Below are 72089 nucleotides of genomic sequence, written 5' to 3'. Positions count from 1 at the left end.
CAATCACGGAGCACAGAATTGACAGCAATGGTTCTTCCGGTAGCGACTTCTACTTCGAAGGGTGACGAAAGATAAGAGCGCTTACGTCTAAGAAGCTTCTCAAATTCAAATGACACAAAGCAGTTATCGGCTCCAGTATCAAACAAACATGATGCATATATACCATTCACAAGGAACGTACCATTGACCACGTTGTTATCAGCTTGAGCTTGGCGTGTGTTGATGTTGAAAGTTCTGGCGTGAGTGGCTTGTTGTTGAGGCTGCTGTTGTTGTTGCTGGGGTTGTTGGGCTTCTTGTTTCACCACTCTGTTCGGGCACCGGTTTGCGAAGTGGTTAGGGTCACCACATGCAAAGCAGGTCCGAACATTGTTTGCCGGGGCCTGTGCAGCTTGAGGAGCTTGAGGAGCAGGTAGCAGGGCTTGGTTAACAGCGGCTTGAGCTTGCGTTTGACGAGGACCATAGCGGCAATTCGCAGTGAAATGCCCGTAAACGTTGCAGTGGGCACAGTAACGGCAGGCCACACCCACCGGGTGATGATAAGAACATGTAGCACAGAGTGGGTGGGGGCCGGTGTACGCACGCTTAGCCGGCGGCGCATTGATCACTGGCGCAGTGCGCTGTGGTTGTTGCTGTTGTGGCGGTACTGACTGAAGAGGAGCAGCATTGGTTGCGGCGGCGCAATTCCTGTTCTTCTTTCTTCTTCTCGAGGACTTGGAGGCTTGAGCAGTAGGGTTGTTGGTTGATGCGGCAGTCACTTGATGCAACGACTTGGATGGCTTATCCCAGACACCAGCCTTAACTCGTTTGTCGTTAATCTCGGCAGCGAGTAGGTAGGTTTCCTCGATTGATGCGGGTTTGGCGGCGAACACGAAATCTGCAACACAATCCGGAAGAGCACGGATGTATTTCTTGATGGTCATCTCGGGAGTCTTGACCTGGTCTGGACAGATAATGCTCAGTTGTTTGAAACGGGCGGTGAGACCAGCGTTGTCGCCCTCCTTCTGCTTGATGGTCCAGAACTCATCCTCCAACTTTTGGCGTTCGTGGGGAGGACAGAACTCGTCCAGCATGATAGCCTTCAGTTCCTCCCACGTCAGCTCGTAGGCAGCGTCGTTCCCGCGCTTATTCCTTTCGGCTGTCCACCAGTCCAATGCCCGCGACTGGAAGACACCGGTGGCATTGAGAGTTCGAAGATGATCCGGGCATCCGCTTTGACGAAGGGTAACTTCCACAGAGTCAAACCAGTGAAATAAGCCTGTAGGGCCCTCTTCACCGGTGAACTCCTTGGGTCCACATGCCTTAAATTGCTTGAAACTGAACGGAGCTTTGCTGGATTCAGTGAGGGTTCGGGATTCTTCCGACGACTTGCTTGTGTTTTCGTACACCTCACTGACAGCTTTCGCTACAGTCTTTGAGATGAGCTTGGCGAGACGTCGGTCTCTCTTTTCCTGACGGGAAAGGTTTTGGCGAGTTCTTGATGATGACGACATGGTCTGCAATAGACATCGCCATAGGGCTCAACACAACGAATTCGAATCTCGCACGTCTTAGTTTACTAAAGCTTAGAATCACGTCGCATCTCACGTCACGTAGCACATATAATCACATAAGCACATAATCATAGAGGCACATAAGCACAGAAGCAATTAGAGCACATAAGCAATTAAGCAAATAGAGCACTTAATTTCCTAAACACGTACGCATTTTTATCACAGAGGCGGTCAGAAAACAGAAACCTATAACCACAAGTCGAGTGTCGTTCGTTTTGCATATCGGATAGCATCACACTGTATCGTCTAACTTAGTCGTATAGCGTAGTATAGCACACTGGTTTCGTTTAGATCACATCAACAGGGGTTTGAATCGAGATAGGATAGCAACAAAGGTCACGCAGATTGATAACAAATGGAGCAATCAACGAATCTTAAAACACGTAAACAGAGAAATCATATAAAATCAACAAAGCAACACTCAAAATCGGAAAAGGGATTGTCTGCGGCTACTAGACTTTGACTAACCATGGCAATTTAACTATTCACAGTTGACTTGTCGTCACTTTTGACTCTAGGGGACATGTTTCTGCCTCGATTCTTGGGCATTATGCATGCGCATTCTAGGCCATACTCGTGAGTTCAGGTCGTTGGAGTCCGTCAATTGCCTTGGCGAGATAAAATAAAGTCGGAATGACTGCCAAGGTTAGGGTTTCACCCCTAGCTCAGCAATTTCTTCCTTGTTTTAAGAAAATTTAGAGGAAAGTTTTCATCAAATTACGGGTTTCAGCCCTAATTTGGTATAATTCTCCCCCGTTTGTTGATAGAAATCGCACAAAATAATTGGCAAAAATTTGTAATTTAGGCAGGAATTTGCGGGTTTCACTCCTAATCCCGTCCAAATTACGAAATTTGGCTCGGAGTCCGGATGTAATGATAGAATAGAAGGAAACAACATAAAATAAGCACATAGTCTTGGTCTCTTGGTTCCTAGCTATAGTCTAGGTCTCTAAGACAGCGATCCGGACTAGATCGTGTCTAACCTAATTCCCTATAGTTATGGCTCTGATACCAATCTGTCACACCCCAACCGATGGCGGAATCATCGGGGCGCGGCACTGAGCGAAACAGATTGTTCAGAAATTTCCACAACAACTATCATACAATTCAGTTATATAACACGTCCCATACCGTGTCCCAAATAATAACAAGTTATCATAGAAATCAACTAAACAATATGGGAACTGTTCCGTCAACTCAAATTCTTAATTATTACAGACCGAATTAAATATTGTTTTAAGACTTCTAGACGGCTAACTGTAGATCTTACTGACTACAGGTGTCAGTACAAGATCTACAGATAATTATGGCCCTGGAGCAGGTATGTGGACACTGTCCTAAGGTCACAGGCTCCTAGAAGCTTATTATTGCCTCGCTTCACTAGCACGCTAGTAGCTTAAACACCTGTCACATACGTTAAAATAAAAGTCAATACATATAATGTAAAGGTGAGTACACAAGTTTGATATAGCATATAAAGTTCGAAAAGTTTACGCATAACCAAGCACGTACACAAGGGCAAACGATGCATGTAAATTATCAACATGGGACCATCGATACCAACGACTTCGAGTTGACTGTCCGAGACAGTTCGCAATACATGATTACCACTGTAATCCATGCAAGTAATTGTCCTTAGCAACCCCCGTGTGAACGGGTGCTGAGTCCAAACTATAGTACTACGTTGCTAAAGCAGGCAGATAGCACTCCACGTGTAAACATAATAAACAGCAATCATTTAGTCAAGTAATACATGCAAGTAGGTTAGCGTTCAAATAGTTTGTGTCGTTTGTGAATTTGATAGATTACGTATGTAACACCCAAAAGTGCTGAAAGCAAAAAGGGATCGAGTATACTCACAGTGGTTGGTTGTGGATTGAAAGGAGCACTGAGAATAGGTTAGCCTGAATAGTTCGATAACAATACAATGAGTAATGCGGAAAAAGTGAACAGTGGAAACTGGATCGGATAGACCATTCGATCGGACGGCTGTTCGATCGAGTGGGCTGTTCGATTGGGTTAAAGTCCGTTCGAACGTCCCGTTCGATCGACCGGCTGGCTCGATTGGCTGGTTCTTTCAAGTGGATTGTTTCTTCCTTTGATGTGAAGGATGTGTTTGTGTATGATGGTTTGTATTACCTTTCAAGTTGGCCGATCGAACAGTCCGTTCGATCGGTTGGTCCAACCGATCGGTTAGCAGCTGAGGTTTGGCAAAGTGTCACTCGATCGGGTGGCATGCTCGATCGGGTGACATTCCATTGTTTCGAAAAGGTTAAGTGTTGAAGTATAGTATCTCATGATTCGATGAGTAATGCTTACAATCGAGTAGCTCGATCGATCGAACAGAACTCAGTCAATACTACACCTTGTGAGTTTGTGGGCCCAGGTGCTAGTCGATCGGTTAGCCTAACCGATCGGCTGGCGTAGTCGTTCGACTAGCTGTTCGATCGAATAGTCTAGTCGTTCGGCCAGCTGTTCGACTTGGTTAACCTATCGGTTAACACTTGGTTATTCCCGTTACTTGGTGTGATTTGGAGATAGTTTGACTACGAGTTGAACCACAAAACTGAAGTCCCCACTTAGCCCACTGACTCGAGCAGGAATCACCCAAACTCGGTCAGAGACGGTTTGGAACCTAAGTTTAACGTTTAACCCGAAATCGGTATATCTCTCGGTAGAACCCGAATCTTGAACCATGTGTTTGTTTAGATTGATTTATAATTCGGTTCAAGTCTCGTTTTCACCGTTTTGAGTGTAAAAGAGTTGAAAGATAGATGAAAAACCCATCCTTTAATCCTTTTCCACCGTGAAATGTTAAGATCTTTGGTAGATTTTAGGTTGTTTATGTGGAAATCGGTTAGATCTAAGTTATTCATGGTGGAATGATGCCAAAACTTAGTGTTTTTGAAGAACACATGATGACATCACCCAAGAACACCTAGATCTTGGTGATTTCATGGATGAAATCCAAGTTTTGAAAGATAGAAAGATGGAGAATCGATTAATGAACAAAAACGTACAAGGATTAGAGCGAAATACTTACCGGTTTGAGAGAAATCTGAGATTTAGTGAGAAGAAGAAGCTGGTCGGTCAGAGCTTTCCAAAAGTGGAAAGTTTGACAAGGACAGCCCTATTTATAGGCTTCCAAAAGAGGAAAGGGTCAGCTGATCGAACAGCATCCCTGATCGAGCGGCTGTCCGATCGAACAGCCTGTTCGATCGGCTAGCCTGTTCGATCAGGTTGCCCTGTTCGATCGGCTTGCCTGGTTTTGAGTGTTTCGCGACGATTTTTGATATTTCGACTTCGATGAACGATGATTTGAGAATGATAGAATTCCTAATCAAATTACTTTTAGTCTCAACTACTATATCTAACATACGAGCATCCTTACAACCATTTCGGGTTCGATTTACATTGAGTTTGATTCACCTTTGAGTCTTGATTGATTTGATTGATTCACCACACACTTTAACATAAAAGTAAACATGCACAAGTAACACATAAGGCACACACACACGTATAAAAAGTACTAAAATCCCCACACTTGAGTTTGATGATTGATTTGATTAGCTTGATTATTGATTGACTAGCTTTATTGCATTGTTACTTCCTATCATTCACAGTCGGTCGTTGATTCACAGTTCGATTATCGGCCGATTAGTTTGATTATACAACACTTACTCCAAATAATATGAAAATCAAAATGAAACTAAAATAAAATTAATCTTTATTGATCTTTAATTCCAATAACAGTCAACTCTTGACTTTGACTTTGACTTTGGGAAAACACGGGGTGTTACACGTCTCTCCAGTCACAAAGTTTCATGAACAGGTGTGTTGTTCCAAGATAACCGCTCAGCAGTTACTTGTTGATGAGGACGTGACGATTCAAAAAGCTCCGGCCCAAACCCTTGTTTTCTAATCGATACATAACAGACTGGACTAAGGTTTCGTTTGACCCAAATACATGTGGCCTACGGCCCAAACATAATAAACATAAACAAACTATTGTTTGACCCATAATAAACTAGACTAAAACAAATAAACATAACCGGACCGAGAGGCCCATTACTTGTGCTCGGATGGACTTGGTTAACGTATCGTTCTTCATTCTCCCCCTTAAGCAAGAACATCCGAGTCCTTCGATCACGATCACTCCTTGCGATTGTTGGTGACCTCGATCTTGACCTCCACGTCGTCGTCGCTTGAATCGTCGAGCCAACCGCAATTGTTGCTTGAGCTTTCAGCCATGCCATCTTTCTTTCTTGCAAGCTCCTTCTTGATATAGTCGAAATACCATTCGACCAACTCCAAATAATAGATGTAGGCGACCTTCATCTCGTAAGCGTCATCCGCTTCGTAACCATACTTCACCGAAATATCGCCCCACATGTCTTTCTCCATTATCTCTTTGAACCCACCGTTATGCTTCACGATGCGGTGTAGTAGTATGAGACTGAGATCACGTCCATCGATTAACTCTGGCGGCATTGCTTTCTCACAAACAATCCCTAGAAAATCCGTGATGAACCAAACCAAAACTTCCTCGAATGGTGCGTCGAAGAACCTTGGGTGTTTCTTGATTTCCTCGTGTAGTGTGATAAGATCCCCCGGTTCCACACAACTTTCCATAATCAACCCTCTTTCAACGACGTCCTCCTCGAGTTGAGAGAGAATTATCGCCCGTTCCCGAAGCGTTTCTCTTGATTGACGTGGGTTATCTTTCTCTCCTTCAATGTAGATTAATAATGCCTTTTTCGCTTTCTTGGAGTACACAACTTCTTTCTTCCTAGCGTTTGAACGTTCACCGTACACTTTCTTTTTGTTTTTCGACTTCTCGAATTCCCGTTCATAATAATCCCCCAGACACTCTTGGAATTCCTTTTTCTCCTTCTTGTAGCCATTATCAACCCCAAGATTATCGTAGAAAGCATTAAGATAATCTTGTTCCAAATCAACTTCCGACTTGTCTTCGTATATGTCGAACACTTTCGACCGACAACCAAACATTTTCTTTAACACACATGTCTCACCCATAGTGACCGTCTCAATCCCTTGAAACAAGAGTTGTTCTAAACTTAGAACATTCTTGTCTAGTCTTGGTGCATAACTTACGCACGGGATTGTCTTATCCTTGCCGTCCACTGGCACTCTCACTTCTCCTATTCCATGTACAAACGAAAAGTCCTTCCTACTTTCGTTCGTTACAACCCCGAAGTGTCTCTTAAAACACTTAAACAAATTCCGGTTTCCCGTCATATGCGTTTTGAACGTGGGATCAACAACCCAGATTGAATCCCATTTACCCCCGCAAGTATCTTTCACAATATAATCACTTTCAATTGGTAACGGTGATAACTTGATGTACTTACTTAGGCAAATTGATGCGATGTGGCCGAATTCCTTGCACTTGAAACACCGAACCCCCGGTTTTCTCGGCCTACCCACTGGTGCATTAGATTTCTTCCCGGACTTCTTCACGAAACCCTTTTGAAACACTTTCTTTGGAAACTTTTTCATTGGTGATTTCCCGGTCCGCATGGTTGGCTTCCCCTGCGCGTACTCATCCACTTCCGCCGCCCGGCCGCACTCTCCACTACGAACAAAATCTTCCTCACCATAATCGGTTACCACCGATTTCCCTTTGTTTCCATGAACCCGGTTTCCTTCTTGATCACAACCCCTTCCGCTTCCTGTTGAACCTTTGGCTCTGATACCAATGTTGGTATCATCATCATCGGAAACCCAGGACCATTCGGAACGGATGGTATTGTGACCACACACACAATCGTTTTCAAACAACCCACAACAATCACAGTACTTCATGATGAATTGAACGAAAACAGATTTGTGAATGAATAACTAACCGAATTGAATACTTGAACAAACTAGAACTTGAATATCAATAACTTGTATTTACAAACTTGAACTTAACCACCGAATGAACAAGGATTTCCGCAGCCGGCTTTATAGCGATGAATGGTCACGTCTCTCCAGTCACAACGTTTCATGAACAGGTGTGTTGTTCCAAGATAACCGCTCGGCAGTTACTTGTTGATGAGGACGTGACGATTCAAAAAGCTCCGGCCCAAACCCTTGTTTTCTAATCGATACATAATAGACTGGACTAAGGTTTCGTTCGACCCAAATACATGTGGCCTACGGCCCAAACATAATAAACATAAACAAACTATTGTTTGACCCATAATAAACTAGACTAAAACAAATAAACATAACTGGACCGAGAGGCCCATTACTTGTGCTCGGATGGACTTGGTTAACGTATCGTTCTTCAAATTCACCATAGTTTATTTCTAATCTAAAGTCTGGATGGTGAATTGATATTCATTATAAAGTTCTAATTATTTCCAGGAAGTACTGGATGCTGCTCATGTTATCAAAGAGAATCAAGAAAATGCTTTTGCAATGCTAGCAGTAGTAATGTGATGTTTTCTATTGTTGATACTAGGGATGAGCATATCGGTATCCGATACCGAACCGATACCGATACCGCCTAATACCGATAACGAAACATGTCGGTTAGGTATCGGTACGGTACGGTATCGGTATTATACCGTATTTTGAGGGTCGGTATCGGTATAATACCGATACCGATACCGCCTAATACCGATACCGAAACATGTCGGTTAGGTATCGGTACGGTACGGTATCGGTATTATACCGTATTTTGAGGGTCGGTATCGGTATAATACCGATACCGTACTGTTGAACCAGTTATTGATACTGACAACCATGTTGAACCAGTTATTGATGAAGGTATATATGTGTGTGTATACTTTTTGTTCTAACGGGTCAAATGGGTAAATTTAAATTAGTTGAAAGACACCAAAGCGTATTCAAAATACTCATAAAGTGTTTTATTATAACAAACTAGCTTGTTCTTGTAAAAATATAGTTATTGTAATGATATTTGACACATTAATTATTACAAAGATTAGATTAAAAAAGAGCCAAAAAGTGTTCGCAGTTGCAGGTTGCAATTCACCGGTAATTGTTGTCAACGAACCTGTTATAGTTTCGACTGGAAAAAAGTATCTTGAAGTACCGGAATTGGAAAAAACGCTCCAGAGAAAAGGTTCAAGAAGCTGTGACGAACCCGTAGCAGTTTTGATTGAAAAGGAGGATCTTGGGGACCCCAGTTGGAAAAACAATCAATCGATCACACCCATTGTTGAAGAAGCTGATTCAGTTATGAGTGAAAAGGAGGATCTTGGTGCACACAAGTTGGAAAAAATGCTTAAAACATCAAGTTATACAACAAAAAGTCAACAATGGCCATAAATATAATCATCTTGTTGATGATATAAGCACTTAAACAATTAAAGATAAAAGATAACATGAAAACCTATTTTCAAATTAATTTGTTTATATGTATATGTTTGTTTCAGTGCTCTCTACAGCTTCAAATCGACTGAAAAGTTAACTCATGGAAGTCAAATGCAGGAACATCTGACATTTTCTAGCCGACATCATTTATGACACTAATTTGTAAGTACCATCCAATGAATTGATCAACATCTTTTTTCTATCTTCATCTTTATATGCATGCACACCACGTGTTTGATAAAAGTGCTATATGAGTTTTTGCCAAATAGACTTTCTCCGTATCTTGTCATATCTTTGGGTGCTTTAAATTTTGTTTCTGTACTTCAATCAGTTTAATGAGATCAAATTACTTGGTTTCACTTGGCATATGCAGCCAAGTAACAAGCTTAGTAACAGAGGTACAAGAAGAACGCAACCTATTGACTGATCACTTGATAACATAGGCAAGTGGATCTTCTAAACAATCCTGGATGGTTGACAGAGCTTCTACCTACACTAGTAAATTTATACTTATTTTAGAACTATCTTATTATTGACTTTGTTTTTGCACTTAGTGCCATTCATTAATATATTGCGTTCTTATACCTCCATTCTTCTACATGCCTTTTAAGGAAATGGAAAAATCATTTATGCAGAAAAACGGACTGAAGTTTGTTTATCTCTAGTGTAGGATGGGATGAGTAAATTTGACGAGTCCTTAGGCTTCTGAAGTTTGGATTATTCTGTTCGGTTCCTAACCTTAGCTGAGTTGCTTATTCGGTTTTTGGTTTGCTTTTCAGCTCCACAAATCTTGCTTATCCAATCGAGTAAAACAAATAGTAACCGGTTTAATCATTTATTGGTTTAATCGGTTGAGTTGAATTCAGTTCTGTTAGACACATCTCTAGTTCCGATTGGTTCCGTTATTGGTTAGGCCCGAAAAAGTTTCTAAACCCAATATACCGATATCCGAACAATGAACATCCCGAGATATAGTGGGAGAGAGTGATAAGGCACAACAACACAATACGAATCCATTACAAAATATGCAGGCTAGTGACTGATCTAAAGTCTAAACGGGTTCAGGTTAGTCTTGTGTCAACTATGTGAACACATTTAGCTAAACGAGTCAACACCAGGTTGTGTTGACCCAGTCGTCTGCAACAAACACCTTGCTGCGTGGTTAATCCAATTCCCCAGTTTGCAGAAACCCTCCAGTGACGACATGATGTTATTAATCTTGTTTGGCATTACGTTGAACAACTTCACTGCGTTCTTCCATGTTTAGAATTGGTTTTAGATGATTTCATGTTTTTTTTTTAAAAAAAAGGTCTTGGGGTGTTGCAAATTTTGTGAAATTTGTTGTCTGTAAGATCCCAAGATGACAAGTCAAGATGATCTGGTCCAAGTGAGAAGAGGCTAAACATTAATAGAGGCAGGGGAGGATAGGGGTCTTGAAACTCAAACCTGTGAAAGTTAATGATGCAGTATTTACCAAAATGACCCGTGAAGTTTCCGCATATGTCGGTGGATAGCATGATGGTGTTAAGCAGGAAAACTTTGACCATTTAGTTTATAAAATAAGGCAATATATAGATCATTTCTGATTGTGAACGTGTTTCCGAAGTGTTGAAGAATCAAGACTGAAAAGTTTGAATTGGATCATGGAATTGCTTAGGGGGTGTCAGTGAAGATATTAAATTAATCATTCAGGGGGTGTCAATGAAGATATCAAGCATGAAAATTGATCAAACCGTTTCAGTTTTAAATGAAAATGTGGATCTTGGTGCACCAAGTGAACAGATTCGTGAGGCTGCCAAGGAACCTGTTGCAGTATTGACCGAAAAAATAAAAGAATACTAAAGCACCCGAATTAGAAGAAAGGCTCAAGGGAACAGGTTCAAAGAAGCTGTGACGAACACGTTGCAGTTTTTATTTTTTCGGTCAATACTGCAACAGGTTCCTTGGCAGCCTGAACGAACCTGACACAGTTTTGACTGAAAAAGAGGATCTTGGTGCTTAGTTTGCATGGTTGAAGGAATAAGGAAATTGTCACGTGGCTGAAGAATTGAAGTAATTGGTTTTATATTTTAGTGTTTATTTAATAATTGTTACTAGTTTGACTTCGTGTTTAGGTTGACCGAATTCTATGGATATGCAGTTGAGAAAGTGTACGTTAGAAGGATAGAATAGGTCATAGGTTGAGCCTAGTCTTTAGTTTCAGTTGCTATTTTATTGTTTCCCACGTGATGTGTATAAGGCTATTTATAGCTCTTTTGTTTATTGAATAAAAGCAAGTCTCTTCCATCTTTTCTTTTGCAAGTCTCGTTCTTCTACATATTCATCACTATACATTACCTGTGTTCTTTTGTGAGTTAAACTTGGAGCTTAAATCCTACATTTGGTATCAGAGCTTCGGCTCATACCAGGGATCGAGAAGGGTTCTTCGTGAACCGTAGAGAGAGTCGAACAAGGCACTGTGTGAGCCGTGTTCATGTGAAGAAGAAAACACCGAAAATCTGTGTGAAGGTGTGTGGCTGTGTGCTTCGACGATTTGAAAAGAAATAGATCTGTGTGATCTTGGGGATTCTGTGTGAATCAAGAAAAGTAGATCTGTGTGATCGGAAGCTTCAACTTGCTGTGTGTGGGTTGTGTGTTTATTGAAGAAAAAAAAGGAGGAGAGATCTGTGTGATAAAGAGAAAGAAAATTCTGTGTGAATTGAAAGAGGTTTGAGGGGTGTTTGTTTTGGTTGAAAAGTGAAAGGAAAAAAAGAAAGTAGTATTGTGGTGTTGCTGTACGAGAAAAAAAAAGGAAAAGATATAAACATTATTAGTTTTATTTTGTTTGTTGATTATTTGGCAGGTAAAGAAAATGGCCGGTGATAAGAAAACGGAAGAAGGTAATACGATTGTACCCGTAAGTAGCCAAGGTAGCAGTAGCATATCGTTGCAATGTCCGAAATTGACGGACACAAATTACACTTCGTGGGCGATTTTGGTCGAAACAATCCTACGGGCGAACGGTCTTTGGGAGGCGATAGATCCGGTCACTGGAGCTACTGTGGAAGACAAGAAAAATTACACAACTAAAGCTATAATTTTTCAGTCTTTACCGGAGGATGTTTTGCTTCTGGTCGCAAAACACAAGTACGCAAAGGACGTGTGGGATTCAATCAAGGTTCGTTATCTAGGGGCTGATAGAGTTCAGAAAGCTCGGCTATCGATTTTAAGAAGCGATTTGGAAAAGCTAAAAATGAAGGAGAGTGAGACACTAGACGAGTATGCGGGAAAGATAAGCGGGATTGAAGCGAAGTTCAAGAACTTAGGATCGACTCTTGAAGACGCAACTATGGTAAGAAAGTTGTTAAATTCCGTTCCTAGGAAATATATGCAGATCGTGGCGTCTATTGAGCAGTACTCGGATGTCGATACGATGCCGTTTGAAGAGGCGGTCGGGCGATTGAAGACGTACGAAGAAAGGCTTAAATCCCATGATGACGAAGAAAATGATCAAGGCCAATTATTGCTTACAAAGGAAGATTGGGAGGAAAGAACTAGGCGGGGTGATTTTGATCAACCCGGACAAGGACGTGGTCGTGGTCAAGGTAGAGGTCGCGGTTATGGTAGAGGTCGAGGTGGTCGGTTCCAAAGCAATGAAGACCGAAAGGATCAAGGTTGGTATAGAGACAAGCGAAACATCAAATGTTATAATTGTCAAGAATACGGACATTATGCGAGCGAGTGTCCTAAGAAGGAAACAAAAGAAGAAGAAGCGAATTTGATTCGAGACGAAGATGAACCGACATTGCTTTGAAGAAACGGGTCGATGTCAAGATTATGGGGGTGATTGTTGGATAATCTTGACATGGGTTGTGGGCTTAACTGGGTCAGAAGTGTTTTAGTCTAATGGGTCAGCATGGAGCATGTGGTAGTGTTTAGTTTGCATGGTTGAAGGAATAAGGAAATTGTCACGTGGCTGAAGAATTGAAGTAATTGGTTTTATATTTTAGTGTTTATTTAATAATTGTTACTAGTTTGACTTCGTGTTTAGGTTGACCGAATTCTATGGATATGCAGTTGAGAAAGTGTACGTTAGAAGGATAGAATAGGTCATAGGTTGAGCCTAGTCTTTAGTTTCAGTTGCTATTTTATTGTTTCCCACGTGATGTGTATAAGGCTATTTATAGCTCTTTTGTTTATTGAATAAAAGCAAGTCTCTTCCATCTTTTCTTTTGCAAGTCTCGTTCTTCTACATATTCATCACTATACATTACCTGTGTTCTTTTGTGAGTTAAACTTGGAGCTTAAATCCTACACTTGGTGCATCCAAATCCATTGATGAAGAAGCCGATTCAGTTTTGAGTGAAAAGGAGGATCTTGGTGCACACAAGTTTGACATTTTCAGTGCTCTCTAAAGCTTCAACTGATGCCGAAACTTTACAATTGACAAAAAAAAAGTCAAAAGTCAACTGTGGGAAGTCAAATGTAGCAACATCTGACATTTTCTAGCCTACATCATTTATGACACCAGTGGCACCAAAAAGAAAAGATAACAAAAGTCAACTGTGAGAAAGTCTCACTGGGATTGGAAGCGGGCGCCTTTGACTGTTGTGGAAGTGGATCAGTTTGGCCAGTTCAACACTGTTTTGGATCTGTTTTACTTACCAATAATAAGGACCGCTGGGTGTGGGAAAGGGCTTCAGATGGTATGTTCTCGGTTTCGTCGTGCAGAGATTTGATGTGCAGGTTTTCGGTCTCGTTTGCCCCCTTCGATTGGGTTAAATGGGCCCCGAAGAAAGTCAACATATTTGCATGGCGGGCTGAACAAAACCGATTGGCGACACTTAAAGGTTTGCAAAGACATAATGTTCATTATGGCTCGACGTTATGCAGATTTTGCGGTGAAGCGGAGGAAGACGCGGACCATCTTTTGGTATCTTGCTACGTTGCTACAGTGGTTAGACATAAGGTGTGCACCTGGTGCAAGGTCCCTTGGAATCCAATTTCTAATGTAAGGGATCTGCTCAATTTATACAAGGCCGGCGATGTTTCGGGTCACAAAAGTAGTCTGCTAAGACTGATTTTTATAGCGTCATGTTGGGCGATATGGAAAACACGTAATGAGTTAATATTCTCAGGCAAGCGGGCATCAATCGATCGGATTTTCGGGGAAACGCAGGCGATGCCATTTATGTGGATGAAGCACATGGCGAAAGAACAAGGCTTAAGCTGGGCAAATTGGTGTATAAAGTATTTTTTTGCCGTCCAAAAAAAAAAAAAAAAAAAAAAACAAAAGTGAACTGTGGGAAGTCAAATGTAGTTCCCAACGTTGACCAATGTCAACAATGCATATGAAGGAAGAGAAATGAAGAAGTGATGGAAAACTATTTTTTTGCAGCAGCCACTCATTTTGACTTGAAATGAACCGAATCACTCAGTTTTGGGCTACTTAGTTGCCGACTTTGGTTCACTTTTTTCAACAAAATTTGCATTTTAGTTTTTCAGATTAAGGCCAGCAATTTCTTGACACAAAACACCAAAATACGAATCCATTACAAAATAGGTGGGTTAGTGACTAGTTTATAGTCTAAACAGGTTCGGGTTAGTCTTGTGTCAACTATGTGAACACGTTTAGCTAAACAGGTCAACACTAGGATGTGTTGACCCAGTCGTCTGCAACAAACACCTTGCTGTGCGGTTGATCCACTTCCCGAGTTTGTAGAAACCCTCCAATCTTCACGTCGAACAACTTCACTGCATTCTTCCAGTCACCAATCTTCACGTCCTTCATTGCCCTCATCACTTCGCTATAGGGCCTTGCTTGGAAGTTTACCATGTCATCAACTTTAGAATTTGTTTATAGAGAATCCTTGCTTGGAAGTTTAAAGTTCTCACCAATAAAGGTCATAACAACTTTGCTTAGTACATATAGGAGATCTTGACTGCTCACGTCCTAGTAAAACACCTTTAAGAACTGAAACTAATTAAAGTACTACAGAAGAAGCTGAAAGTAGAACTATGAAAGCTTTGAAATCAACTGCATTAAACATGCTTAAATAAAAATGGAATAAAATTGGTGGTAATGGAGATGTGGGTGCTTGTAGCATATTATCAAAACATCTTTTGTTGCTGTTGACTATATTGACTTTTTTGGTCGAAGTCAACGTTAACTTTGTACAAAGTTAACTTTATTAATATTATTATTATTTTTTGCAGAATTTATATTCAGCAGGTCTTCATTATCTTGATGGTTGTTGTTGTTGTTGTCAATATTGTCTCCTCTCAACCCAACAAATTAGTTACAAACGACATCTATTATAACCATCTCTAACATCCAATCCATCAACACGTATCGATAACCACCTCACTAACAAGCACACCGTATTAAATATTTGTTTGTGTTTGATTGCCAGCATGGCAAGTGTCATACAGATCGACTCATGGGCAACCAGATAAAAAGTCACGAAGTTGCCAATTAAGCCATAATTCAAGTCCCAATCGATTAATTAAACACACGAGTTTTAGGAATTAGCTCTCCTTTATTCAGAAAATTTGCTCAAAACTGAATATCACTCATAACCACAATAATCCGAGATGGATTGGTTATATAGCGGTAGAAATCCTAATTGAAACATAATCCTAATTCTAGTTAAACATAAACATCCTTTTCTATATCTAACTAAAAATAAGGAATTAGATAATTATCTCTAACTCTTATAATTATCTTCAATTAAGATTAACATTAAACACCCCTGCTCCTTTAGAGACGTTCACATTTGGCCCGACCATTAGCTCGGGTTCGGGTATTATGCGATACGGTCCAACAATCACCCCCCTAATACCCGAATCGGGCTAGGAAAGTCTTCGACTCCAAGTAACTCTCGCATTTCAATAAACTTAATCCTCCCGAGTGCTTTAGTTAAAATATCGGCCCTTTGCTCTTCTCCGCTTACATACTCGATCTCCACCAAATCATCTTCAACACATTCACGAATGAAATGGTAGCGCGTATCAATATGTTTGCTTCGACCATGAAAAACAGGATTTTTCATCAATGCTATGGCCGATTTATTATCCACCCGAATAACTATCTCTTGCATCTCTCCACCAACGACTTCACTGTATAAGCTCCGAAGCCAAATTGCATGACAAGCCTCTGAAGTTGCCGCCATAAACTCTGCTTCACAAGATGATAAAGCAACCGTACTTTGTTTCTGAGAACACCAAGAAACGGGTGTTTCACCAAAATAAAATACGTGCCCTGTAGTGCTCCTTCCATCGTCCGTTTTAGCATTATGGCTACTATCACTGTAACCTACAATCTTGTGACTTCCACCCCGCTTGTACCGTAACCCATAACTCGTAGTACCGGCAATATAACGAAGAATTTGTTTAACTGCAACTAAGTGAGAAACCATGGGAGTTTGCATGTACCTGCTCGCAATCCCCACTGCAAAAGATAAATCCGGTCTTGTATGTAATAAATAACGAAGACATCCGACCATTCTTCGATAAATTGTTGGATCAACTGGTTCGCCTTTCTCATCTTTTGTAAGTTTTAATCCCGGATCCATAGGATACTTTGCTGGATTACACCCTAACAAACTTGTTTCTTTTAAAATTTTCTTCGCGTATCCCTCCTGCTTGATCGTTATTCCCTTCTCAGTTTGCATCACTTCAATACCAAGATAATAAGAAAGTAACCCGAGATCGCTCATCTCGAATTTTTGCTCCATTTGTTTCTTGAATTCTTCGATCTTCTTAGCACTTGAACTTGTAACAATTAAATCATCTACATAAACACCTGTAATAACTAAATCATTCCCCTCGCGTTTCGTGTAGATTGCTTGTTCTTTAGAGCACCGCTTAAAACCGAGAATTTTTAATGTACCGTCAAGCTTGAGATTCCAAGCTCGTGGTGCTTGACGAAGCCCATACAATGCCTTGGTTAACCGGTAGACTTTATCTTCATGTCCCTTTTTTATAAAACCTTCCGGTTGACTGACATATACTTTTTCCTTCAAATCTCCATTCAAAAATGCTGATTTGACGTCCAAGTGATGAACTTGCCATCCTCTGCAAGCCGCATGTGCAAGTAATAAGCGTACCGACTCCATCCGTGCAACTGGTGCGAACACTTCATCAAAATCAATTCCAAACTGTTGAACGTACCCTTTTGCAACGAGCCTTGCCTTATATTTAATAATCTTCCCGGACGCGTCTCGCTTGACTTTAAAAACCCATTTCAACCCAATTGGTTTAACTTTATCTGGTAGTTTCGTTAAAGTCCATGTTTTATTTTTTTCAATGGACTCTAACTCTACACGCATTGCTTTTTCCCAAAACGCGTTCCCTTTTGCCTGAGAATAACAATTCGGCTCATCTTCCGCTGCGAGTAACAATTCTTCCGGTTCTTCTCGATTAATTCCATCTTGAATAATAAAATCATTAAATTTTACCGGAACGCGTTTCTGTCTCGTTGAACGCCTTAGGGGAGTTTCAGTTTCAAAGTTAGCATCGAACTCGGGCATATGCTCACCCGCGTCAACTTCTCCCGAACCTGAAATATTTGCTGACACAGCCGAAGCTGCTGGTGACGTTGCGGTCGCGTCCTCCGTTGTTGCTTGTGATTGCTGATGACACGCGGTCGCACCCTCCGGATGCTGTGGGGTGTGCACCGGTTCGTTCTCTGAGGTACTGGTTGTCTCGGTCACAATCTCGTCCTGACCCGCATGAAAAACAACCGTGAAAAATTCCGGTTCAATTGTATTTTTCTTCCATTGCCAGCCACGCTTCTCGTCACACTGTACTGTTCTGCGAACACAAATCTTGTTCTGAACTGGGTCGTACATACGGAAACATTTTGACCCAGGTTCTGAACCGAAATAAACCATTGGAATTCCCCTGTCATCAAGTTTATGTAGGTTAACTTTCGGTTCTGTAGCATAACCCACACAACCGAATACCCGTAAATATTCCAAATCTGGTTTTTCTTTCAGCAGTGCCTCGTATGGTGTTTTTGAATCGACCGCTCTCGTTGGACTTCGATTTAGAACATAAACTGCATGCTTTGCAGCCTCGCCCCAAAATCTCTGTGGAACATTTGTTTGTTTTAGCATACACCTTACCATACCTACTACTGTTCGGTTTCTTCTCTCAACGACCCCGTTCTGTTGTGGTGAATATGGAGCAGTAAGATTTCTTCGGATAGCTTGAACTTCACACCAATCATTGAACTCGGTTGATGTGAATTCACCTCCGCGATCTGTTCTGAAAGTTCCAACCTTCTCTTTTAAATCCTTCTCGACCAAAGCTTTAAACCGCTTGAATACTTCGAACGCTTGATCCTTGGACTTCAAAAGATAACACCACATATAACGTGAGAAATCGTCTACAATTAAGAACATGTACCTGCAGCCTCCCGGAATAGCTGGTGTGATAGGACCGCATAGATCGCCATGTAGTAGCTCGAGCGGTCTTGTGGCTCTAAAAAGTGCTTTCTTTGGGTACGGCTTCTCGGTTTGTTTTCCAATCAAGCAACAGTCACATATGTTTGATGGATGATTAATCACGGGCATCCCATGAACCATATTTTTCGAACTCAGTCTCTTCAAAGAATCAAAATTTAAGTGCCCTAGACGGGTATGCCAAAGCCAAGATTCGTCATCAAGCTTAGAAAGTAAACATACTGGGGAACCAACCGTCAACTTGATCTTGTACAATCGGTTACTGGCGCGAAATACCTTTATTGACAGGTTTCTTGCTTTACCATAAACGAGCAAGACATCATCTTCCATCACAACCTTGCAACCCGTCTCCGTAAGTTGCCCGAGACTAATTATGTTGGAACGCAGGCTCGGTATATAATAAACTTCCGTTGATATTTTATGTTCGCCAGTTTTGCTTGTGAACAAAATCGAGCCTTTTCCTGCAATTTCAACACAAGAATCATCGCCGAAATGTACCTTACCGTTTACTCGCTCGTTTAGCTCTGAAAAGATTAATTTGTTCCCTGTCATGTGGTTTGAAGCTCCATTATCTAAATACCACAAGTTCTCCTCCATATGCTTGGATTCAAACTTCTTGGGAATCACCTTATCTTCATTTAAGTAAACCGTCTCACTTGTACATTCTAGCATAAAAAGACTTGGATCCAACTTTTCGGTTTCTGCTAAGTTAGCCTCTTGATTCTTCCTTCTTTCTGGACAGTTAGACGCGAAGTGACCCATCTGATCACATCTGAAACATTGAATTTCAGATTTATCTTTCTTTGGTCTCTGTCGGTTGTCAGTATTCTTTTGACCTGAGCCCTTTGCACCACGGTTCTGCCCATTATCTCGGTTCTGACTCGTATCTCGCCCTTGACCCGAACCACGTCCACGACCCCGACTCCTATTATTAGAACCTCCTCGCCCACGCCCCCCTGAGTTATTATAGGATTTGTGACTAGAGGAATTTTCACCACCAGCGAACATCAATTTGCTTTGATTTTCGCCTGCAAATTCAATATTTTTAATTCTGTCTTCAAAAGTCTTTAGCCTCCCTATAGCTTCCTGAAACGTCATGGCTTTCAAATCTGCGAACTGCTCAATTGATGCGACAATTGGAACATATTTTGCTGGAACGGAGCCTAATAACTTTCTGGTTAGCTTTTTGTCTTCGTAGGTGGTTCCCAAACTGGCTGCCTTGGTAACCCACTGACTTATTCTGCCCGCGAAAAAATCAATTGTCTCTGTTTCTTTCATCTTCAAGGATTCGAACTCATTCTCTAGTTGCTCAATCTTTGCCTCTCGAACCCGTTCAACCCCAACATACCGTGTCTTCAATGCTTCCCAGATTTCTTTTGCTTTCTGAAACTGAGCCACCTGAAACACGAGCTCTTCGGGTATTGCTTGAAGAAGTAGTGCTACCGCCATGTCATCTTTTTTTGCTTCTACCTCTTGTTCACCTGGTTCTAAAGCTTGCAGTATTCCATGAACTCGAAAAACCGCCTTGATCCTAATTGCCCAGATGTTGTAATTAGTTGAAGTCAACATCGGACATTGTAAGCTTGTAGAAGCCGGATCCCTTGCTGCAACTGGTGGCGGTATCGAACCTTCACCACCAGCCATGTTTCTCCTCCTAGTTCGTTTATACGTAAGTGGTGTAGCCGGGCCTTGATCCAGTCCTTCGGATCCGCGAAATTAGTTTGATTCTGAATAAACTCTCAGAATCGAACCAATCAAGGCACAAAGAAAAACCAAACACCGCTGATCTGTACTTTCGAGCCTTGATGCACTGCTTTAAAATAAACTTTACACCTGATGCTTAAAAAACACCTGTTCCTTCCAAAGAAAAGATACTGCCTTTATTAAATAATAAAAAACCGTACTTCTTCTTTCCCAACTCAAGCCTGCTGAAATAAAAGAAACCCTAGGCGCTCCAATCTTCAATTAAAGCCTTCGATGTCTACTGCCGCTGTTGCTTGCGATACCTTCTGCCACCGCTGGAGTTCCCTTGTCGGTACCTTCGACGCCAGAAAACCCTAATTATCAGTGTCGCCGGTTGCTGCCTCTTGCCGCCGCCGGTGTTCTTCCCGTCGGTTCCTTTGACGTCGAAAAACAGGTTTGTTTTCCTCCGATTCAGTTAATGTTGAAGGTACAAACACAGTCGTTCGGATGTTGAACTGGCTCTGATACCAATTCAAGTCCCAATCGATTAATTAAACACACGAGTTTTAGGAATTAGCTCTCCTTTATTCAGAAAATTTGCTCAAAACTAAATATCACTCATAACCACAATAATCCCAGATGGATTGGTTATATAGTGGTAGAAATCCTAATTGAAACATAATCCTAATTCCAGTTAAACATAAACATCCTTTTCTATATCTAACTAAAAATAAGGAATTAGATAATTATCTCTAACACTTGTAATTATCTTCAATTAAGATTAACATTAAACACCCCTGCTCCTTTAGAGACGTTCACGTTTGGCCCGACCCATTAGCTCGGGTTCGGGTATTATGCGATACGGTCCAACAATAATCCCAACTTGTTTGATTGCTAATGTATGTTCATAGAGGCAGATTGAGGCCGTTTATAAGACACCCGACGATTTACAAGTGCCCTAGGTTTTTTTCATGTTATTTTAGTTCAAATAGTTTTTTTTTCCTACCATGTTAGTCCTTGACTTTTGTCATTTTTTGCCATTTACATCTACCACCACCACCATCACCCACCACCCACCCCATCACAACCTTCTTTCATCGCCACCACCTGCCTGCACCGTCACCACCCACCCCACCACCATCACCACCCATCATTTCCACAACCACCAGCCACTTTTCCGCCACCCACGTCATCAACCAACACCACTGCCATCATCATAAACCAGCAACCACCGCCATCATCTTCACTATAAACCGGCACACCACCATCCACATACCATCGCACTTGAAAAAAGAGAAAGAAAAATGTGGTTTGACCAAAATTTACCTAAGTTAACTAAATTTTTTGACTGGAGTTAATGGGTTAGATGAAAATGGCAAAAAAATGACAAAAGTCAGGGACTAAAATAGCAGGAAAAAAACTATTTGGACTAAATGGCACGAAAAAAACTATTTGGACTAAAGTGGGAATTTTGGTCAAACCACAGGGACTAAAATGGCAATTTACTCTTGAATAAAAACCCACAAAGGATCCTGATGAAATTGAAAGCATATGGGTAAAATTAAATCTAGGAAAACGGACGGTCGTGTGAGGTGCGGTGACGGGTCAGAACGGGTTGGGGCCGCGATGAGTTCAGGTTGGTTATTTAAACTAAGGGGTTCTTTTGGTTCGGGCCAGAACTGGCTTCTGAGACGTTTTCATGATAATTGTACCAAGGGAAGCTGATTCAATGAAAACAAACCTTAAAAATCCCATTATGTTTTTGTAGGTAAACACTGGTGTTGTTTTTTATTCTCAACTATATGCTTTGGAGGAAGCACTTGGTTATATAATTCCGTTAACCTATAGTATCTAATAATAATAATAACATGCATAGTCTAGATTAATTATATTTTAGCAGTATATTTTCTGATATGTGTATTCTTACATTGGCTGAAGCTCACCGTTCTTTCGTAACTATTACAGGTTTCAAATTCACAAGAATACACTCATTATATGTGCCAGACCTGGTTGACTTTCAAGTTCTAAAAGTACTTGTGCTTGAAGCTCAATCACCTTCTGATATCTACACGTGATTACATATTTCTTAACTACATTTATCAGGCAAAACATTCACTGATAAAATCTAGATTATTATGAGCAAGTTCAGGGGCGTCCAGTTCTATTTTGGGGCCAACAACGAAATTTGATGCCTTTTTTACTAAATGAAAATTCATTATATCTAAAAAAGCATCAACATGACATTCATTTATACAAACAAATTAAGTTATATGCAAAAGAAAGAAAAAGAAAAAAAGAAACAGTGCAACTCAATCCAACTTGCCTGTTTAAACCTATACGAAACAAGACCCATATGAACGCGAATCTGTTATTCAACCCACCCCACCTAATACACCAACCAAAAGTACCTGCAACTAAGCCTCCTTTCATATACGTGCATTCGTTTATGAGATATTCAGCCGACAAAGTGTAGCAGCCTTCCTGAGAGTCTTTACTTTCCTGAACTCACATATCAAGTTTGTCAGCAGCTTAAAACGCCACATGATAAAATCATTTTAAATATTTATAACAAAGCAAACTTACAACAGTCAGATTCAGCTTAGTTATCGGTTTGGTCAAGTAACATCTTTTCCTTGTTACGTATTTCAGAATTTTCAGATTTGACAGTCATGTTCATATCGTTCAATTCACTGGATAGCTCAACTACTTGTGTCTCAATTATGGAAACCTTCGAATTCAACTGGGGCAATGAGAATGCCAAACAAAAATTAAAATCAAGATTAGAAAATGACAGAATAGGATTGGCAGCCCCAGGAAACTGTGTCTGGACTTTCTAATTCGATTCGGATAATGGTATAAAAAGTTACCAGACATCATTTTTATTGTATTAAATGAACAGAAGTTAAAGCTTTGGTTTATGCATTAAACAAAGATGGCTAGATTACATAATAACTATGATCATTAACTTACTTGAAATTCCAATGCCTTCTGAAGTTCTACCAAAACTTCTTTTGTTGTCGGTCTTTTTTCTCGTTCAAGATGTAGGCATTGGTAGGCAATCTCTTGAAATGTAGTCAATGATTGTGGCACAATTTGTTCCCTTATTTGTTCGAACACAACCTCAGCATGCTTTCCTTCTTCAAATTTGTTCTTAATGAAATCCGGTAGATAGTGACCCTCATGTTTGTGGATTGCAAACGTTGATCTCCCGCACAAAATCTCAAATAAAACAACACCAAACGAGTAAATATCGGATTCTATGGTTAGGAATCCCGACTGTCTATAAAGTGGGTCCACGTATCCTCTTGTGCCACACGCATGATCGAAGATATAGTCTGTTTCCTGATTTATTGAACATATTAGCGAAAGCCCAAAATCAGCCAGTTTTGCTTTCCAATCATTCTTTAACAGGATGTTTTCAGTTTTGATGTCCCTATGTATCACCTTTGCTTGTTTTCCTACTCCTCCGTGTAGGAAATCCAACGCTCTTGCAACATCAATGCATATATTAAGTCGTTTCACCCATGTAAGAGAAGTATCATTCAAATACCTATCAAGACTTCCCTTGGACAAATACTCATAGATAAGGACTTTTTCATCATTTTCATCACAGTAGCCTACAAGACCAATTACATTCTCATGTTTATAGTCCAAAAGAATTTGGAGCTCACTAAAGAATTGTTGTTCTCCTTGACCAAACCTCGTATCCAATCGCTTTGCAACAATGGTTTTAAATCCATCTCCATCTTGAAGGTTTCCTTTATAGACTTTGCCAAATCCTCCCCCACCGATGAAATTGTCATCATGAAAGTTTTGTGTCACCCGTTTTATGTCTTCAAGTGACATTTTGGGGTTATCCTTGTTGTCGTTCTGTCAAACATGACACACCAAATAAAATAAATATATTGATAACTATAATAAAGTGGTAATAGAAAACTAAATTGGTATTACCTTTTTCTAAATATTATGAAAAACTATAAATGATGAGTAAATTAATAATTGAGTCATATCATTTATCACAAACACTGAACAACATGATTTTAATATGATGATAAATGTCTCTTATGAATTAAATATGCACTGTACTATGTTATCTAAAGGATTTGGATTGATCTTTTATTTATTATACTTCCGTATAAGCAATTCCAACAAAGTCCTAACTTGATAGTCTAAAAGGTAGGATTGATAAATTCCTACAATGTCTAAAAAGTAAACTTTATAGGTTGACGCTAGACATTATAAAGTGGAAAGATTTGTTAACAATAAATTTTATATAATTTGAACCCAACCTCATAAAGCATTCTAATTTTTGTTTTCTATATAACAGGGAACCATCACACAGATTACTTCTAGGCGTTCATAAATTGAATATAGAACAGTAACTTACTTGAAAGAATAATGCTTTTTCAAGTTCCTTGACTACGACTTTCATTGTTGGGCGTTGGTCTTGAGTTTCCGCCACACATTGGTGTGCAATTGTAACAAACGTGTGCAAAGAATCCTTGTTGGGTCCTCTATTTAGAACAAATTTGTTTTCACCAATTTCTTCCTTTATTATAGGATCTATCATCTCTTCTAGTGTTCCTGTGCTGAAGCTTCGTCTTGCTACATGGGCCAGCCCTATGTCACTCTCCTTAAGGTAAATTGGGTCATAGGCTAATCTCCCACAAAGAATCTCAAACAAGACTACTCCAATACCATAAACATCTGATTCTCTTTTTAACCTACTAGTCTTCTTGTATTCTGGATCTATGTAGTTGTCTCTTCCAAGCCAGTTGAGATAGAGAGCTTCGTCTTCTTGATTTGGAGGCAAGAATACGGACCACCAAAAGTTAACAATCTTTGCCTCCAAATTCTCGTCCAACCCAATGTTGTAAGAGTATATATCACGGTTTATTATCATCTTTTGGTCTTCCATCTCAGAGTGAATGTACCTTAATGCGTGTGCAACATCAACGCAGATTTTCAAACGTTTTTCCCAAGTCAAAACACGCTTGTCTTTGAAGTTTCCCAAATACAGACCAAGAAATCCATTAGAAAAATCTTCAATGACAAGGATCATCTCAGAATCTTCAAAACAAAATCCAAGCAGATTGACTATGTTGGGATGCTTAACTCCACCAGAAAGAATTTCTATTTCTGTGAGAAACTCTTTTTCTCCATACCACTGATTTCCAGAAGGAGGGTAGTGTTTGATAAGTACAGTGTTGTGTGTCTTGGATGATGGATTCTCTTTATCATAATGCTCCAGTTCTGCTCTGTAGAAAGCATAGCCATCCACAAAAGTTGTAATTCTGTATTCGATTGAGAAATCATGGGTTGCTGATTGAATATGAGTGAGAGGAATCTTCAAGTGTTCCAAGTTCTTCCTCATCTGCAAATTAAATACGTGACAAGAGAGTTACAGCTAAGATAGAAAAACGAGAAGGGAACTGAAAGAAATTGAATAGTTAATATCTCTTCAGATGAAGCTAATATCCATCTAATTCCACCCTCTTCGCATGACAGTGAAAGTTCCAGCCAGATTTGAGGTAAGCAAATGTCCGTCACTCGACTCTGGAAACCAGACAACCCCTGCTTTGCTTCTATTCCATGTGCCCTAGTTTCACATTTGGTTGGCTTAGCATGGTCCAGCCCACCACGTTTTTACAAGCCCACAAATCATTTATAGTTAGCTCAATAAGTAAATAAGGCCCATATATTGAGTGATAATATGAGAACAATATAAATCTTCTGGGTTAAGCTTGGTCAAATTAATTGTTCGTTGCCTATAATAGGCCTAAGAATAGATTTGCTAAAATTATATATTGTTGTTAATAATATGTGTTGCCTTAGTGTTATTGAAGTGAAATCAGTTACTAGACCAACTAATTAAGTTAATTGTTGGTAAGAAAGAGGATGATATATGTTAATCTTTATGTAATTTAATTAAAATTAAATACTCCCTCCGTCCCATATTAAGTGTCCAATTTTGACTTTTCAAGTCTTTTTCTTTCAATTTTGACCGTAAATATCTTAGAGATAAATGTAATAATCCCTTTCCTTTAAAGGAATACAATCTTACCACCGTAAATCCAATTCATTCATATATTTTATATCAAGTGTTACGTAACACACACAAAAAAAATCTACGGTCAAAGTTGAAAGAAAAAGACTTGGTAATTCAAAATTGGACAATTAATATGGGACGGAGGGAGTAATAAACTGTAAAAGGGAAGTTGAGGAAGTATCTATTGTAACACTTGAAATTATACAACTTATATAACTTGATTCATAAATCAAATGAAAAATTAGTTGTTATAAATAATTAGATGATAACGTATAGCAACAAGCATTTTTGTAACACAACTTAACTTAATAAGAATAAGAGAACTTACATGTTAGTTTAATATACCTTTTTTTCGTTTTTGATTTCAAGGTAGACTAGGGGAGTTTAAAGAGAGATACATAGGATATGTGTTATGAGGCTCCATTGGGGGCGCCAATGGTGTCACATTAGCTACAAGAGGGTTGCGAACATCGCGACGGGTGGGCGCGCTTGGTGGGGATAGCTGGCGTGGGGCAGGGGCTTGGTGTGGATGGCGGGTGGGGGCCTCTTTGATGATACCCGATACCACATATCACATAAGGTCCCAATAATCCCGCAACCTTTGTAGTGTGAGACTTATTTGAAATCACCCCCCCCCCCACCCCTTTCACCAATAAGTCTAAGAGTTGAATTTTCTATTAGTTACGTCATTTTTTTTAACTCGAAGGCATTAAAGCTTGAAACATTCAATTAATTTCATATACGAGGTGATTTTTTTGGGATCAATAAATAGTATTTGTTAACTATTTACATCATGTATGCGAACTCTAAACTATTTAACTATTTATTCTTTTCTATTACTTTAGGTGTCAGCAAATAGTATCAAGTGCCGAAACCGAACAGGTGCTGGTCAATGTACCGTATTGAACAATTTTCGGCGCCAATTACCGACTTTTTTCGTTTTTGAGGATTGGTACGTGCTTTCGGTTCGGTACTGGTATTTTTGGTTGATTTCCTTCAAACACCGTTCCGTACCGAAAACTTTCTGTTTTTACGATTTTTAGGATCGGTACTTACGGTATCGGTATATATGGAACCGAGCTCATCCCTTTGTCACGTAACTTTATTGTAGACCGTATATAAACTTCTATGATTTCATGGATATCCTTAATAAATTAGGTTATATTTTACTTCTATTAAATATATTTAGAATTTTAGAGTGAATTGCAAATTCTGTTCTTTATCCATATACCTAATTTCAGGTGGTATCTTTTGTCTATATAATTGACGAGTTTTGTACTTATTGTTTCAAAATCTTGCACGGTATGTCCTTTACCCCTAACCTAGTTAATTTTTTTCTGCTATGTTAATTTTGATCATGTAATTTGCACATATGGACAATTTTATCATTTCACCTTTTGAAGGACAAATTATATGAATAACTTAAAAACCTATCCATTTTATTAAGAAACACCTCTCTCTCTCTCTCAACTCTATTTCTGTCTCTCATGAACCATATTCATCTTTGTCTCTCATGAACCATATTCATCTCTGCAAATCCATCTACCAAAAGCTTAATCGATGGCACTATTAATCTGTGAAAATAATACAAAGCTTTTTGGTTTTTAACTTACCAATTGGGGTTCAAACATTATACATGTCAAAATCATTGTCATTATTTTCCGTTTTAGCAACATAAATATGTGAAGTCCTTATATTGTTTGCCCTAGATGATATATACTTACAAAATCGCTATCAGTTACAATAGATTTTAACCAAATCCCACCCTAGGATTCAAACCCCCATCCTACACCATCGCGATTTAGATCTGCGACCAACCTCACCGCTAATCCACCGCCTATCCCACACCAACGTGATTTAGATCTACGGCCAATCCCAAACTTAACCGCATATCTGACTTTGGAAGAGGCGGTAATGGTTGGTTGTGTATGCATATATGTATAGAAGAGGCAATAATGGTGATCTGGAAATTTGGGAATTAGGGTTCTTGGTGGTGACGGGTGGACGTGGTGGTGGATGAGGGTGGTTGGTGGTGAGGGCAGTGGTGGCTAATTGTGGCATTGGTGGTTGATGGTGTAGAACTGATGAAAGAGATGAGTAGAGAGAGAAGTAGGTATATACTATGTGTGTGTATATATATATACTATTATATTAATTTTTTAAATTAAATTTTGTTTTATTTATTTAATTTTTTTTATATTAATGGATAGAAAGACTAATATACCCTTTTGTTACCTGATTTAACATAGAAAAAAATACTTGAGTAAATTGCCATTTTAGTCCCTGAGTTTTGTTTAAATTTGCCATTTTAGTCCCTGAGTTTTGTTTAAATTTGCCATTTTAGTCCAAATAGTATTTTTTTTGCCTCTGGGTCCCTGACTTTTCCCTTTTATTGCCATTTTGATCACATACACTAACTCCATCCAAAAACTCCATCTTTAACCAGGGGTATTTTGGGGATTTTCATTTTAAACGTTTTCAAATGCCATTTTGATCCAATTCCAAAAAATCAAAAAAATTCCAAAAAATTCTAAAAAATAATAAAATTCTAAAAATTCTAAAAAATTCTAAAAAAATACAAAAAATCCGTTTCGGCGCGAACTGTTTCGAACCCGAACCGTTTCGAGTTGAACCGTTTCGACGCGAACCGTTTCGACCCGTACCGTTTCGAGCTGAGCCGTTTCGACCCGTCCCGTTTCGACCCGTACCTTTTCGACTCGAACCGTTTCGAGCTAAACCGTTTCGACACGAACCGTTTCGACCCGTACCGTTTCGACACGAACTGTTTCGACCCGTACCGTTTCGAGCTGAACCGTTTCGACCCGTACTGTTTCGACCCGAACCGTTTCGACCCGAACCGTTTCGACCCGTACCGTTTCGAGTTGAACCGTTTCGAGCCGAACCGTTTCGAGCCGAACCGTTTCGAGCCGAACCGTTTCGAGCTGAACCGTTTCAAACCGAACCGTTTCTAGCTGAACCGTTTCAACTAGACACCTTGCAAGTCTTTTGTCTGGTTGACATGACCAAAATGCGGTCAAAGCTCGACGTTTTGATCGGTCAACAGACCCGTCAGTCTTTTGTCTGGTTGACCGGACCAAAACTCCGCGCTATGGCCACAGCTCGACACTGCAGGGTATGCATGTAAGACAAAATAATCTTTTTTAATGTGCATATAGGCATTTGGGTGTGCCAATAGGTACACCCCTCTTAAATTCTTGAGAGGTAGCTTATTTGAAAGTTGGCTTTCCTTAAGTAGAATACTGCCAGCAACTTGTTGTAAGATATGGATGCAAATAAAGAGATAAGGTTGTTCAACTTAAGTCAAACAAGCAATGTTTTTATATTATTGAGTAAACTCTTAAAATGGTCTTTAAGGTTTGGTGATTTTTGTCAAAACTCAAACCTTTTGAATTCAGGTCTCTGTGGTTTTAATTTTTTTGCCATTTTCATCCAAAATCAAAATCTGGTAAGATATTCAGTTAACATCCAGTTTTTTTTTTGTCTTTTTCTCCCCTTTTAGTGAATGGCAAAATGATATTTTAACATTTTATTATAACGAATTAAAAAAATCTAACCATTTTGCCCTTCATTAAAAGGGAGAAAAAGACAAAAAAAAAAAAAAACTGGATTTAACTGAAAAATCTTGCTAGATTTTGGATGAAAATGACAACAAAATTAAAACCACTAGGACCCAAATTCAAAAGATTTGAGTTTTGAACTAAAGTGACAAAAGTCACCAAACCTTAAAGACCATTTTAAGAGTTTACTCAATAATATAAAAACATTGCTTGTTTGACTTAAGTTGACCAACCTTATCTCTTTATTTGCATGCATATCTTACAACAAGTTGCTGGCAGTATTCCACTTAAGGAAAGCCACCTTTCAAATAAGCTACCTCTCAAGAATTTAAGAGGGGTGTACCTATTGACACACCCAAATGCCTATATGCACATTAAAAAGATTTTTTTGTCTTACATGCATACCCTGCAGTGTCGAGCTGCGGCCATAGCGCGACGTTTTGGTCCGGTCAACCAGACAAAAGACTGACGGGTCTGTTGACCGATCAAAACGCCGAGCTTTGGCCGCATTTTGGTCATGTCAACCAGACAAAGGACTTGCAGGGTGTCTGGTTGACAGGACCAAAACGCGGCCAAAGCTCGACGTTTTGGTCGGGTCAACAGACCCGTCAGTCTTTGTTTTGTCTGGTTAACCGGACCAAAACGCCGCGCTTTGGCCATAGCTTGACAATGCAGGGTTTGCATATAGGACAAAAAACCTTTTTAGGCTGACTATCTGCGCACCAAGTGTGCAAATAGTCTCCTCAAGACACCCATCTTAATCCACATATCCACTGCCTCTATAAATAAAAATTTCCTGAAAATTATTATCAGTAATACTTTAAATAAAGGCTCATTAAATAAACAAATAGTATTTGGCAAAAGGTGATAGCAATAGTTACAACCACTTTCGAATCATCTTTTCCGGTGTGACGACTTGTCAGGTGTATAACTTTATTTATTTTGTTATTTAAATAAGGATTAGTGGGGTTGATTAGAAAGAATATTTTGGACTTTTAAATTTTAGTGTTAAACGTTATTTTAGTTTTTCTGGTTTATGTTATTTTGCTGGTTAAGTTTAGTCAAAAGGTTTTTAATGTTTTCATTTTAGTCTACTGGGTTAACTCCATCTCAGAGTCTCTCTTATTTTCTTAATACTTATTTTCTCGACTATTTATTTTATTTTTAAGGTTTATTAATAACTATTTAATATCTCATTAACTCAACCCTCTATAATACACAAGTTTCTAACCCAGTTTATAATAATTGAGTATCTCTATTGTTCTGTATTTGGTAAATGATAAACGTGATTGTTCCAAATTTATCATATTCAAATTTTATCTAATGTATTTCAATTTATGGATTTTATCTTTTATAAACATTTCACTAACAAAAAAAATGAAGTAAGAAAGATAGAAAGGTGTTAGTGTCTTACAAGAATTTCATGCCTTGCTTTCTCAAGTTTTTCGTCAACTTGATCCTTACCCAATTGTTGTACTTGCTCCTCCTTTAAGACATCATTTCAGAGAAAAATAAGTTACTGCTCAAAACTGTAAATTTGAAATAATAACTACAAATTGGTGATGAAAAACTATGTACTAATTAAGCAAGTAACAAACTATAAAACAACAAAGAAATTGCTAATATAATAGATCATAAGATGTTGACAAAATTGGTATTCAAATATAATATATAGTTAAAACCATCAAATGAATTTAACAGTAAATTACACGTCAAATTTGGTAGAAAATTAATGAGTACGGACAAGGAAATTAAGAGATGATAGAAACAATATCATATGCCTTGTCTGATTAAAATGCTATGCATATAGATTCTATCAGAGAAATTGGACGTTTCATTTGTAGCTTGTATACACGAGACGTTTCATTTCTAGCTTGTATACACGAAAAAGATTGGTGGCGATAATTCGTCTAGGATACTACGGGTGTAAATTGAAGATTAGTAGTTTTTTATGGAAAATGTATATAATGTTATGGAATATGAACACATTTTGAATCAAAATGAAAAGGTGAGCAAGTAACAAAACCCCACTAAGGGGGCACCCAATCGACAAGGGCTTGGGATTCATCCATCGAAATCCCATAAGCTTCAATAGATGTCCCATCTGAATCCCATAAGCTTCAAGAAAGGGGCCAATCTTCAAATGAAAACGGTTTCATGACTGGTTGTTAAAGCTTTTGAAAAAACAGAACCCAAAACTCCTTCTGCGACGGCGGCAGAACCCTAGCGTCGCTAGGGTGGCGGCGATGGTTGACTGGGTGGCTGACGGCAAAAGAACTGAAGGTGGTGGTTCTCGTGTAATCCCGATCAAGAGCCAAAGCTCTGATGCCAGTTGTTAGTATCACTAGGATTGAATACACACACGAAACTGAACACACACACACGAAAGCTATAAACGACACGAAGATTTAAAGTGGTTCGGTCGGCTGACCTACATCCACTGTGCTGCAACTAGGGTTTCTTTATCATTCAGGTGCTCAAGGAATTACAAGTACAATGATATCAATATATAAAGACTAATCTAGGGTTTGGAAACCCAAGTTAGGCCCAAGCCCACATAGAGATAACTAGGGCCGACTAAATTGAAATCCTAATTTAACTGCCAAATAAAGATGTGTGGGCCGACTCAAAGCTAGGGTCGGCCGCCCTCCCTTGATCGAGCCTCCACACCAATTCACCCAACAATACGTGATTCTAATTTCTACATCGTCGATTTTGGTTTAAGGGTTCTTATCCATATATTATTTTATTTTGGTTGTACACTTCATGAATTTTGCTCAAATCTAGCATGAAGTTGGAAGATCCATCATTTAGTTACTTTCTTTTTTGAGTAATTGTGCCATTTGAATGTTGAAAAGCTAAAGTGTTGTTCGCACCAGCGTGAAGGGTAGCATGAAAAGGTATGTATGTTTGTATCATATCTTGATTTGATTTTGCGAAAAAAATAGTACGACAATTACATTTACTTTGAATATATGAACTTAGGCCTCCTCTCAAAATGGTGGTGGCGCTACAAATCATCCGGGAACCGCTTTGGGTTAATGTTATTAATGTAATATGAAAGGAAGGAGCTCGGGGGGCTGGTTCCTAGTAAGAACACTCTGCTTGGTGTATGGAATGCTATTGGGTCAATAAATAGAGAGTTTTGCAGCAGGGGCATCGATCTGGAAATAAAGTTTGTATGCTCAGTGGGGAAGGAATAGTCAGCTAGATTCTAGCTTCATAACTGGATTCCAGGCGGCAAGCTAAATGACTAGTTTCCCGATGTGTTTTCTATGTGTAAGGTAAAATCAGTCAGAGTTAATAAAAGTTATAGAAGGACCGAACATGGAATACTTTGGGACATTGCGTTGAGAAGGCTATTCGACATGATCGAAGAGATTAACCAAGCGGCTTGGCTAAGAGATATGTTGATGAATCAGAATATAAAAGGTTGGGAGTTTGGAAACATGGCTGGGGAGTTCTCTATATTGAAACTTCAAGTGGAGCTCAATAGCATTCCTGAAGGTAAATTGTTTTGTGTAGAGAATGGTTAGTAAAAAGTATTCCTACATACAATGCTCTTGCAAGAAGATGTATAATTGTGGGAGATGGAGATGCAAGAGATGATTTGGGGTTGGAATCGGTGGACCATATCATATCATTGCTGAGTGCATTTGGGCCAGAATAGTGTGGTCACGTATATGTGTATGGCTGGAGGTTCCAGTTCCATTCCAGTTTGTGTCGTTGAATCAAATGCTGGACTTATGCAAGTCGGCGAAAGGGTCGAAGAACAAAAAGGAAGCCATGTATGCAGTTTTCTTAATGACAATTTGGAGGATATGGTTGGGTAGAAACGGAAAGGTTTTGGTGTTACAAGTTATGGGTTGCAACTACTCTGTTTTTTGTTTCTGTTTTTGGCCAGTTTAACTACTTGCTAGGGTGGATCATGTGGCTGTATGTTTGGTGGTATTGAATAAAATGGCTTCGTTTTAATGTTAAAAACAATTACATTTTCATTGACTTATACTCTTAACGTTGTTATATATTAGTAAGGACTTATCCTTTTTGTATTCATATATAGTTCATTTATAACCTCTTTATATAGTTCATTTATAACCTCTTTGTTATTCATATATATATATATATATATATATATATATATATATATATATAGTTCAATTGATCTTTTTTTTTGAACGGCCAACATAATTGTTGGGATAAGTTGGAGAAAGTCTAACTTCTTTTAGACTGTTTTTGTAAGTAGAGGGTCTGTTGTGTAACTTCTGCATAAGTCATGTTCTTGTTTAGAATGTTTAATAATGCGCAGGGGTCATAAGTGTCAATCTAGAAAGATGTTCGTTAAGATGTCTGTTTAGGCAGTTATTAGCTGTTGCTAATCAGTATAAAAGGTAAATTGGGGATTAGGGTTAGGTATTGAGTCTGTAATTCTTCTTGAATCGTTTGTTTGAATAATGAATTGAGTGTTAATCGTTGGTGAGATTCTTGTGTTATTGTTCAACAATTGGTATCAGAGCCACGGTGGCTCGATTTAGAGAGAATTTCATTGAAGATTGATCAGAAATTTTGATTATTCATGATGGGATCAACAACAAAGCTTGTTCTTGATTAATTTGACGGTAAAAACGATTTTAGTCTGTGGAGGATGAAGATGAAGGCCCTATTAGTTCATAATGGGGTTGTAGATGCCCTAAAAGGGGAAGATAAGCTTCTAGGAGATCTGACAGACAAGGAGAAGAAGGAGATAATGGAAAAGGCTCATAGCGAGATTGTGTTGAGTCTCGGAGATAGAGTACTCAGGGAGGTTTCAAAGGAGACTACAGTTGCCTGAATCTGGACCAAGCTAGAAAGCCTGTACAGGACGAAGTCACTGGCTAATTGGTTGTATCTAAAGAAATACACATTCAATTTGGCTTCTGGTAAGTCCCTTGAAGATCATACAAATGAGTTTAATAAACCCATTATTGATTTAGAAAACATTGAGGTAGGTATAGATGATGCAGATCAAGTAATCATATTCTTGACTTCATTACCGAGTTCATATGAACATTTTGTGGATACTCTTATGTATGGGAGGGATTCGTTATCCATGGTAGATGTTTAGCTGCCTTAAATTCTAAAGAATTGAAGAAGAAGTCTGATGAACAAGAAGATATTGGTGAAGGTCTGGTTGTAAGGGGAAGAACTGAACAGAGGCCATTCAAACAAAAGGGGCAAGAGAGATCAAAGTCAAAGTTTAAAAGAAAGTGTTTCATATGTAATTCTGAGAAACACTTGAAAAGAGATTGCCCACAAAGAAACAAGAAGCAAATTAAGTTTGATTCATCTTCAAGTTCAACAAAGACTCAAGGCCATCATAAGACTTCTGAAGAATCTTTAGGTGGATATGATAGTGCAGATGTACTAGTACTCACATATCATGGTCCTAAAGATGATTGGATCATGGATTCTCGAGGATCTTATCATATGACTCCAAACACAAGTTTTTTTAAGGAGTTCAAGAAAGAAAATCTTGGCTCAGTAAAGCTAGGAGATGACAGGGCATGTATGATAGAAGGGCATGGCACAGTTGTTCTTAAACTTACCAATGGCACTGAAGTAGAGTTGTACAATGTCAGGAATATTCCTAAATTGACCAAAAATTTAATTTCTTTGGGTACCTGTGAAAATAATGGTTATACTGTTAGTCTTAAGCATGGAAAGGCCAGATTTGTAAAAGGGTCTATGGTAGTTTTAACTGGTACAAGAAGGGCCAATGACATCTATGTCTTAGATGGTCATGCTATGTGTTGTGAAGTTGCAGTAGCAGAAAAGAAAGAAAGTAGTGCCATGTTATGGCACAAAAGGTTAGGCCATATGGGTAGTCAAGGAATGAAGGAGTTAATAAAGCAAGGTGTGATAAAAGACTTGGTAGAATATGAATTTGGTTTATGTGAGAATTGTATAATGGGAAAGGCACATAAGGTTAAGTTCTCAAGAGGGGTCATAGGTCAAAATATAACAACCCTAAACCGACACCCTCGTAATATTTCCCGACACCCTAAAAATATTTAGAGTATCCCAATATGTTCCTAAAAACACCCCATACGTGAAAACGGACCCCGAATACCTTAAATATAATTAAAAATAATTAAAAATCAATTTTTGGGCTTGTCGCGGGCCGCGTAGACCCCTTAGGATCTTATGCGGGCCGCTAGAGATCGAAAGTGTGGCAAAACCCGGTGCTGACACATGTCCGACTCGTGTTGAACCTACTAGGTGACCCGGATCACCTACGCCGTTGACCATATTTGACGCGGGCCGCGTAGCCCCTTGGCTACCCTTATGCGGGCTGCGAGAAGGTCCAAATCAGACCCTATATAAAGGAGGCCTCGGATTTTCAGTCGACTCGCTCATTTCTTTTCTTTCTAATCAAATTCTGAAGTAGTAGAAGCTATACTTGGGTATAATACCCCCTAAATAACGAGGTTCTGCTCCGTTGTAAGTATCATAACCCTGGATACGTATTAGATATTCTGCCCGATTGATCTAGGGTTCCGTAACAGCTGTCGTGGTTCTTCCTGACGTAGTCGTTGGAATGCCATCTCGGGGAGGGTATTACTAATGTTAAAATGAGTTATTATACTAACACGTGTGCATTTGTGTAATTTATAGATAATTCCCAGGAAACCCTTACAGAAAATCTAAGAAAGCAATGTGAGTAATCTCCTTTTTACAAACTGTTTTTACAAAACCTCACTTAATTAATTATATATTAAGCAGTTATTGAGTATTTGTAAGGATGTTGGGGTTTTGTATAAAAAATTTGTTACCACCTGGTCAAGGAGTAACATTTCAACAAGTCAGGTTTGACAGTACCGTGGGTGGTAATTGTAACAACTTTCATTAAAATTTATAATTAGAATGATAATTAGTCAATAAGGAAACCCTAATTGAGATACCCAAGTAATTCCGCACTAACCTCGAAATTTTCAGAATAATCGGAATCAGGATCAGGGCCCCTAAAACTCAGGGGGGGTTAAACCCTACTTGATAATTATCTTTAAATTTGCGTTGTAACTACTGAAATTCGATTTTAAATGAATCACCCAGCATATACCACTGACTAGGCTAGTCTACCATATAGACTGCACCCTTTACGGACCGTAAGGGTAGGTCCTTACGGACCGTAAGCCAACCGGTTCCTTTACGGACCGTAAGGGTTGAGGCATACGGTCCGTAAGGGAGTCTCAAATTTTACTATAAATAGCAGACATTGGCAGTAGCATTCTGAAGTTTAAACGATGTAAATTGGTGGCTTGTACGTCGAATTAGAGCAATAAACACCACAATTAAAAACACACTAATATCGAATCGCTGCCGCGGAACAGGGTAATTACTCGATCGCTATTACGATTCATTTTCCGAGATCAATATATCCAAAGAATGTTTAAGTGCTGCCCACATTAGGGTTATACTTTGTCGTTCGTCATTAAATCGATGAATGTTTAAGTATGGCGCTTTGTCGTTCATTGTGAGAATTTGATCTCGTGAGTTATCGTAACTGCTGTATTGATCACTAACCCTATTTTGTGTGCATTATTGTTGAAATTAGGTTAACAGGGCTAACTCATATTCTATCCGTACTAAATCTGCAATGTGAGTCATTCTCTTTTTATCAACTGTTTTACAATACTCCAAATCATTTTTCAAAGTTATAATTATAGTGATTAAGTTTATGTAATCACCAAATTACAGCCGGTATGTGGGGTATTGTGCACAGTATTATTATTGTTTTAATCACATTAGGTGGGCGAGCCTAAAAGTAAGTGATATATGTCACTCATTGGGACTGCCAATGGTGATATGACCACAGTCACAGAGCTGGTATATGACAAATACCTATTCTTGAAAGTTGGTTGATAATAAACATATGTAAAAACCCTTAATGCTGTGAATTATAACAAATGTGTCGTTTTCAGTAAATAGAATGATTCACTCAGTATTTCCCGCTGACAAAACCTTTTTCAAACATGTTTCAGGTGATCTGCTGTAAATCAGGAAAAGTGCTGAGGAGCATTTCAAGCTTAAAATGTTTTGAAATAAGGATTTATCACTAAAAACTTATGTATTGTAAATTATCGGGGTTTTATCCCGAATTGTAAATAAAAATAATCGGGAAAAGTTTTAGCTTTACAACGATCCTGATGTTAAAATTCCGCTGCGAAAATCACATAAATAAATATCACGGGATTTCTTTCCTGCGGCTCCTGAAACGGGTCAAACCGGATCGGGGGCCGTGACAGAAACAAGGTGGTATCAGAGCCACTGAGTTAAGCTAATTAAGTATTTAAAAGATACTTAATTTTCCTGATTACTATTATGTGATTATATGTTTTATTTAAACTAATTATTTGTTAGTTACAGTATGGGTAAGCAAAAGCTACAAGATATCTATCTTAAATTAGATAGGTCAATTTACGAAGAAGGAAGTTCATCCAAAACTAAATTTTCAAAGCTCCCTACAATTCCTGAAGAAGGAATATTTGTGCGTAAGGCACAATATGAGAAACCACTTTCTCCTAGAAAAAGGAGTATGATTATTAAGAAAAGTAAGGAGCAAATCCGAGAAAAGAGGATTAAAAAGGAAACCCAGGATTTAATCAATAAATCACCCTGGGAAGATAAGCTAGATGAAAAATGGGCAAATTTGTATATGCTAGCTACTGTGGCAGAAAATGCAAATCTTTAAAAATACCCTAAATCTAGTAATATCACTTCTCAGTAAGTAAATAAATAAATAAATCTGAGTATGTTCTTTCTTGTATTTTGTACAAATAGCATGCAATAAAACTTTGATGTTTTGTTCCAAAGTTTTAACTTAGCATTTTTGTGCATTTTGCATATATGCTACACAGCATGAACGAAATATCTGAACCTTTTCAGAACCTCAATCTTTACCCAGTGAAAATAGAAGTTTCCCAAGAATTTACTGGATACTTTGCTGATGTAGACCAACCTGTAGAATTCCATGCTCCACCTTTGACAAAACCAAAACGAAAGAAAAAGAAGAATTATGTGTGGGGAAATCGTATCCGTAGGAAAAAGCCAGTCCAGAAACTTCCTAAAATAAACAATCCTTTAGAAATAGCAAAAGAACGTGGTAAACAGCCAGAAATAGAAATTGAAGTCGAGGAAGATACTAGGCAAATGGGAATACAGTTTGAGGAATATTCTCAAGAAATAGAAATGGAGGTAGGGCAAGGTGCTAGATCAACTCGGGTAGAAATGGGAGAGAGCTCTAATCAAAACAAGAGAATTACTTTTCAGGAAGAAATAGATAATCTATTGGCAAACTGTGAGACTATGCAGCCTGTCAATACGAATATTTTTACCTATCCTATCGAAAATCCAATCCCTATGAATTTTGCACCAGCAATCCCAGAACCAATAGTCCATGCCCAACCTGTAGAAATGGAAGAATGGTGGACGAATGATTGGCAATTTCAAAATATTGTCAACGACCCTTATTCCTTCCTTCCATAATTCGACCCATAACCCCTACCTAATCCACCAATGAGCCATGAGAATATGGCTGAACTGCGCCATTTTGGTGAAGAATTGATGGATGCCGGGAATAGAATCAGGGAGATAGGGGGACAGATTGCCTGGAAATATGACGAAAGGGAACTTCGTTTTTAGGGTAACAAGTGACGAGAGATAGAAGGATAGTAAAACTCTAGTTGTATAATAGTAAAAAGTAATAGTGAAACCAGTTGTAACATAGCGAATAAAACGTTGTAAAATATTGGTGTGTATTGATGCATACTATACCGATATAAAATGGAATCGAGAAATAGATAGTTTTTGATTTTACGTGCATTATGAATTGTTTGTGTATAATTTGCTAGTTATCAATTACTAATAACAATTATTATATATTATCAGATGGCAAATAGTGGTAATGAACCAGTAAATGAGGTTAATCAATCGGAGCAACATCCAGGAGATCAATATATGACTAGACAAGATATTGAAACCATTGTTGCTCAAGGGATAGCCAACGCTATTCCAGCATTTGTTGCTGCTGTGAAAAATCCAATCGAACCGCAACAAATTATTCCTAGTAAACATACTATTGAGGATAACTTCAGTAATAGTATAAACGGGGGTAATAATCATGTTAATCATGATAATGAAACCCAGCACACGCCGCTCCCTAAGAAACGAAAGGCTGCAACACCTGGTTGCACTTTCAAAGAATTCCTTGCTTGTAAACCCACTGAATTTGCAGGCAATGAAGGGGCAACTGCATCGCTGCGTTGGATAGAGAAAACCGAAGCAGTGATTGCAATAAGCAAGTGTGCCGAAGATGATCAAGTCATGTACGCGTCAAATCTATTTAAAGAAGGAGCACTCGAATGGTGGAACACTGTGCTACAAGCTAAAGGAAGAAATAGAGCTTATGCTATGACTTGGGAAGAATTCAAAAGTCTGGTTGAAAGAAAATTCTGTCCTGAGTATGAAAAGGAACAAATGGCAAATAAGTTCCTAAACCATCGGATGTTAGGTGTGGATTGTCGTGGTTACACTTCGACATTCTTTGAATATGCTAGAGTAGTACCAACACTGGCTTCGCCAGAACCGGTACTCATTTCTCGCTATATTTGGGGATTAATTAGCGAAATTCGCAATATCGTTAAGGCTGCGAGCCCTCGCACTATTGACGATGCAGTAGAATTAGCTAACACCTTAACTGATGAACTGATACGCACAAGAGATGAAGATAGGAAAAAGGAATTAGCTCAGAAAATTACCCAAGGATTTAGGGTGGGTAATAGTAATTTCAAGAAGAGAGGAACAGGGCAATCTTCAACTGTGCCATTCTGCAAAATTTGGAAAAAGAAACATTTTGGAAAATGTAAGAAACTTTGCAATTTTTGCAAAACAATAGGACATCAGGAAGAAAACTGCAGGAAGAAATCCATAATTTGCTACAATTGTGGGGAAGCCGGACATATCAAACCAGAATGTCCTAAGTTAGTTAACCCAGTAGACAACAAACCCAAGGCAGCTGAAGGAGCTACTAAGAAGAATGCCAGAGCATTCCAGCTAACTACTCAAGAAGCAGAACTCATTCCGGATGTGATAGCCGGTACGTTTTTAGTCCACAACGTTTATGCAAAAGTATTATTTGACTCTGGTGCAAACCAAAGTTTTATAAATACTTCATTCTGTCAAGATCTTAAGTTACCTTTAACTACCGTTAGGCGGATTTTTACAGTCGAAACTGCAGATGGGAATTCAGTAAAAATCAATCAGGTTTTGCAAAAAGTAGAAATAGAACTCTTAGGTCATTAATTTACTGCAAACCTATTGCCTATGAAATTAGCTGAGTTTGATGTTGTGTTAGGAATGGATTGGTTAATAGCCAACCATGCTCAAATCATTTGTGATAGAAACTCTATAGAAATTCAAGCACCTACTGGAGAGGTAATTAAAATTCAGGAGATAAGCCTCGGAAGCCACTAAAGTTCATATCAGTAATGAAAGTTGCTAATTATGAACGGAAACAAGGAATAGTATATATGAGTTCAGTGATCATTTGTACTAAAGGAAAAGAACTTAAGGAAATTCCTGTAGTCTCAGAATACCCAGATGTTTTTCCGGAAGAGTTACCCGGATTACCACCAGATAGAGAGGTAGAATTTAGGATTCACCTAATTCCAGGAACTACACCGATAGCCAAGGCACCCTATCGGTTAGCTCCTACCGAAATGCTACAATTAAAGAAGCAATTAGATGAATTACTAAGCAAATGATTTATACAACCTAGTTCATCCCCTTGGGGTGCACCAGTATTGTTTGTGAAAAAGAAAGATGGATCAATGAGAATGTGTATTGATTATAGAGAGTTGAATAAGGTTACAATTAAGAATCGATACCCATTACCTAGGATTGATGATCTTTTCGATCAATTACAAGGCGCTAAATATTTTTCTAAGATAGACTTGCGCTCCGGATATCATCAATTAAAGGTTCAAGAAGAAGACATACCTAAAACTGCTTTTAGGACTAGGTATGGACATTATGAGTTTACAGTCATACCCTTCGGATTAACTAATGCACCTGCAGCATTTATGGACATGATGAACAGAATCTATAAACCATATTTGGATAAATTTGTAATTGTTTTCATAGACGATATACTTATTTATTCAAAAAGTCAGGTCGAACATTGCCAACACTTGCATGTACTCTTAACATTGTTAAGAAAAGAAAAGTTGTACGCTAAATTCTCGAAGTGTGAATTTTGGCTACAAGAAGTGCAATTCTTAGGACACATGGTGAATCACGAAGGTATTCACGTAGATCCTGCTAAGATAGATGCAACTACCAATTGGAAGGTTCCGCAAACTGCAATGGAAATTAGAAGTTTTATAGGTTTAGCCGGATATTATAGACGGTTTATTAAGGATTTTTCTAAGATAGTTGTACCATTAACTAAGCTAACCTGTAAAGCCACTAAGTTTGAGTGGGGACCTAAACAATAAGAAGCCTTCAGAATTTTAAAGCAGAAGTTAACCAATGCTCCAATCTTAGCCTTACCAAAAGGAACGGAAGGTTTTGAAGTATATTGTGATGCTTCAAAATTAGGATACGGATGTGTGTTAATGCAACGCAAAAAGGTGATTGCGTATGCTTCCAGACAATTGAAAAAGCACGAAGAAAACTATACGACTCATGATTTAGAATTAGGAGCTATAATTTTTGCCCTTAAGATATGGAGACATTATCTGTATGGAAGTAAGTTTACTATTTATACAGATAATAAGAGTTTAAGGTATATATTTGTGCAAAAAGAATTAAACATGAGGCAAAGAAGATGGATGGAAATCCTGAGTGATTACGATTGTAATATTCAATATCACGAAGGAAAGGCAAACATAGTCGCAGACGCCTTAAGTCGTAAGTTCCATGAGAAACAAAAGCAAGTCCGTGCTCTTAGAATAAATCTACAAGTAGATTTAATGGAACAATCGAAGGAAATTCAGGAAACAGCAACGAAGGACGATGCTGAGGGAATGAAAGGTTACCTAAAAGAATTGGAACAAGGAAATGATGGAATTTGGAAATTCCATAAAAGTAGAATTTGGGTACCTAAACAGGGAAATTTAAGATCAAAGATTTTAGAGGAAGCTCATAAATCTAGGTATACCATACACCCAGGAAACAATAAGATGTACCAAGATTTAAGAAAGAATTTTTGGTGGATAGGAATGAAAAAGGATATAGCCGAATACGTGTCTAAATGTTTAACTTGTTCACAAGTTAAAGCCGAGCATCAGAAACCCTCAGGTCTACTACAACAGTTAGAAATGCCTGTATGGAAATGGGAACTCATAACAATGGACTTTGTTACTAAGTTACCCAAAACCAGAAAAGGTAATGATGCAATTTGGGTAATCGTGGACCGATTAACCAAATCAGCTCATTTTCTACCAATAAAGGAAACCTTTAGCATGGAAAGGTTAGCCAAGTTATACGTAGATGAAATAGTATCCTTACATGGAGTTCCACTCTCCATTGTATCGGATAGAGATAGTCGTTTCACTTCCCGTTTCTGGACAAGTTTCCAAGAATCAATGGGAACCCGACTCAATCTAAGTACTGCATATCATCCACAGACAGACGGACAAAGTGAAAGGACGATCCAAACTCTAGAAGACATGCTCCGAGCATGTGTAATTTGCTTTGGAGGTAATTGGGATAACCATTTACCATTAATTGAATTCTCCTATAACAATAGTTATCACTCAAGTATCGAAGCCGCCCCATTCGAAGCACTGTATGGACGCAAGTGCAGAACACCAGTATGTTGGTCACAAATAGGAGAAAGTCAATTATCAGGTCCGGAAATTGTGCAAGAAACCACAGACAAGATAACTCAAATCAAGGAAAGATTGAAAACAACCAGAGATCGCCAGAAAAGCTATGCAGACAATCGTCGCAAGCCACTCGAATTCCAGATAGGAGACAAAGTACTTTTAAAAGTATCTCCTTGGAAAGGAGTAGTACGATTCGGTAAGAAAGGAAAACTGAGTCCAAGATATGTTGGACCATTCCCAGTGATTCAACGAATCGGGCCAGTTGCTTATCGCTTACAACTACCAGAAGAACTAGCTGGAGTACATGATGTATTTCATGTATCCAATCTCAAGAAATGTCTATCAGACGAATCCCTGGTAGTACCTCTTCAAGAAATAGAGGTAAATGAAAAGCTGAAATTCATAGAGAAACCCTTACAAATAGAAGATCGAAAAGTCAAGTTTCTCAAACACAAGCGACTAGTACTGGTGAAAGTCAAATGGAATTCAAAGAGAGGACCAGAATATACTTGGGAACTGGAGTCAGAAATGAAGCGCAAGTACCCTCATCTGTTTCAATAAATCTCGAGGACGAGATTTTTCCTAAGGTGGGGAGGATGTAACAACTTTCATTAAAATTTATAATTAAAATGATAATTAGTCAATAAGGAAACCCTAATTGAGACACCTAAGTAATTCCGCACTAACCCCGAAATTTTCGAAATAATCGGAATCAGGATCAGGGCCCCTAAAACTCAGGGGGGGTTAAACCCTACTTGATAATTATCTTTAAATTTGCGTTGTAACTACCGAAATTCGATTTTGAATGAATCACCCAGCCTATACCACTGACTAGGCTAGTCTACCATATAGACTGCACCCTTTACAGATAGTAAGGGTAGGTCCTTACGGACCGTAAGCCAACCGGTTCCTTTACGGACCGTAAGGGTTGAGGCATACGGTCCGTAAGGGAGTCTCAAATTTTACTATAAATAGGAGACATTGGCAGTAGCATTCTGAAGTTTAAACGATGTAAATTGGTGGCATGTACGTCGAATTAGAGCAATAAACACCACAATTAAACACACACTAATATCGAATCGCTGTCGTGGAACAGGGTAATTACTCGATCGCTATTACGATTCATTTTCCGAGATCAATATATCCAAAGAATGTTTAAGTGTTGCCCACATTAGGGTTATACTTTGTCGTTCGTCATTAAATCGATGAATGTTTAAGTATGGCGCTTTGTCGTTCATTGTGAGAATTTGATCTCGTGAGTTATCGTAACTGCTGTATTGATCACTAACCCTGTTTTGTGTGCATTATTGTTGAAATTAGGTTAACAGGGCTAACTCATATTCTATCCGTACTAAATCTGCAATGTGAGTCATTCTCTTTTTATCAACTGTTTTACAATACTCCAAATCATTTTTCAAAGTTATAATTACAGTGATTAAGTTTATGTAATCACCAAATTACAGCCGGTATGTGGGGTATTGTGCACAATATTATTATTGTTTTAATCACATTAGGTGGGCGAGCCTAAAAGTAAGTGATATATGTCACTCATTGGGACTGCCAATGGTGATATGACCACAGTCACAGAGCTGGTCTGTGACAAATACCTATTCTTGAAAGTTGGTTGATAATAAACATATGTAAAAACCCTTAATGCTGTGAATTATAACAAATGTGTCGTTTTCAGTAAATAGAATGATTCACTCAGTATTTCCCGCTGACAAAACCTTTTTCAAACATGTTTCAGGTGATCTGCTGTAAATCAGGAAAAGTGCTGAGGGGCATTTCAAGCTTAAAATAGTGGCTCAGTATAAAATAAAGAAATATGTTTTGAAATAAGGATTTATCACTAAAAACTTATGTATTGTAAATTATCGGGGTTTTATCCCGAATTGTAAAATAAAAATAATCGGGAAAAGTTTTAGCTTTACAACGATCCTGATGTTAAAATTCCGCTGCAAAAATCACATAAATAAATATCACGGGATTTCTGTCCTGCGGCTCCTGAAACGGGTCAAACCGGATCAAGGGCCGTGACAGTAATTTGTATAACTTGGAAACAAATGTAATTGCGAGACCGCTCTCAATACTGTACAATGGTTCTTATTTAAACTTGATTAAACTGGATTCACTCACCAGTATTTCCTACTGACAAAATGTTTTTAAACGCGTTTCAAGTAACAATATGTAAAAGCCAAGTAGAAGCCAGCTGGACAGCACTGAAGGCTTGGAAAAGTGGCAATAAAGTTACCTAAAATAAAATAGATGTTTTTATTAAATAAAAATAGGATTTATTCCTATGAAACTGAGTGTACTGCAAACTTGGGTTTATCCCATGTGTTTAATATGAAAATGTGGTATTTTACTCTGATAAAATATTTTGTAACTACGGTCCTAATTAAAATTCCGCTGCCAAATTAGACAATAATAGGATACCACCGAAACTGGCCGCGGCCGCCCGTTCCTCTCTTTGTGTAAGGGGACGGGGGTTGTGACACAAAAGAGGTCCTAGATTATGTTCATGCAGATCTATGGGGCTAGCAGGAACCATGTCTTTAGGAGGAGCTTTGTATTTCTTATCCTTGATTGATGACTACTCAAGGAGGGCGTGGGTGTATCCTTTAAAACACAAGCATGAAGCATTTGAAAAATTCATGGAGTGGAAAGTTCTTGTAGAGACACAATCTGAAAGAAAGGTCAAGAAACTAAGAACAGATAATGGTCTGGAATTCTGCAGTAATGAGTTTCACAGTTTTTGTAGAAACAAAGGTATTGCTAGGCATTAAACAATACCTGGAACCCCACAACAAAATGGTCTTGTAGAAAGGATGAACAGGACCCTACTTGAAAGAGTTAGGTATATGGTTCATCAATCTGGGCTACCTAAAAGTTTTTGGGCTGAAGCTTTAAAGACTGCTGCACATGTCATTAATAGGTCACCATCTTCAGCCATTAAAATCATGGTGCCTATGGGGAAGTGGTCAGGTCTACCTGTAACAGATTTTGAAGACTTGAAGGTATTTGGTTCTTTAGCTTATTCATATGTAAATAATGGTAAGGTAGAGAACAAGGCTCAGAAATGTTATTAACAGCAGAAATGTTAAAGTCATAGAAGAAATGTTAGATCTGATAAAAGAGTCAAGAGAGTTCAGGTTGAGGTAGAGCCTATGGCAAGTGAACACGTTGAAAGTAGTTCTGAACAAACTAATGTGGGTCAAGGTGGTCATATTTCATCAGAGAATACAAGTGATCAGTCATCAGGGTAATGCATTGCTAAAGACAGAACAAGAAGACAAATAGTGAAACCTGTAAGGTTTAGAACACAAGAGGATATTTCTGCATTTGTCTTTAGTGTTATTGAACATGATAGTATAAATGAACCACTGTCTTATAATGAAACCATTAGTTCTGTTGAGAAAGACAAATGGCAAGTGACAATGAAAGAAGAAATAAAGTCCTTGTATATAAATGAAACCTGTGAGTTAGTGGATAAGCCAAAGGATCAGAAGCTTGTATCCTATAAGTGGATTTAGAAGGTTAAAGAATGGATGCCAAGAGAATTGCCAAGATACAAGGCAAGGTTGGTGGCTAAAGGTTTCACACAGAGAGCTGGTGCGGATTACAATGAAAGTTTTTCTCATGTGGTAAAGCATACCTCTATAAGGGTAATATTGGCATTAACTGCATACAAAAATTTTGAGCTGGAGCAATTAGATATACATGAAGCAGCCTCAAGGGTTTAAAGTTGAAGGACATGAAGATAAGGTATGTTTGTTGCTGAGGTCTTTGTATGGTTTAAAACAATCACCTAGGCAATGGCATCTTAGATTTGATGACTATATTGTCTCTCATGGCTTCAATAGAAGTAAGTATGACAGTTGTGTGTACATTGGAGAGTATGAGCAGGGAAAGTGTGTGTATCTATTGTTATATGTAGATGATATGTTGATGGCTTATCAGAACCAACAGGTAATCAAAGATACAAAGAATTTGTTGAACCAAGAGTTTGATATGAAGGAACTGGGGCCGGCTAAAAGGATTCTGGGTATGGAGATTCTCAGAGATAGAGATCAGAGATTGTTGTATTTGAATCAAAGGTCATATATTAAAAGGGTGTTGGAAAGCTTTGCTATGGAAGATAGTAAACCTGTTTCAACACCATTGGCTCAACATTTTAAGCTTTGATAAGAGACTCTCCTTAAACTGAAGATGAAAAGAAAATTATGGAGAAGTATCCTTATGCAAATGTAGTTGGAAGCCTAATGTACCTTATGATTTGCACAAGACCTGATCTGGGATTTGCAGTTAGCATGGTCAGCAGGTATGTTTCAAATCCTGGGAAAATACACTGGGAGGCAGTCAAGTGGATACTTAGGTATCTCAGAGGTACACAAGACAAAGGTGTGGTGTTTGGAAGAGATAGTTTTGATGAACAGGTTTTGGGTTATTCAGATTCAGATTTTGCTAAAGATCTGAATAAGGGAAAGTCAATGACTGGATATGCTTTTAAGTTGTTTGGTTCTCTTGTTAGCGGGAAGGCTACATTACAACATATAGTAACTTTGTCAACTACAGAAACTAAGTATGTTGCTCTAATTGAAGTAGTGAAAGCGAGCATGTGGCTTAGAGGGTTTGTTACTGATCTGGGTATAGAAGTTGATAAAATTGTGGTATTATGTAATTGTCAAAGTGCAGTGCAGTTGACAAAGAATCAGGTTTATCATGAAAGGACCAAACATATAAATGTGAAATTGCATTTTATAAGAGATGTGGTGAAATCAAGAAAGGTGCTGATTAAAGAGGTGGATACCTTAGAGAATGCTGCTGATATATTCACTAAGGTATTGCCTGGACCAAAGTTTGAATATTGTTGTGAACTGCTCAATGTTGGATAGACTTTATCCAAAGGTGGAGATTGTTGGGATAAGTTGGAGAAAGTCTAACTTCTTTTTAGACTATTTTTGTAAGTAGAGGGTCTGTTGCGTAACTTTTGCATAAGTCATGTTCTTGTTTAGAATGTTTAATAATGTGTAGGGGTCATACGTGTGAATCTAGAAAGATGTTTGTTAAGATGTCTGTTTAGGCAGTTATTAGCCGTTGCTAATTAGTATAAAAGGTAGATTGGGGATTAGGGTTAGGTGAGCACAATTCAATTGAGTCTGTAATTCTTCTTGAATCATTTGTTTGAATAATGAATTGAGTGTTAATCGTTGGTGAGATTCTTGTGTTATTGTTCTAACAAGAATCAATCCGGAGCACTCTCGAGGCACCCACCGGACCAAATGGATTATTCCAAGAGTAACCCGAGTCCACCACCAATTCTAGGGAAAAATGGATTAACCCACCCGCCTATAGACATGACGAAACTTACGGATGCATCAATGCATCATTAAAAAAAAACAAAAAAATAGCATCGCTTCAGTAAACCATATATTAAAAGTATTAAAAGTCTTTAAAAACAGAACTACTGTAAATCATCCGGAAAAAAAATATATATTACCAAAAGGTATTAAAAGTTTTTAAAAACTGAACTACTGTAAATCACCCGAAAATATATATATATATATATATATATATATATATATATATATATATTACCAAAAGGTAACAACAAAGTTGGTTGATTTTTTTATGATGATACAAAACAATTTATCGTTTAGCCTACTTTATCCTTTTTATACTTATATATGTACGGTAAATTACTGTTTGGCTCTTGTAATTTAAAAAGGAATCTTTTGACGTATCAGACTCTAAAGTTGTATTTTATAACAATTTTGACTCATAACAATAACTTTATTACCTTTTTCCACTTAAGTGTAAGGTAATTAGGTCATTACATACCTTAGGGCTATTTTTAATAACTACAAAGCTCTTTTAATATTAAAAAGATTAGTAATGCAATTACTCAAGCTTTTTTTATTATTTAGTTATTTTTACGATTATTATTTAACAAAATACATTTTAAATATACAAATAAATATACATTTTTATTAACCGTTTGTTTTTTATAAACGTGGTTTTAATAGTCATTTGTTTTTATTAAAAGCGTCTATCGTTTTTAAACCTTTGTAAAGTCGTTTATCCTTTATTTTTTTTAAATATTTCATTTTATACCATTTCTTTTAACTTTTTTAAACATTTCGTTATTAAGCCGTTCATTTTTAAAATTGTTTCTTTTTAAACCGTTCTTTTAGAACCATTTTTAAACTTGTTTGAAATTTTGTATTCAATTTACTTATAGCCATTAGGTAAAAAGAACTTTATAAAATGAACGATTTCAAAAATTAAAGAAATTTCAAAACGATCGACGAGTGGTTTAAAAAACAACTTTTATAATAAAACAAAAACTTACAAAAAATAAACTAACAAGTGTAAGGTTTTAGAAAACCCACAAATTTAATAAACAAAAGATTAAAAAATAATTAATTTGAAACAAACAAATGGAGATTTGAAAACAGATAAACGATTTAAAAAAAAGTTTAAAAAATGAACGATATTGTGCAAACTTTTTATTAGAATAGTTCATATTTTTCAAATCTTCCATTTCTTCTGTTTTATACACGTCGTTTTTTAAAATTTAAAAAATGAACGACTTAAAAAAAGGAAATTGTTTAAAAAAGTTAAAAATAAACGATTTTATAAAATGAATTGTTAAAAAAACTTTAAAAGACAAACCAAATTGAAAAGAATGATTTAAAATGGAACAATTTTAAAAACAATACACCGTTTAGTAAAAAGGGTCAAATAACAAATGAGTTAAAAATGGTGTTTGTAAAACACAAACTTTTAAAGAAAATGCATATTTATTTGTGTATTTAAAACGTATTTGTGAAATAATAATCGTAAAAATAACAAAATAACAAAATAAACTTGAGTAATTGAATTATTAATAATCTATTAAATATTAAAAGAACTTTAAAGTTATCAAAAACAGCCTCCAACGGATATAATAACCTAATTACTTTTACAGTTAACTGCAAAAAATAACAAAGTTAGTGTCTAGGGCCAAAATCATTATATAATTCAACCTCAAGGTTTGATATGTCAAAAGATTACTTTTTGGGCTTACATTGTTAAACTGTGTAAACCACAGAGACTAAAATAGTAATTTAGTCTTATATGTATAAGAACAAAGTGAGTTCGAATTTTTTTTAACGATTTAGAACCCATAGATTTATTTCCTATCTATACTACCTAATAAAGAAGATAACTATAGAAGAGACAAATGATGCTATCTAGGGCCTTCGTTTTAGTTTTTCCGCCTAAACCACACTTCCCTTTCCTTTAGTGCACGGGTTAGGAGGACCCGTTTTATAATATGGGTCAAAATCGATGAAGACTATAGTTCTAAGGGGGTGTTTGGCCTAGCTTTTTTATCTAAGCTTATAGCTTTTTTAGCTTATTTTTACAAAATAAGCACTAGTGGGTGTTTGGTTGAGCTTTTTAAGCTTATGCTTATTAGCTTATTAGCTTATATAAGCTAATTTCAAGAAGCTTATGGGTTGATGGTTTTTTTAGTTTATTTGAATAAGCTTATTTAAACAAGATGGTTTTTTACTCATTTACCCTCAAATGGTGGATTAACTCATTTGAATGTAATACACACAATGATATTATACCCCTTCTCACAGTACACAATGGATTAACTCAACTTAAAGAATATAAGCTAATCCAAACACTTAAAAATAGCTTATCAAATGAAAGAAAATAAGCATAAGCTATTTTAAAATATACGCATAAGCAAAAAAATAAAAGCTAGGCCAAACACCCCCTAAGTTCTATGGGGTGTTTGGGTTAGCTTATTTTGGAGCAACTTATGACTTATTAACTTATAAAAGTTAATAAGTTGCTTTTTGAGTGTTTGGGTTAGCTTGTTTTAGAGGATTTTGTGTGTATGTGTGTGTGAAGTCATTTTTGAGAAGTCCGAATTTCTGATTTCTCACTTATGACTATATAAGTTAATAAGTCATTTTGGGAAAGAATGCCAAACACCCCCTAAGTTCTATAACCCAAACAGAATACAAAAACACTTCTCATCTCACGCTAGGATTTCAGCTTCCAATCTCAATCTCAATAGTCTTCTTCACCACGCTTCCACCTGCACCGTTTCCCCTTTTATTTTCTTTTGGAAGTTGTATCGTACTACACACACATTAAGGTTTCTTCTTGGATCTCTTTCTGCTAATCCTCCCACGACCATTGAATCTGATGTGTTCTTCGTCAAAAAGGCTCTCTAATCGGGTACACCATTCCCAACCTTCTAGCAGGTAAGATTTCATCTTTATATCTCTAAAGATGTTAGATTTCATTTATTAAACCCTAATCTCTAATCCTCTCTAATCGCCTACACCATCCCAACCTTCTAGCAGGTATGCTTTCATCTCTATATCTCTAAACAAAGTATCAATCTTATAGCTAAGGATCATTCTTGATGGGTTTTCACGCTAGTGTCGCACCTGGAGTGCCAACGAAGATGATTTAATCAAGAATGATGTTGGATCTGAAACGGTATTCTACATATCTATTGGTAATTACATTGACTGAAATCTATAATCTGATATGACGTGTGTCACTTTTGAAATTATTCACTTTCTATATCACGATTTGAACTTAGAGATAAGCAAATGGTACCAGGTACTAATGTTTATGTTTATAATAAAATACAGACAACATATTTTGGCTTTTTTTTAATAAATAATGTTTATGTTTATAATAAAATACAGACAAATACTTGTGTCATTATGAAACATTTCACACATTTTCACTTATGTTTACCATACATTGTTACTTAGATGTTTTATTTCAGTTGAGTTGACTATCTGTGTTTTTATGTTTAAATAGTCAAATGGTTTAAAGAGTCAACGCAATCTAAATTATTGAAATTGTCTCTAATGTTACTTTTTTTATTTTTAGGCATATTATACATGTTAATATAAATTCATTTGATGAATTCATATTATACAAGTAAATATAAATAAGGAATAATGGATTTTAATAATCCAAACTTTTAGTCGTTGGCCGGCAACGGTCCCAACTTAAAAAATAACTGCTGGTGGTCCTAACTTTTCACATATTGTAAACAAATGGACTTTTACTAAAAAAAAACCTTAATTTCTTTTTGTTTCTTTATCTTTTTCGGTTTAGTAAATGTCCATTGGTTTACATTATACGAAAAGTTGCCGAAAAAGATGATGAGACAAAAAGAAATTAAGGTTTTTTTTAGTAAAAGTTCATTGGTTTACAATATACGAAAAGGTGGGACTACCACCGGTTATTTTTTAAGTTGGGACTGTTTCCGGCCAACGACTAAAAGTTTGGATTATTAAAATCCATTATTCCTATAAATAAAAACTTTTGAGAAATATATTTAATTAAAATATACACGTGGAAACTTTCTAAAATGGTGTGTGCTATCATCTAACTTTCTTCTTGATGTGGGGTTGGATTATATGCTCACTCGTAGACGACTCTTAAGTTAGCTCTGTATAGAGGCATGCTAGGCATTCTGTTGTTGCATCAATTACAAGACACCATCAATGAAGTTTTGAGAAGTTCATGTCATCTCCACTTTTTATGTTATTACACTCTTGTGCTAGAACATTTAGATTAGACTATGGATGTGAATGAGTGTAGTCCTCAAAGGATGATCCGTTATGTAGGCGTCTACGTAAGCGGGTGTGAAGATGAGCCTGAAGGGGATGGACCTAGGGTATGGGGATGAGCCTCAATATATACATACATATACATATATATATATATATGTGTGTGTGTGTGTGTGTAGAGATGCCGCACGCGGCAAGCTTCCGACATTGGCGACGGGACGTACCGGGAGGGGGCGGTGGCGCCGTGCCTCGCCATACCGGGACGGACCTCATACCGCCTAGTCTTATTCAGGACGCGGCATCGTAGGAAGGATACGATATAATGTGATGTGACGATTTTCTCGGTGTGTGGCGTAGTGCCATCCATCCGTTTTGAATTTTGGATGCACGTGGATTCATATAAACACCCAACTACCTAACCGGCTGTGCTGGTTTCAATTTGGCTGTTTATTCTGAAACCAAAAATAATTAGTTTGCACGTGGCTGAATTTGATTTTTATAAAAAAAAGGCACTCTGGTGTTGCCAATTCAATTTGTGTGTAGTATATGATTCCGAATTTGATCAAGTAAAGTCCTTAATAACAACAGTCTACCATACTTATTTATGTAATATAATAATTATATATTAGAATTCACATAATTTTATAATAACTACTTTTTTATCACTAAGTTTATCATTTTATAAATATCTACTCATAATTTAAACAAAAGGTGAAGTGAAAATAAATAAATAAAAAAAAAAAAAAAAAAACAAAAGGAAGGACTTACAGGAAGTAGTTCTGGAGGTGCCATCTCAAGTTGGTCAACAACTTGGTCATTATCCGTATTTTGTACTCGCTTCTCCTTTAAAAAATAACATGTGAGAGAAAAGATTATCTACTAAAACCCATAAAATTCGTGATAAAACCTATAAATTGGTGTTGAAAAACTACTTGCAAAAGAGACTACAAACAATGAAGAAATTGATAATATAATAGATGATATGGTGTTGACATTTGATGTATAAAGATAATACCATAAATACCATCAAATGAATTTAACAGTAAATTACATGTCTAATTTGGTGAGAAAAGGATATTACAGAAGATAGATACAATATCGTATGCCTTGTCCAATTGAAATGGAATATTCATATACATTCTATCAAAGAAATTGGATGGCGAGAATTCGTCCAGGATATGACATAAAATGAAAATTAGTTTTTTAAAGAAAAATTCATATCAAGTTATGGAACATGCATGGGCGAACCGTCCCAATTGACCAGCATAATAATAAACCTTAATTATATAGGATGGCTAGATATCAATTAATGAGTTTTTAGGTAACCATGCTTTCTTTAAACGAACAACGAAATAAATGCTCGGCTATTCGAGGTAACCCATTGGCAAAATGCAACCTCATACGCCTGCAACCACAGACAAGCGCTAGGTTGTCCACTATCACCGGTTCCGGGAAAACAAACACGGCATCCAAAAGCTCACTGTGGTAAAATCCGGTTGGGATCAGATTCGAATTTGAGACCTATAGCCTCAAACCAAAATCTTCACTTCCCTTCCAATACCAATTGAGCTATAGTCCGTTAGCTAGGTAACCATTCTTAATTCTACATGTTTCAGGTAACCACGCTCAAGATTCATGACAACATCATATAGGATGCCTAGATATCAATCAATAAGTTTTCTTTATTTTGAGTTATTGGAACAAGTTTGAAAAACAATATTTATTTTGAGTTTTATTTATTTATTAATGAGTTTTATTTATTTTGAGTTGTTTTTTAACTTTGTTTGGTTGAGTTTGAAAAACAATATAATTTTAAATTTAAATATTTCAATTTTAATAGTAATTTTCTTTTTATTATCTTGGTCTTTTCTTAACAAGAAGGGATCACCATGGTTTTCGCACATAATGAGGGTGTGATATTGGGTTATGGATGTTCACACTTCTTTTACTGTTACCTTTACTCTATTGTGTTACATCTTATGTTGCTTTTGAAATTGGTTATGATGTCTTCCTTTTATTTGAGATAAAACAACTAAATAAGCTTTTGACAAATATATTTAATTCAAATATACCTTTGGAAACTTTCTAAAATCGTGTGTGCTATCATCTTCGTGGTGTGGGATTTGGATTATATGTTCATTTGTAGATACAAGTTATGTAGTTAATATCTCGATATATCACCGATATATATATATTGTTTAGTTTAGCGGTCTCCTGTCGAAATATCAGTGCAAAATATTGGTTAGAATATCAGTATGGATAAAATTGGCAATATCGGTATTTGATCGATATATCACCGATTTTTTTTTCTGACATCGGTACCTTTCATCTTGTTTCTACCATTCGTCTTTCTTCTTATTGTTGATATTAGTGTTTTGAGTCTTAATTGTTGTTATGTTTTATTTTAATGTTTTAAGTCTTAGTGAGTTCCTACTTGCTACAATTGTTAACGTTTTGCAAGTTGGAAAAGGTTAATTATTTAATGGTATGAGAGCATAGTGAATTGTTAGTGTTAAATTGCTATATATATAAATTTAGCATAATATTAAAATTACCAATATCCCACCATAATAAAAACCGATATCTCAAATATTGGTCCTTCACCAATATCTGATATTTACCGTATTAACTACTTAGGATAGGAGACGACTATTGAGTTGTCTCCGTGTGGAGGCATGCTAGGCATTCTGCTGTGGCACCAATTACAAGACATCATCGAGGAAGGTGTAAGAAGTTCATGTGATCTCCACTTTTTTATGTTATCACATTCATGCACGTGATATGATGATTTTCTAGGTGTGTGGTGTAGTGCCATCCACACATTTCAAATTTAGGATGCACATGGATTCGTCTTGATCTGGAAGCGGCTGATATAGGGGCGACGGCTAACTCCCTCGGGTTCTGGTGGAATAGTTGGGCCACCCAAAAGCAAACCTCCTTCTATGGCGGGCGATCGTCCAAGATTGGGCTGATTCGGAGGGGTGTGCCCATTGCGGACAGTGAATGCTCCCATTGTGGAATTTGTGACGAGGATCCGGATCATATCTTCGTAAATTGCCTTTGGTCTCAATGCATTTGGTGGAATATTATGACTTGGGTGAAAATACCTTTCCCTAATGATATTAATAATCTGCCTAGTCTGATCTCTTACTTGAAGTCGTGCCCGGGTAGCAAGAACTGGAAAAGGATAATATACACGATTTCTATGGCGACAGTGTGGATGATTTGGGGAGCCAGGAACTTAAAAGTTTTCGAAGACCAATTCATTCCGATTTCAGCCTCGGTGGATCAAATAAGGGAGGAAGTTTTTCTTTGGATGTGCAACCGCTCAAACGTAAAGCCGCCTTCGTGGGAAAACTGGAGAGAGTTTAGTATCATAGACATTTTGTAATCGCCGTTGTCTTTGTTTCTGTTTTTTTTTTTTTTGGTTTCTTGTTTCCGTTTTGTTTGTTTTCTCTGGTTTCTTGCTGGCTCTTTATATTTATATATAAAGTGTGTTTGCCGATAAAAAAAAAGGATGCACATGGATTCATTATTAACTATCTCTTATCACTAAGTTTATCATTTCATAAGTATCTACTCATAATTCAAAAAAGGTGAAGTGAAAATATAAATAAAAAAGGAAGTACTTACATGAATTTCTTGAGGTGCTATCTCAAGTTGGTTGACAAATTGGTCATTGTCCGTGTGTTGTACTTGTTTCTCCTTTAAGAAATAACATGAGAGAGAAAAACTATTTGCTAAAAAACTACAAAACAATGAAGAAATTGATACTATAAGGTAGTGTTTGGTATGCTGGAATGAGAGGTGGAATGGAAGGATGATTACGAGTGAATGAAGAAAAGGGTGTTTGGTTGGTCAATGGAATGAAATCACTCATTCTAAAATGCATTCCATTCCCTCAAAATCATTCCTTCCACCCCCCATGTTTTTTTCCATTCCATCCCCTCTTGCACCATTCATCAACAACACCACAAGCCACTACCTTCGCCACAACCCACTACCACCACCACCCACCACCACCACCGACGCCAACGCCGCCACCCGCCACCACCTCACCCCGACAGTCACCGCCGCCGCCGGCACCCACTCACCACCGTTATCACCCACAGTTGCGACTAACCGCCAACGACACCCGCCGCCGCCGCCCACCATCGTCGACGCCACCACCGCCACCACCAACCGTCGCCGCCACCACCAACCGCCACCTCTGCTGCCACCCACCACCAACGGCCACCACCAACCGCCACCTCTGCTGCCACCCACCACCAACGGCCACCTTGCCACCACCACTCGTCGTCGCCGTCGCACCGCCACTCGCTGCCACCACCACCACCCGTCGCCGCCACCGACACCCACCACCGCCACCTATAACCACCCACAATCACTACCACCAACCACCACTCACCGCTGATTTTATTACTCCGTTTTCTTGCCTACCGAACAATACACAATATTTCTTGCCTACCGAACAATACACAATAATAACTCATTCCATTCACACATGGTAACCAAACAAGACATGAAATGGTAATGATCCATTGCATTCCCTCGTCCATTCCATTACGTCATCCATTCCATTCCTTTGTCCATTCCATTACATCATACCAAACCGACCCTAAGGGTGTAAGGGGCACTCCTCTAAGTGGGGAATGACCTCTCTTACCCACAGCCAATCAACACGAGCCACGTCAACTTCCCACTTAACTCCCCCCACACCCTCAATTTGATGGCGACACTCCTCTCTTGGGGGACTTGCTTTTTTATTTTTTTAATTAAGAAAATATTTTTATAACATCTCTCCCATCCTCTTTCCTCTCTAGGTGAATCAATACCGCAGTCATGTCCCCGCTTAGCCTCCCCGAGGGGTCGGCGGCGGTGTTCCCAAGCGGGGAACTCACTCACCGCACGCCACCCCAAGGGCGCCTCGTTCACCCTAATAGATATTAACATGTTGATTGTTGGTGTATAAAGATATTACCATAAAAAACCATCTACCATGTTTATTTATGTAATATAGCTAGTAAAGTGCTCTGCACGTTGCCGCGACGTTTCAGAAAAATTTACGTTAAGATGTTGACCAAATAAAAACATACATAAAAATAAGCACGAAAACGTATTATATTTGACCAAATTCATTTCTAGAAAAAATAAAACTTACGTCTAAACGTATACCAACCCAAAATGTACATAATAATAAGCATAAGAACATATTATATTTGACCAGACTTATTTATTTCCGGGAGAAAGTTACGTCGAAACCTAAATCAACTTAAATTTATACACACATGTACAAAAAATTAAACACGTAAAACTCGATTAAAAGTTAAGAGACTATAAGTGTTAATGCTTAAAGTGTTTTTTTTGAACGGTGAGAATCTTTAACAGTTGAGAGAGATATCTCACACCCTCTCAACTAGAGGGCACTAACCCCACTCTGCTAGACTATATATGTTGTTTGGTATGCAAGAATGAGAGGCGGAATGGAATGGATGATTACGAGGGAATGAAGAAAAAGATGTTTGGTTGGTCAATGGAATGGAATCACCCATTCCAAAAGGCATTTCATTCCCTCAAAATCATTCCATCAACCCCCATGTTTTTTTTTCATTCCATCCCCTCTTGCACCATTCATCAACAACACCACAACCCACCACTTTCGTCACAACCCACCACCCACCACCAACGCCATCGCCGCAACCCGCCACTGCCTTCGTCGCCACTCCGACAACCACCACCGTCGCCGCCAACCACCACCATCGTTGACGCCACCACCAACTGCCACTGCCGCCACCGCCACTTGTCGTCGTCGCCACACCGCCACTCGTCGTCGCCACCACCACCACCCATCGACGTCGTCGCCGCCGCCCACCACCACCACCTATAACCACCCATAATCACTACCACCGACCACCACTCACCGTTGATGTTTTTCTTGCATACCAAACAATACATAATAATAATTCATTCCATTCACACATGGTAACCAAACAAGACATGGAATGGTAATGATCCATTGCATTCCCTCGTCCATTCCATTCCTTCATCCATTCTATTACCCCATACCAAAACAGACCCCAAGGGTGGTGGATGGAACGAATTTGAGGGAATAGAATGTCTTATGTAATGGGTGATTTCATAGGTATTTTTAACGTTTAAGATTTCACCCGCTGACCTTTACATACATGTGCTTTTTGTTTTAGGTTAAGTCCTTTATTACAAACCCAGTTAATTTTTAGGGTTAAGCGTCATAGGGATGGCAAAAATGTGCCGAATATACTATAGACTTTAAATCCTTTTTAATGTTTTCCCCGCGGTACAGCGCGGGTTGCACCTTACTAGTTTACAATGACACATTACCTCTATCAAATTATAATTTAGTTTCATTCATAAAAAAATTACTAACCAAAAAGATGTAGTAAAAAAAAGGAAGGTCTTACACGAATTTGAAAAGTTGTTATCTGAAGTTCGTCTACAACTTGGTCCTTATTTGGCTCCTGTACTTGCTCCTCCTTTAAGAAATAGTATTTGAGAAAATAAAATTAATGCTCAAAACTATAAATTTCTGATAAAACTACAAATTGGCTGTGAAAGCTATTTGCTAAGGAAAACTATAAAACAATTAAATAATTAATAATATAATAGATGATAAGATATCAACGAGATTGATGTCTAAAGACGATACCTTAAAAATTAAAACCATCAAATAAATTTAACTAGACATAAATTACCAGTTAAATTTGGTAACCAAATAATAAATATGAAAAGGAAATTAACATAATATAGAATTAATACCATATACAAGTCAAATTTGGTAACAAAATAATGAATATCAAAGAAAGTGGGCATTCCATTGTAACTTCTATACACGAAAACGATTGGTGGCGAGAATTCATCCAGGATATGGATGTAAACTGAATTAGTTTTTTTTTGTGTTGAACAATGCATATAAAGTTATGGAACATGCAATATTTCAAATACAAATAAAAAGGTGAGAAAGTGACGAAAACACATTATTATTTAGCGCAAGAGGCTGCCAATTAGCAAGGGCATAACCTGCATCAAAGGAGGTCCCCATCTAAGTCCCATAAGCTTTAACCAAGAGGCAGCCTGCTAACCAATTCTTTAAATGGAAGCCCTCGAGATTGGGTTCTTATAAAGTAGAAATTTACTTTATTTGACAAAAAGTATGGACATACAGTTTCAAGTTTATAGGTTTTGTGTTTAAATGACAGGGTTCTTTGTTAGAAAAATAACCACTGTTATGTATCCACTGATTAGGAACCACTGATTAGAAAGTACTGATCCGTATGATAAACTACTGATCAGTTTGACTAACCACTGATTAACTTAACTACTGATCAGTTTAAGCACTGATCAGTCTAACCGCTGATCAACCACTGTCTATTAGAGGCAGTGGCAAGTTGAAACAAAACCACTGATGAGAACAGCGGTTAGAGAAGATTGCAAATAGAAGTAAAAAGAAACAGTAAACGATTTAACCGGGCTTGTGTTTGACACAATTCCCTTAAACAGATTCGCCGTCTGTTCCCAGGGTACGCCGGTTCGAAACAGCACCGAGCGCTGCCGGACTTGAACACTTGCCTGAGCGCTGCAGAGATTGTTTTTCGGTGTGTCTCACTGTGTTGGTCTGCATTGGGTTTTATAGGCACAGATCATAACTGATTCTGGCCTCATCATTGCATTGGGTTTTATATGTGAGAGAATTAACTCACATAATGGTCATTAAAACTGAAAATCATTTCAGTTAAATAATTAGTCAGTCTCGAGTGCAAAAACTGTCTCCCGCGAGCCCGGGTTTTCGGAGCTGCATTCGTGTCCGCAGGACGTGCGGGCGTACACGAGTTCAACTAAATCCGGTTCCCATTTTTGCACCCCCCCCTGCGTGCGCGCGGGTAGGACTTGTGGTAAAACATGTCATAAGACTTCAAAGGCTTCATTAAGGTTTCTCCTTATATATAGCCTATCTTTTCACTCCCACACCGATGTGGGACAAAGTGAATTACCAACTTGAGACTTTCATTCACACTAAACTTCCAACATTCTTCTCTTCAATTGTGTCTTATTTGGATATTTTCAGGACATGTTCTATGTAATAATTTAGCCAAAATAAATTGTAGCATTGTATATGCTTAATACTTATTTCTTATGCATTAAGATAATATGCACCCATAATTAAACACACACACAAACATACCTGACTTAGTTGAAAGACCAATGCTTTCTCAAGTTCGGTGAGAACAACTTTCATTGTTGGGCGTTGGTCTTGAGTCTCCGCCACACACCGGTTTGCGACTTTTAAAAATGTGCACAAAGAATCCTTGTTGCCTCCTCTAGTTGGACTATAAGTCTTTTTACCGGCTTCTTCCTTTAGTGTAGGATCAATCATGTCCTCTATTGTTCCATTGTAGAAGTTTTGTCTTGCAACATGAACGAGCCCTTTCTCACTCTCCTTAAGGTAAATAGGGTCATCAGCTTCTCTTCCGCATAGAATTTCATACAAAACTACTCCAAAGCTATACACATCCGACTCTCTTTTTAGCTTACCGGTCTTCGCATATTCTGGATCCACATGGTACATTGACTCAAAATATGTTCTTCTACATAGAGCTTCGTCTTTTTGATTTGGAGGCAGGAATACTGCCAACTCAAAGTCTTCGATCTTTGCCCTCCAATTCTCATCCAACCCAAATCTAAAAGGAGTTATATTACTGTGTATCATCATTTTTTTATCTGCCATCTCATAATGAAGGTAATTCAGTGCGTGCGCACCGTCAATGCAGATTTTCAAACGTTTTTCCCAAGTCAAATTATGCATTTTTTTTGCGTTACCCAAATAATCACCAAGTGATCCATTAGAAAATTTCTCGGTGACAAGTATCCTCTCAAAACCTTCAACACAAAATCCTATTAGAGTGACTATGTTGTGATGCTTAGCACTAGCAAGCACTTCAAGTTCTCTGAAAAATAATTCTTCTTCGAGCTCGTCAACTTTAGGAAGGAAGCGCTTTATAACAATTGCGTTGTGTCTCTTAAATAGTTTACTTTTACTTATCCCTTCTATGGAGGAAGGGTTTTCTTTATCAAAATGGCCTAGTTCTACTTTGTACCAAGTATAGAAATTGTCAGAGCCAGTTTTAGATGTGTCTGAAAAATTATGGGTGGCTAACTTTATATCATCAAGCTCAATCTTCAAGTGTTCCAAGTTATTTCCCTGCAAACATGTGACAAAGGGAAAAGAGAATTACAAATTATGAAATTATATATACCTGTTAGATACATGAGAACGAATTGTGTTAATAAAATTGATCTTGAAGGCTCTATGAAAATGAGAAGCGTAATGAGAGAACCCCAGTTTGGATAAGGCTCAATGAAAACAAGAAATGTGGGGTCATGAATTGAGTGATTCAACGGATGGTATTTCTTTAGTTTGGTATTTGGGATTCGGTTGAGAGGTTTTTTGATTGAGTATAAAACTCTTAAGGGGGATGGTGTAATTAGATAAAGTAGTGTAATTCTTTTCGTTTTTCTCTAGCTACTTAACCTTTTTTAATTTTTTTTTTTTAATTTTATGAATGGGTGCTTACGGATTAATTTCATCGTGTCTACATTTAACATCCCTTCTAAAGTCCATCTACTGAAAGGATGGATACGTAAGAAATACGTAAAAAATGTCAAAGTTAATAGAACAAAAGTACAATTTTCTTATTATTTTCGTTAAAAGTAATTTTGTGGGTGGTGGCGGTGGTAAGATGGGTGTGATATATACGGGTACCAAAGACATCTTGATAATTATATCACAAAGAAGCAATACAAAGATTTAAAAATATCAGTACTCGAAATTAAAACATACAATATAAAAACATTTAATAAACAACTGATATATGGTGATTTTGAGATAATTTTAATTAAAGTTTCATTTAGTGTAACTAACAACAATGAAATTTAAAGTATATTTAACAATATTATTTTGAATGTCCAACATAGGCAGACCCCATCTAGCGCACCTATAGGTAAAAGGCCACTTACGTCTAGGATCGCAGATTATAGGTAATTTTATAGCAACAATAAAAACATTTTTTATTTAATAAACAGCTGTTATATAGCAATTCTTTTAATTAATTCTATTTTAGTTGTAACTAACAATGAATTTTACAGTATAATTAACAATATTACATTGTTAAGAATTTACAAATTAACAACAAAGGAAAATTAACTTAAAGGCGTAAAGAAAAACAAAAAAGCCAAAAAAGGTCTTACAAAATTTTCAGGTCGTGGTTGAAACCTCAATGCTTTCTCCAATGCTTTCTCAAGTTTATTAACAATACTGAGCATATCTGGGCGATGTGATCGCTCTTCCTTTAAGCAAGAATATGCCGTTTCTGAGTATGTTCTGAGTGATCTTACGGATATTTGGTATCCGGACATTTGATTCTTTAGATCGGGATGGATTATATCTGGCAACGTGTCGTTTTCATAATGTTGCATGACCAATGGAGCTAGTAACCTATTAGCATCGTTCCTAATATATGCTCTCCTCCCACACAATATTTCAAATAATACCACACCAAATGCGTAGACGTCCGACTTGCAGGTCACCCCTTTTGTCTTTTCAATTTCTGGGTCCATATACCCTATTGTGCCAATAGGTTCAGAAAGGATGACCCGGTCCATTCGGTTAAGCAATTGTTTGATGGAAACTTTAAAACCAGATAACTTGGGTTCCCAGTTCTCGTCTAATAAAATTGTCGAGCTATTGATGTTAAGATGTATAACACCATAGCCGCGTCCCTCGTCATAATGGAGGTAACTCAAAGCACGAGCCACGCCTACACATATCTTCAATCTTTGCGTCCATGTGAGGTTCGGGTTGCTTAGATGCTCCTTGAGACTTCCATTTTTGGCCTCATACGTGGTCACAATGATCTTCTCATGTTTTTCATCACAAAATCCGACAATAGAGACTATATTTGGATGCTTGAGATCAGAAAGCATTGAAACTTCGGTCCAGAACTCGACGACTCCTCCACCATGCTTACGATCTAACCTCAGCGCAGAAATCTTGATCAACTCCCCGGACCGCTGGAGTTGTCCTTTGTATACGTGTCCCAATCCACCGCGTCCGATGATGTTATCATCAGCAAAGTTGTTGGTGGCCTTTACTACGTCTTCAAGTGGGATTTGTAAGTGACCAAACTTGGCAATTGTTGTCATATTTCTGTTTATAAAGTAAAAGAATATTGAAAAATTATTGGGTTACAAAGGATTGAGAAGATAACTTATACATACGAGCCACCACACTATATATGAAAATTTTTGAAGCAATTTATTTTGAAAAAAAAAAAAAAAAAACTCTGTTAAAAATTATATCCTTTTCTTTCAGATTTCAAAAGTATTGTAACCGGGTTAGTAATCCCGGGTTCTTGTTTCGTTGATTTATCAAAACCACCTTAGAATGTTTTTGTAGTGACAAACAAACAGAGAGGGGCCGGTAATAGTTAAAATGGGTTGAAGGTGCGAACCTGGTAATGGGTATGAAAAAGGTTCCGAACAGAAGCAACGGCTAGCGGTAGATGAGATCTGGATAACAGCGAGCTGTGTACGAAAAGGCTCTGAACAGAAGCAAATAATCGAATGGCAGTGGCGTGAGAGGGATTTGGAGATGTTGATGGAATGTGAGTGAGAGGGAATTAAAGGGAAAGGCAGTGGAAACGAGTGTAAATAGTACCGTCCTGCCTTTTTTCTTATTTCTTAATTTCATAGTCGGTGTATAAAATATAGAAAATGGATCTTTTTTTTTTAATATTATTTTGTTTTTTGTTTATTGAAGATGAGCTAGCTAGGATATTTTTAAATGGTAACGTGCAATTACCTTGTTTCCAGCTGAAAAAATGATACTTTAACTACACTTAAGTTGACACTTACATTTTATAATCGAAGTCTACTCTAAACAAATAATATAAAAAGATCGCATTGATTGAGAATTAACTGAGCCACGTAAGATTTAAAGAAAAAGTCATACAGATCCAATGAAATCAAATTAATTGAAAGATTGGTGCTAACACGTAGTGGTGGAGTGGTTGGGGAACATTTGGTGTTCTTTGTAACTCTGATTCGACTCTCACTCTCTCTATTATATTTTGCGGTATCCAGGTGAAGGGCAAATATGGGTGGCTCCGGTTCGTCTTAGATAGGAGCCGAGGTTTTATCGATTATTCCACTGTCGTGCCTTCGGGCGGGTGGAGAACGGGTTTCCGGGCATCTGGGAGAGCCAAAGAATTAGTGGCGGTCGAGTAGTCGACCTTGACCACAGCGCCCGGTACCACGCTGATTGGTTTCTTGCCGTTCAAAAAAACAAATTGCAAGATTGGTGCTATTTCCCTTAACAACATGTACTTTATACACGGATGGCAATTAAATCTAAACCCGATGGGTAAACCTAAAACCCGACTCATTTGGGACGGGTTTGGGGTCGGTAGTCGGGTTTGGGACGGGCTTGTGATTGGTTTTTATTTTTTCCGCGGGTTTGGGTCGGGTTTAGGATTTAGTGATATATCTATTTACCCGACCCAACTACCGAATAAAGTGTACCTATTTACCCGATTTTATACCCGGCATAATTTCTTTTATATTTTTAAATACGTATACATATGATACACTCATTTTTTATACATACAAATATTTTATTTCGTATACATTGTAATTATTTCATACATTTTTATAGTGATAATATTAAATGTAACGGATTCGTAGTTACCCGGTGGGTTTTGGGTCAGGTATACTCAACTGGTAATTTTTTTTAAATTAACGGGTTTACACAAAACCAGTGGGTATACCTGATATCCAATGGGTATTTACCCGCTAAAAACCCGACAGGTTTGAGATAAGCTTATCTAACAGGGTTTGCGTTAGGGATTACCTAAACTCGTCCCAAACCCAACTCATTGCCATCCCTAATTTTATAAAATAATCATAAATAATCTGCAACTTGGATGCTATTTCCTTTAACAAACTCACATCATGTCGCATGACTATAAATTAATAATACACACCTACTGATTACTTAAAAAAAAGAGTTAAATATCATTTTAGGCTATGTGGTTTGGGTTATTTTGTCAGTTTAGTTCAAAGGTTTCATTTTTCTCTTGTGGGTTCAAAAAGGTTTCACCGTTGCCATTTTGGCCCACTGGGTTAACTTCTTCTATTTTTTCTGTTAACCAGAAGGGCAATTCAGTCATTTTATATGTGATTCTTTTAACTAGAAAGACAATTCAGCCATATAAAATGACTGAATCGCCCTTCTCGTTAACAAAAATAATTGATGAAGTCACCCAGTGGACTAAAATGGCAACAGTGAAATCTTTTTGAATCCATAGGCAAAAGATGAAACCTTTGGACTAAACTGACAAAATGGCCAAAACCACAAGGACTAAAATGGCATTCATCTCTAAAAAATAATATCATTAACAGGAGCTGTATATTTCTTCTGTCATCATGCATGGACCTTGTTACACTAGAGGTGTTAATCGATTATCTCTTTTGGGTTTCGGGTTGGTTATTTTCAATTCGACTAATGTAACCATATTCGTAACCGAATTACAAATTGGGTACTCAGGTGTCGGTTATTCGGCTTTTGGGTTAGGTCTGTGTTTGGTGCTACATATATATATATATAGGGTCAGGATTTAGAGAAAACGGTGGAAAGTGTGAGATCGGTGAGAAAGCTTATGGATCGTCTGATCAAAACAATCTATGGACTACATTGGCGCGGTGGCGTTTTCGTAAATAACATCAATTTTATTATGTGGACGCGCTTCATTAAGGGTAAAAGCGTCTTTTGACTACTCCAAACAAAAAGCCATCTCATGAAAATAAAACGCCAAAACAAAAATCACACACTATTCTAACTAAAAACGCCATTAGATATAAAACGCCAAACTTAATTATAGTAAAATCCCGCCTAAAAAAACCACCAAAAAATCTTATATATACAACAACTCAGACCTTCAATTAAAAACACACACAAAAACCCCAAACGTCATATTTAATATATACCGTCTGATAAACGCTAGAAACCCAAAACATCAAATATATTGTTGTCAATAAACTGTAGCTGTATGGGGTGGACAACACTGTCAGTTATCTTTCTTAACTGAGGATTAACAATGTTATTCATCACCATACAGCAACACTTTGTTGACTTTAGCATGATCAAATTTACAGTTTTAAGATGGTTTATTTTGTGGCGTTCTTTTTCTCGGTAAAACGCCAAAAAAGATAACATTTTGGCTGAAAGGGGGTAAACTCAATAACATTTTGCTGCATGAAATGGACAAAAATTATAGAAAAAGAGGCTGATTTCAGACTTTGTGTTCCCAAACGATGACAAAAAAAACTACTTCAAAAAACAAAAATAAAAAAAGAATAATACGAAAGTCGAAACAGCTAGTGAAGATGCTTCAAAAGAAGAAAAAGAGACCGGTGACAGTGAAGATTTGGAAAATCAATATCGATTTTGTTTAATTTTCTTTTTCAGTTGATTGTAATATAATAACAACGTCATATCTAATAAAAACGCCAAAAAGCCAAATGTCTTACACCTTTGGCGTTTATCAAACCATCATAAAATTACTTTGGAAAAGTATTATAAAAAACCAAAAAAAAATAATAATAATAATAAAGTAATAAAATAAATAAAAAACAAACTTGAAAATATAACTAGAAACAGTAACTTCAAATCAGTAATACTGAAGATAGGGAAAATTTATTATATTAGAATCTAAAATGCCAAATTTGAAAGATGGGACGTGTTACAGACTTTAGAGATAAAGTTTGTCAAAAACAATAATTACAAACAGTAACTCAAAAGACTAATACTTTATTATAATAACGCACCGCCTAACTTAGGCGCCAAAAAGAGATCCTATAAAATGATACGTCTCAGCAACTTCCATTTGATCAAACCAAAAAAACAAACGCCAATACTACTAAATACCACTCACTGTAAAACGCCAAAAAAATCAAAGATGGCTAATATGCTTTCTTGGATATTCAGTATTGTTATTCGTGAAGTTTCACTGAATGAATTGTTAGCGGAGGCGAGTAACCCAGTATGATTTTGCTGCCTGAGATGGACAAAAATTCAAGAAAAAGATACTGATTCCAGTCATATGGCATTTTGTATTTTTTGTTCTTGAAGAAGGCTTGGATAAGGAGAAGAGATCAATGACACAAAAGAGTGGGATGATTATAAAGATGAAGATCAACATGAAAAAAAGCGAAAAATCCACCCACACGTCAGAGATCTATGTCCCCAAACATACACAAAAAAGTCACTTCAACAGACGAGCAAGCAAAATACTCAAACTGATGGGTTTGTTAAGTTTTACATAAAACGCCATATTTTTTGTGGCAGTTCTTGTACTATTAAAGAACAGAGAGACTGATGACAGTGAAGATTGTGAAGAGAGATCCGATTAGGATTTTTAATTTAATTTATTTGCTTGTATTTTTTTTACTGTGGCTGAAATATAATCTAACAATTGTAAAATGCCAAGATACCACAAACGCCAAATTGTTTATAAAAATAATACAACAATGTGCCATCTTTTTAAAACGCCTTGAAAAACGCCATTCAGATAGATTTTCATGACCACCCTGGGTTCCAATGGCATACGATTTGAATACATGCCATAAACGCCAAAATGTTAATACAATGAAACCATTAAACGCCATTAATTATTGAATTTGGTTAATGCCAAAAATCTTAAACCCCAAAAATTAAAACAATATTCGAAAAAGCGGAACTGGAAAAGCAGAAGATGAAAGGACAAAAAAGCCCCTCCGTCCTTCTCTATGTCGCGTGACACGTGTTGGGCGAGGATGCGTTCTCACCGTTCTCACACTTTTGAGCGTTTTCTTCTGATCCCGTATATATATATATATATATATATATATATAGGGTGGGGTTCTAGAGTGAACACTAATGTATCTGCGAATTGAGTGAACAAATCCTAGCCATTGATCTACACATGTGTATGGCCAGGATCTCATCATCAAATCGTAAAATACACTACTGTATTTCAACATCAAATCCTGGCCATTGATCTACACACATGTATGGTCAGGATTAGTTCACTCAGTTTGCAAGTTAAACTAGTGTTCACTCTTGAACCTAGTCATATATATATATATATATATATATATATATATATATATATATATATATATATATATAGGGAGCCGCTAGAATGAAAACCACCCCGAGTTGTAAGAACCGCGAGAACTACACCATCCGGGTCGCCGCGTACCATGATTTTTTTACAACTACATGTGTATATTATAAACACATCCGTAAAAAAAAATTCAAACGGCCCCCCGAGGGGGTAGTTTTTTACACCACAAGTTTGGTGAAAAATAAAAAGAAAAATAAAAACACCAAACTTGTGGAGTAAAATACTACCCCCTCGGGGGGGGGGGGGGGGGGGCGTTTGAATTTTTTTTACGGATGTGTTTATAATATACACATGTAGTTGTAAAAAAAATCATGGTAAACGGCGACCCGGATGGTGTAGTTCTCGCGGTTCTTACAACTCGGGGTGGTTTTCATTCTAGCAGCCCCCTATATATATATATATATATATATATATATATAGGGAATCGCTAGAATGAAAACCACCTCGAGTTGTAAGAACCGCGAGAACTACACCCCACGGAGGGGCGTTCGTCGCGATTTTTTTTTTTACAAGTAGATGTGTGCATTATAAACACGACCCTAAAAAATCACGGCGAACGCCCCTCCGTGGGGTGTAGTTTTTTACACCTCAAGTTTGGTGTTTTTTAATTTTTTTCTTTTTTTTTTCACCAAACTTGAGGTGTAAAAAACTACACCCCACAGAGGGGCGTTCGGCGTGATTTTTTACGGCCGTGTTTATAATGCACACATCTACTTGTAAAAAAAAATCGCGGCGAACGCCCCTCCGTGGGGTGTAGTTCTCGCGGTTCTTACAACTCGAGGTGGTTTTCATTCTAGCGGCTCCCTATATATATATATATATATATATATATATATATATATATATATATATATATATATATATATATATATATATATATATAGGGAGCCGCTAAAATGAAAACCACCGCCAGTTGTAAGAACCGCGAGAACCATTATACACCAATCAGACTTTGCCAACATAAAGACATAAAGGGTAGTTAGGTCATTTACTCCATATGTCATTTCTTATCTCTCCTTGTCACTTTTAAAAACCTGACCATTCTCTTTCTTCATTTAATATCTCCTCTCTCTTTCCTTATTTTACTCCCAGTTGAAACTTAATCTCTCATCTCTCTCTCTTGACATGATGAAGGGAAGAAGAAAGGGGTGGCGGTCACCACGGTGGTGGTGGCTCGTGACGCCGGTGGCCCAAAACAGAGGCGGAAGGCGGTGGTTTGGTGGGAGTTCGGCAGATCCGGATGAAGCCAGATCCGGCGGTGGGTACTAACCCCACCTGCTACTCCAGCGGCTGTGGCAGTGGTGGATTGAAAGGGGACGGCGACGGTGGTGGTGTGGAGGATTGACGGAGACGGTGGTGGTAGTGGTGGGTTTTTGACGGAAAACAGTGGTGGTGGTGAGGTTTAACGGTTACGGTGGTGGTAAGGTTTTTTGCTGGTGATTTTGATGTCTTTTGGTTCTGATCTTGTGTCCCTGTCTTTTGCTTGTGTCCCTGTTTTTGGTTCTGATCTTTGTGTCCGTGTTTGTTTGCTGGTGATTTTGATGTTTTACGGCCGATGATACAAAAAAAACAGGTGATTTTTGCCGATGCTTTTGATGTTTTTGCCGTTGATTTATTGATGTTTGCCGGTGATTTATTGACGTTTGCCGGTGATATAGTTGTTGGTGCTTTTTGATCTTAATCTGGATATTTGGTTTGATTCTGAGTTTAGTATGTTCGGGATTTTGATCTGTGGGTTTTGATTTGTGATATTTAAATATGTGGGCTTTGATATGATCGATGGGGTGGCGATGATGTTAAAAAAAAAACAACGTAGATTTTGATGACGATGGCGCGGCAAGGACAGCGGAGGGTAGGGTTTTTGATCTTGCAACCCCACTTTTGCAGCCTCTTGATTATCGAATAATCTGAGCCAAACCCTGTTTTTTTTTCGAGATACCCTTTGTTTTTGATGTTTGTTGGGTTTTTATATTTTTTTGAGGCGTCGATGATGATAGCAATCTACCCGAGACACCTACCGAGTAGCGATTTTCTGGGTGCGTTCGTTTTTACGTAGAACGTTAAACGTTTTACGTAGAACGTAAAACGTAAAAAGTTTAACGTGAAACGTAAAAAGTTTGACGTGAAACGTAAAAAGTTTTACGTAAAACCCGTAAAAACGTAAAAAGTTTTACATAAAACGTAAACCGTAAACTTTTTTATCGTAAAACGTAAACTTTTTAACGTAAAACGTAAAAAAACGGCGCGTTAAAACGTAAAAATTTTAACGTAAAACTTAAAAAAACGGCGCGTTAAAACGTAAAAAATTTAACGTAAAAAACGGTGCGTAAAAAAACGATTCTTGAAAAAGCCCGACGTAAAAATCGGCGCGTTTAAAAAACCGGCGCTTGAAACGTAAAAAACCAGCGCTTAAAACGTAAAAAACCGTCGCGTAAAACGTAAAAAACCGGCGCGTTAAACGTAAAAAACGTAAAAAAAGTTAACGTAAAAACTTTTAACGTTCCGTAAAAAAACGCTCGTAAAAAAACGGGGCCTAAAAAGCGGGGCGTAAAACGTTCCGTAAAAAAACGCTCGTAAAAAAACGGGGCGTAAAAAACGTAATATAAAAATCTGTTTTTTAATCATTAAAAAAAATTATCATTAAAATCTGAATTTAAAAAATTGTTTTAATATAAAAATGTTAAAAATTAAAAAAATTATAATAAAAATT

General features: G+C 37.7%; 2 protein-coding genes and 1 long non-coding RNA gene across 3 annotated transcripts; all 3 read right to left on the bottom strand.

The window, feature by feature from the left end:
* Nucleotides 1–21166: 21166 nt before the first annotated feature.
* Nucleotides 21167–25088, bottom strand: LOC118484214 (probable serine/threonine-protein kinase At1g01540). Its single transcript, XM_035980217.1, has 6 exons — nucleotides 24414–25088; nucleotides 23978–23983; nucleotides 22997–23896; nucleotides 22435–22525; nucleotides 22143–22247; nucleotides 21167–21309 (listed from the first exon to the last, which is right to left on the bottom strand). Exons 1-6 carry the CDS (start codon nucleotides 25086–25088, stop codon nucleotides 21167–21169), a joined length of 1920 nt encoding a protein of 639 aa, XP_035836110.1.
* Nucleotides 25089–25277: 189 nt separating this feature from the next.
* On the bottom strand, nucleotides 25278–64813 carry LOC110888995 (tyrosine-protein kinase JAK2). Its single transcript, XM_035980376.1, has 7 exons — nucleotides 64667–64813; nucleotides 63405–64362; nucleotides 61342–62358; nucleotides 59564–59635; nucleotides 53892–53966; nucleotides 31068–31139; nucleotides 25278–25645 (listed from the first exon to the last, which is right to left on the bottom strand). The coding sequence occupies exons 2-7, from the start codon at nucleotides 64356–64358 to the stop codon at nucleotides 25397–25399; spliced, it is 2439 nt and encodes an 812-aa protein (XP_035836269.1). The 5' UTR covers nucleotides 64359–64362; nucleotides 64667–64813; the 3' UTR covers nucleotides 25278–25396.
* On the bottom strand, nucleotides 51657–51991 carry LOC118484340. The gene is made up of 2 exons (XR_004873380.1): nucleotides 51881–51991; nucleotides 51657–51778 (listed from the first exon to the last, which is right to left on the bottom strand). It is a non-coding gene; the product is annotated as an uncharacterized LOC118484340 (long non-coding RNA).
* Nucleotides 64814–72089: the final 7276 nt, after the last annotated feature.

Source organism: Helianthus annuus, chromosome 11 (genome assembly GCF_002127325.2).
Source record: "Helianthus annuus cultivar XRQ/B chromosome 11, HanXRQr2.0-SUNRISE, whole genome shotgun sequence".
In the NCBI taxonomy this organism is placed as follows: Eukaryota; Viridiplantae; Streptophyta; class Magnoliopsida; order Asterales; family Asteraceae; genus Helianthus; species Helianthus annuus.
Note: the sequence above shows the minus strand (reverse complement) of the source record. Positions and strands in the feature narration are given on the sequence as shown.

What these genes read in the sequence shown, in the direction of transcription:
- LOC118484214 (XM_035980217.1), bottom strand. Translation starts at nt 25,088, where the DNA reads ATGATCCTTGTCATTGAAGATTTTTCTAATGGATTTCTTGGTCTGTAT. An exon ending in AGAAGGCATTGGAATTTCAA is followed by an intron (nt 22,526 to 22,996) that starts GTAAGTTAATGA and finishes ATGTGAGTTCAG; the next exon opens with GAAAGTAAAGACTCTCAGGA. An exon ending in TAATAATCTAGATTTTATCA is followed by an intron (nt 21,310 to 22,142) that starts GTGAATGTTTTG and finishes TCTTTTTTCAAG; the next exon opens with TGCGATGGTATGTGGATGGT.
- LOC110888995 (XM_035980376.1), bottom strand. Translation starts at nt 64,358, where the DNA reads ATGACAACAATTGCCAAGTTTGGTCACTTACAAATCCCACTTGAAGAC. An exon ending in AACCACGACCTGAAAATTTT is followed by an intron (nt 62,359 to 63,404) that starts GTAAGACCTTTT and finishes ACATGTTTGCAG; the next exon opens with GGAAATAACTTGGAACACTT. An exon ending in TGGTCTTTCAACTAAGTCAG is followed by an intron (nt 59,636 to 61,341) that starts GTATGTTTGTGT and finishes TATTTCTTAAAG; the next exon opens with GAGGAGCAAGTACAGGAGCC.